The sequence below is a fragment of the Haliotis rufescens genome, unplaced genomic scaffold (genome assembly GCF_023055435.1).
Source record: "Haliotis rufescens isolate VD_foot unplaced genomic scaffold, xgHalRufe1.0.p SCAF_55, whole genome shotgun sequence".
NCBI lineage: Eukaryota > Metazoa > Mollusca > Gastropoda > Lepetellida > Haliotidae > Haliotis > Haliotis rufescens.
Window position 1 is genome coordinate 1459171 of NW_025964279.1, and position 72089 is coordinate 1531259.

Consider the following 72089-nt stretch of genomic DNA (forward strand, 5'->3'; position numbering starts at 1 on the left):
AGGCATGACGTGATGTGGATATTGCATGACTTGTGGATGATGAGTGAAGAGAATTTATGGATGGGAGCATATATATATATAATATAGTCCTGATTTCCACTTGTCCATAACTATCAGCGCTAATTCACTGTAATTAAGTTTTGGCTTCCATTGTCTATTGTTCGCGCTAATCGCCTTTCTCTGCCTTATATCATTCATTCAACTGATGAAGGAGTAAGCATATACTCCGAAACGTTGTTCCTTATCGTAAGTTGAAATCCATAGACTCTCTTCCTTATTTGTATCACTATCTAATGCCTTTCAAAGACTTGATGACGATTCTTCCACAATCTGAGTGTAATTAATTGAGAAATAGATTCTTTAATACTGCTTCTTTGAATGAGTTAGAAGCGCCATAAAATGACAAAATGAACCTGAACGAGGTGAGGTGAGGTGAAATTGGGTTTAACGTCGCGTCCAAGATTATTGCACTTATATAGCGACGTGCATGCACGTGTATGTGTGTGTGTGGCTGCTTGTACTAGTCCGGACTGATGCCGATTTATAGTGCTAGCTCACTGAGATACCATGCCGCAGTTTAACATGAATACCCCACTCAGACACAGTATACTGACTCCGAGCCGACCAGTCCTTGTTTTAGCCCCTTAATGCCGAGCGCCAGACAGGGTAACAACAAGTACAATCTTTTAACGTCTTTTTGTATGACGCGGCCCGGGATCGAATCCTGGACCTTCCGCTCTCCGGGCGGACGCTCTACCACAAGACCACGGAGGCGGTCGAACCTGAACGAAATCAGCCACATGAGATCTTTACCAGTGTCCTTTTTCATCAATAATTTGTTGTGGTTTGAGGACGAGTACATCGCGATCTCGACCTGGGTTTTCAATTTTGATTTTACTACTTCAAAAGTCAAGAACGTGAGAAAAATACTTTAATATCATGTAAAATATCGCAATCTCTATAAAAGTCATAAAAGATGCGAAATGGCGAAAGTTATGTAATTCCACAGGTTCAGGTCATAAAGACAGCCCTTTACCCTTAAATCGTCCTTTCCAGCTGGGCCTGGAACCATATTCAGCTTTAACATGGAGCAGTACTTTTTTCTACTGGCGCCGATAATATGTGGTGTATATTATTAAATCAACCGGTTTACAGAAATGAGGTCGACAAATGTTACCATGCATGTAAAATGCTTGAATTTTATTGGTCAGTTGAGTTTTGCTAATTTTCCGTGTATGATATGCGGGTTAGGCGTATGCTCAGTTCTAATCCAACACTCTGAGTCGCAGCTTTGCATTGTGTTTTATAAAGATGGTACCGTGAGTTTGGGCATCGCGCCAGCTAGCTTAGACATCCATTTCAAGCTCTGATGAATCAAGAATTTAATAAATGACCGAAAAAATATGTTCATGAAAATATAAAATTGACAAACTTAACAATTACTCCAAAGAAAGCACATAAAAACTTACTTAAATTACTGCATATATAACAATTTATACCAGAATAGAGAAAAGGTCTTCAATGGGTTTGAATCCCGGTTCGTCCCGATATTTCTAGCTTTATCAGCACCACAACAGTGTGCTTCACCAAAGTGGCAAACGTCCGAGACCTGCATCACTTCGGGCTGTCCTCCCATATTAAGCTGACGCGCCGTGATATAACTGAAATGGTATTAAAAGCGGCGTTAAACCAGACTCAATCAGTCTTACCGATCTGAAATTCAAGCCCCGTACATCTAAGCGCATCGTGTAATGTATATTAACATTGACTTCAGATGTTTGCGATGTACAGAGCTTTAACTTAACACAGATTGTCGTCAGGCAATGTGGCGACAACCAACGCTTCGTATCCGTGTTTGTTTCAAAATTATAGTAAATGAGTGGGTATGGTTTTACGCCGCGTTGAGAAATATTCCAGCAACATCACGGCGGGGACCCCAGAAATGGGCTTCACAAATTGTACCCATGTCGGGAATCGAACCCGGATCTTCGGTGTGACAAGCGAACGCTTTAACCACTAGGCTACCCGACCGCCCCTATTATTGTGTGGCGGTGGGATCACCCAACAACTAATGTTGTTAAACCCTGACAAGAGTATTGGTACAGTATCACACACAGGATCATGCTATACATTTGAACTGTCTCAATTTTTTGGCTCAGGTTCGAATCCCAAATTCACCCCGATTATGATCCTTAGGCTTACTGCACCGCTTCATTGCTAGTGGGTTTCGCACAAATCGTAAACGTGTACGATCTGTCAGGTTCGAATCCCAAATTCACCCCGATTATGATCCTTAGGCTTACTGCACCACGTCATTGCTAGTGGGTTTCGCACAAATCGTAAACGTGTACGATCTGTCACTTTGGAAATTCTCGCTATAGCAAACTAGTTGAAAAATCTCCTGGAAACGGATTGCACAGTTGGAATTTCCTGCGTAGAGATGCGGCCCAAAGGCGTGCAAGAATCCAATGATTGCAGGTTCGGATCCAAGAGTCACTGGTGGACAGCCTTATCGGTTTTAGCAAGGTTTTGATAAAAGTGAATTCAGTCTTTCGTCCCAAATCAATAAAAAAAGAGGATAGGCGTGAACTAGTCTTTAATGTTACATGAGAGAAAACTAAGTATAACAACACCCTATGCTCACAACTGCTCACAGTATTCGTTCCGATACACCGATACACCAAAAGACGTTAAAAGATGGTACTTGTTGTTACCCTGTCTGGCGATGGTACTTGTTGCAATCTCATTAAAATAAGATCTTAGTTCTCGCTATCGCTGAACAAAGATCTGAGGACATCCCATTACGGGTCAGGTCAGAACGACCTTTCCCCCGACCAATCAAAGCGTCGCTTACCAGATCATGAAAATGACAATCGGAATGTGTTTTCTGATCATGCAGCCTCCAAAACGCTAACACGGGGTATTCCGAACGACAGTTACGGCCCTCACGACTGATTCCGTCAAAATTATCGTCTATCTCTCGCTTCTGTGGGATAAACATTTGAACGGAGGAGGCGTTGCACAGTACGTGGGAAGCACTGTCATACAGTCGCAACCATATATTAGACATTCCGGAATGTTCGTTTGTTCAGTTTTTAAAAAAATTAATTGAGAACTGTGTCAACACATTTTTAAGCGTAGTCTGAAATGGAAGTCGTCAGGTTGAAACGAGTGCCGTAAAGCTCGAGAAAGCTGCTTTCTAATTGGCTGATGTCGACTTCTTGTTGGTCGTTTCAGGGGTCTGTCAAAGTTCGCGAAAGGTAGTTCTGACGTGACCCGTAATGGGATGTCCTCAGATCTTTGTTTAGCGGCAGCGAGAACTTAGATATTATTTTAATGAGATTGATACTTGTTGTTCCCCATGTTAAAGGCATTAAGGGGCTTAAACAAGGACTGGTCGGCCCGGAGTCAGTATACTGTGTCTGAGTGGGGTATTCATGTTAAACTGCAGCATGGTATCTTGGTTTGGTTGGTTGGTTTGTTGTTTAACGCCGCACTCAGCAATATTCCAACTATATGACGGCGGTCTGTAAATAATCGAGTCTGGACCAGACAATCCAGTGATTAATATCATGAGCATCGATCCACACAATTGGGATCGATGACATGCATTGACCAAGTCAGCGAGCCTGACCACCCGATCCCGTTAGCCGCCTTTTACGACAATCATAGTCACCTTTTACGGCAAGCACGGGTTGCTGAAGACCTATTCCACCCCGGAATCTTCACGGGTCGGTATGGTATCTCAGTGAGCTAGCACTATAAATCGGCATCAGTTCGGACTCGTACAAGCAGCCACACACGCACGCACGTACGCACTCACGCACGCACGCACGCACGCACGCACGCACGCACGCACGCACGCACGTGCATGCACGTCGCTATATAAGCGCAATAATCTTGGACGCTACGTTAAACCCAATCTCATCTCACCTCACCTTATTATTTTGAGTTTTGATTTATTTTAGTGATACTGTCGAATGCACATTTCCAAGAGCTTCCCATATATCTATAACACAAGGTATGGTTTCCAACAGGGATCACGTGACTAGCCCCTTATGCATTATGTGTTGTGTCCGTGTGAGCAATGTCACCTCTATATCGCGGTGGTCTGTTATTGAGCCTGGACTAAACCAGAGGTCGATAGCTAGAGCAAAGAACAGCGTCGTAGCGAACGAGAACACATTAGTGTATTCACACACTTAATCAAGCAATCCTCATTTTAGTTGAGTCTTATGACAGACATAGGGACTCGCCCCGAATACTATCCATGGTCTGTCAACACCACACCCGTGTTGGACATATTCATAAAGACGCATTCCTTCGGAGAAGAGTATGATCGCGAACGGACTGACGCAGCATGCAGACAACCGAAGTCAGTAACATGTAATATTGAACACCCTTCCATAACCTGCCCCGATGGCTCCGTGAGTTAAAATACTAAAAATGGCATGTGAGGTTGCGTCATTAACCTTGCGCCTTGTCATTAACCGGGTACGCAGTGGAAGTGAAACGGGGTGCGGTGTTTGGGGTGTGGGGTGTGGTGTGTGTGGTGGGGTGTTTGGGGTGTTGGGTGTGGGGTGTGGGGTGTGGGGTGTGGGGTGCGGGGTGGGGTGTGTGGGGTGTTTGGTGTAGGGTGCGGGGTGATGGGTGTGTTTGTTTTCCTACGCCTGTGTATAGAAATGACGGAACCAGACCGACAGCATCTGATTGAAGCGTCCGATACACAGTGGGTTCACCCGAATACAATGCTTCGACTTTCTTCGTCAAAACCTTCCACTCGGAGCCCGATGTAGACTTCAGAAAGCAAATTAACCATTATGTTTACACTGGTTCTCAAATCAGACAGGAATTCAAAGTAAGGTGTCTACAGCAGCTATTAGACACACAGACCGTCAAATTTGACAGAATATGACCTGCTTTTATATGAACTGCTTCCTGATGTAAAGATTTGATTTTTACTTTGGAACAAGTCAGGCCATCGAACATAAAAAAGCTAAGCTGTATGGTTGTCGTTGTCATGTGCGACTTATCACCATAATGTCCCTTATCATACAACTCCCTGTTGCGTAATGTTAAGTCGGTGTCAGAGGGCGTATTACACCCGTCAATCATGGGCCTTATTCACTCATGTCTACCCTGTGTTGTTCAGAATTGCATTTGCCATCTTGAGAAAATAGGGATGATGTAGCAAGCATTGCAACTCGGCTGGTGTGAACTGTTGCATTGTCCTAATGAGTGAGTGAGTGAGTGTGGTGTTACGCCGCTTTTAGCAATATTCCATAACCTTCTTGGTGGACACGAACGCACGCACGCACGCACGCACGCACGCACGCACGCACGCACGCACGCACGCACACGCATTGCTATATGGGTGAAATAATCTTGAACGTGACGTTAAATCCCATTCTATTCGTCAGGATTAATTTATTTTCAAGATAGTGTTTGGGAGGCTGTTGTTCTTTCCATTTTTATGGCATGAGAGATTTGAGGTTAGTGTTCCTTCTCCAGAACACGTCATAAATGTTGTGAGGTAGGAGTTTATTTTCAGAATGGGACCCGTGAAGATCCGGGGTAGAATAGGTCTTCAGAAACCCATGCTTGCCGTAAAAGGCAACTATGCTTGTCGCAAGAGGCGACTAACGGGATCGGGTGGTTAGGCTCGCTGACTTGGTTGATGCATGTCATCGATCCCCATTGCGTGGATTGCGGCGTTAAAGAAATAACCAAAAGCAAACATTTTCAGAATGCACATACACATTTTAGGTAGGTGAGCTACAGGCCCTCAGCTTTATAATGCCATGTGCCATATGCACGACAGCTTATCTGTTAAGCAATTTAACGTATCATACTGTGAAACATATTTGTAGTCGACAACTCAGTTATATGACATTGATATATTCAAAGTTTTATGCGTTAATTAAAACTGATCAGTAGTTTTTTTCCTGATACATGAATCGTAGTAGACATTCATAGCAACACAAGTATTTCATCTACTTTCACTTTTTTTACGACCACTGTTTGATATGACCGTGACTGGACTTTCTGTCGGTTACAGTTACACACAGTTGCACCAGTGCTGGTGTAAAACATATGGCATATCAGCTTTTGTTGTTAAGTCGATTTTTTTCATCATGTTTTTAATATTTTATATCCACATTGTTGACATTAAAACAAAAAAGTGTTTGCAAGTGTTATTTGTGCTCACGCTAGCACCCCTCCCCCCCCCCCCCCCCCCCCCGAAATAAATAAATAAATAAATAAATAAACAAATAAATACATAAAACTTATAAATCACTTCAATATTTTGAACTTAAATGATCTGATATTGATATTGCGGTATTGATATTAAAAATATGTTTATATTTAGATGTCTCATATTTAAGAAATTGGCAGAAATGAAAAACTACCATTTAACCACAAAGCGTGTTAAAGTTCATGCTTTACTTATCTGTGAAGACAACACCCCTGTGAGAAATAAATACCTGAACAACCACACAAGAACCCTACTGCACACCACACCTTCACAAACTTACAAACATGATATTATTTACAATGTAAGATTGAATATAACATTTCAACAATGAGAAATTGTGATATTTTTCTAATTTGAGTCAGATGTTTGTCAGGCAAAGTAAACTTTTGTGTGATTGTATTATGGGCCACTCGCCTTATAGTCTATCTATTCATATCAACCCGCCACAGTTTTCTTTATTTCTTTGAAGAACATATTCAAGTTGTAACTATGGGCGTCATGAAATACAGAAGTACCTCCTTTGAACAGAGTAAGCAGATTAGGTTAGGTTTTGTCTTTTGTTTCGTTCATGTAACTGTTCTGACATCCACGGGTTTACATTGGATCTATATATTTCTGAGCCCAGGGGATTCTGAGTAATATATTTTTTTGGAATACCAGGCTGGATACTCGTAGCACTTACCCGATTTCCAAGTATTTTATCATTGCACGTGTTACAGAATAATTGACAAAAGCCACTCACTGACACTCTAAACCTTCAATTTAATGATTCGAAAAACTATCTTTTTGTACGTCCCACAAGACTCAAGTTTTTTGCCTTCATTCTCAAATTATATGCGTTATGGCGCATAGAGAGACAATACAAAGACTATACAGACTTCCTGGTACACAAAGCAATATGTTGCGTCCTGCAAGGCCTTTCAATATTCAGGTTAACACTATAACTGAGGCATTGATCACCATGCCATGATCTGAATGTCACCAACTTAAACCAAGGGTGAGTGTTTGTCGGAGAGGCAGATACGACCACACCAAGGTAAACATAACAACTCATATATCTCCCCAGTCTTTCTCAAAATTAGAAACGTAAATCAAGAATTTGATTCGGGGGACCAGTCGGGATTGAAATCGAAAACCGATCTCTTTCTTTATGTCTGTTGGGTTTTAAAAGGTGCGGCAAATGATTTAAAGAAAGTGGGCCTTCTACTGCAAGAGATGTTTTCTAACTGAAAACAAAAAACAGCAATATTCCAGCTATAACACGGCGGCTTGTTTAACTACCTAGTCTGGACAAACCAGTGATTAATATTAAGCTTGTTATTCTACATCAAACTGAATTGTTTTTTTTTTAAATAATTACATTTAAAAGCAACAATAATTATTAATATATACCTTATGCAGTGTGAGAATTCTGTATAAATATTGCTTGCTAATATATCAGTTAATGACGAAAACGAAGAAAAAATGATTTAGGCTGTAAAGAGTATTTGCCAATCAAACTTAATCGGCTCACTGTTCTTATACATGTAAGGCCACTTTTGTTTACCCCAAGGGCCCTTCCTCAAAGCTATCGTTGCCCTAAGCTGATCGCGACTCCCATACTTTAACATACACGTGCGACTTTCGTAGCGTTTCGATACCTTCCGTAGCACAAGAAGCTGTCGATGATGCATATGTCGTGCATATCATTTGTCTTCAATCACAATCACTGTAAGATGATTGTCAAATTAATGTGAATGTAAGTTTATTAAAGTTTTGTGGTAATTAATGCACATCAAGTGGAAAGCAGGTGTGTCACATCGACGTACTCTTGTTGTTTTACCTTAAAGTATATAGACACTGATGATAAGAACATAATTTTAGATGTAATGAACACATCTTTATATTTTCATGAATATTTCCCTCCTTTTTCGTCATATGAACAGTTTCATCAACGTTATGCTGCATTAAATCACAACTCTTAGATTGTAAATGTGTTTTTATTTCATTTCTCACAACAAAATAAACATGTGTTGTTACATTGATTTTGAAGGAAAACACGTTTGATCAGACCTTCATTATTATTCATGTACAACATATAAAAGAACTAACATATCGAGAAAAATAATTTATCCTTTAAAAATCAATACGGTTAAATATCGTTTAACTCGAACTACATTATGTATCTGTGCTTCGTTTAGGACGATGTAAACTTATGGCCCAGGTAGAATACATCTCTGCTTTTCCCGAAAAACGGAAACCTTGATAATTTCGGTATCGCCAGGAATTCGAATTAACGAGGCCACACCGTGACACATGTGCAATATGCTCAAGGTAATTCGAACCGTCACGAAGCTTGTCGAAGGCTTAGTCAGGCCAATTGATAAGATTTAAAAAATACATCAAACTCAAAGTAACTCGAACCGTCACGAAGTTTGTCGAAGGCTTAGTCAGGCCTATTGATAAGATTTAAAAAATACATCAAACTCAAGGTAACTCGAACCGTCACGAAGGTTGTCGAAGGCTTAGCCAGGCCTATTGATAAGATTTAAAAAATACATCAAACTCAAGGTAACTCGAATCGTCACGTATCCTGGATTGTTTTATCCGCATTTCTTTATTACGGATTTTTATGGCCGATCAGAGGAGCCCAGAATAATGAGGAGATAATGAATAGTACAGGATACTACAAAGAAGTATTCGTGGTACCCGTACATGTAGTAATTACACATTTACACACTTTAAACAAATTGATTAGTTCTGTCAGTGGCCCAGTCTGGACTTTATCACAAATATATTATATTGTCCATGTTCCTCACTGCCAGGAATTTCGTTTTCTTAGGTATTGGATACTACTTTACGTTTATGCTCTCAAGAACCATCAATATCGTAAATAAAGCATACTCAGTGAGATCCACAGCAGAGCAGTTCTGGATTAGAATAACTTCCGGATTTACGAATAATCGGAATGGAGACATATCCTTTTGAATATATGTACATGTTCCTTCCAGAATCGGGGTTCCCGGTTAAACGGGTTTCGGATTGACGAGGTTTCACTGTAATAGAATCCTTGCAATGGCCAGCTGATTATTTCCGGTACCTTGTGGCTTGTGATGCTTTGACTCGTCACCATATGGCTGAAATATTGACGATGTGACGTTGAATATTAACTTACTCACTCACTGTGATGCTTCGACACCATTACAAAGACGTGCACGTCATTCTGAAGACACACAACAGGCAGGCAATTTGGAGAGCTACCGCCATCATCAGTGAGGTGGCACCGGCCTTTGGTCCATTGCAGAAGTCTGTTTGGCAGGTGGTGACACAGGTCATGTATCCGAGAGTGTCGTAGGCACACGTGCTGAAGTTGTTGTGCTCAATGCCTTGCAGCATGGACAAATTTCCGTACGAGAACGTCTTCCCGTCAGAGCAGTCCCGGATGTAGCTAAGAATGGCAGACGTCTCTGAAAAGATGGAGATAATGTTTTGACCCCTGGAATCATCACTATTTGTTTGGGGCGGTCGGGTAGCCTAGTGGTTAAAGCGTTCGCTCGTCACGCCGAAGACCCCGGTTCTATTCCCGACATGGGTACAATGTGTGAAGCCCATTTCTGGTGTCCCCCGCTGTGATATTGCTGGAATATTGCTAAAAGCGGCATAAAACCATACTCACTCACTCACTACTTGATTGTGATTCATAAACACATGCTTTTAATATAGTCGGAATCTTACAACAGACTCTTCTTTCTGCAGAGATTTTCTATGCTTATGGAAATGGTTTTATCGCTTGTATGCACAAAATTTGACATATCAAGTTTAGAACATGTTCCCCTTATCTAATTTCATAAAACAAACCAAAACGATGGTATTAAAACTATTTACCGGAGGTAGAGGCGGGGAAATCGATGTTTCCTGTCTTTTGGGTCCATTGAAAGCCTAACGTAGTATATCACCTTCTGACCATAGTAGGGCTTCAGTGCAATGACAGTTAACCCGTACTGACGATCCAATGACGAGCAATGTATCATTGGTGATTACAGAAACGTCTCTTGTGCGTGTTCGCGGTTCTGTTCAGTTTAGTCAATCTCCTTTCCTTCTCTGTTGTATTGATGAACTAACTAATGCCACACAACATTGGTTAGAAACAGATTTGATCACGTTTTCAACCTGCTATTGCTTTAGTCGTTTAAGGACGTACCAGGATCTGCTAATCTAAACCGGGTTGTTAGCCGTTTTCTCTCAGGGCCATATCAGGGGCTACCCTCATGCATTAAGCTGATACTGTGCTATAACTGTATGTTGTTCAAAATGGCGTTTACCAGTCTCACTAACTCGCTCACTTCAACCTGCAAATATCTGTGACGTAAGATTGATGTTTCTGTAGGTCTGAACCCGAGAAGATCCGGGGTAGAATAGGTCTTCAGCAACCCAATGCTTGCCGTAAAAGGCGACTATGCTTGTCGTAAGAGGTGACTAACGGGATCGGGTGGTCAGGCACGCTGACTTGGTTGATGCATGTCATCGTATCCCAATTTCGTGGATCGATGCACATGATGTCAATGACTGGATTGTCTGGCCCAGACTCTATTATTTACAGACCGCCGTCACATAGCTGGAATATTGTTGAGTGCGGCGTAAAACAACAAACCAGACTTCAACAGCAACAAATCAGCGGAAACCACCTTAAGATGTGTATTACCATACATGTGAACGTACAGGAAGATGCACATGCAGTTGAACAAGACATATAATCTTTGATCTTTTCGAGTAGTGAGAGGATATCATTTTATGCTGTCTACGTGGATGGCAATATTCCATCCCTTTAACTATGGCAGGTGAATATGGTTTTAGGCCGTTTTTAGCCATATTCTAGCAAAATCACGGCGGGGGACACCAGAAATGGGCTTCACACATTGTACCCATGTGGTGAATCGAACCCGGGTCTTGGGCGTGACGAGCGAACGGTTTAACCAAAGGGTTACCCGACCGCCCCACTCACTCACTCAGGACCATTTCTCCTCGATTTCCATATTTGAGCATGAATATTCGCGTATTACTGTCGATGTTTCGTAAACATTTGAAATATTTTTTTAGTTTTACATAATTCATATTTTTGCACGACTGTGTATTCATTTATGTCGGTGTTAAGTAAAGGGGTCCAAAAGGGGCCTGAAGATTCTGAAGGGCCTGAGTTTGTTTAAACGACCTTTTCAACAATATTTCAGTTATTACACGGCGTGTCAGCTTTTTGTTTGAGTAAATCTGAACTGATGCAGGCCTCGGACGTTTACCACTTTTGGAAAACCCACGAGCACGAGTAATGGTGATGAACGTAGAAACATGATAACTGCGAGCCGGTATTACCCACTGCCATAGGTTTCTGGACGACCGAGTCGCCCGTGTTCCCTGATGTTGATGTGGATGGCAATGACCAAGTACTCAACTTACGTGCATTCTCAACAGTTTCGATCATACACACATTCCTAGAGTTGGGACACTTCTTGATGTAGGGCAGGGTCCTTCCCTCAGAGTCTGTATCTACTACTTCTTCATCTGGACTGGTGTTATTTAAAATGTCGTTGGCCGATTTTACCATCGTCTTGGTATCCGTTTTACAGGATCCTTCTGAGCCTGTGCTGCCACATTGGTAGCAGTACAAGCAAGCTAAAATAGAAATGGTTTGACGTGTAATGCACATTATTCATTTGTAACTGATGTTAACGATGTATGATGCAATTTCCTATTTTGACTTGTGCCACTTGTTCAGGTTTATTTATTTGTTTAACGCCGCACTCAGCAATATTACAGAAAATGACAGAAAATAATCGAGCCTGGACCAGACAATCCAGTGATTGACATCATGAGCATCGATCCACACAGTTAGGATCGATGACATGCATGAACCTAGTCAGCGAGCCTGACCACCCAATTCCGTTACTCACCTCTTTCGACAAGCATAGTCGCCTTTTACGGCAAGCATGGCTTGCTGAAGACCTATTTTACCCCGGATCTTCACGGGTCACATTGCCTTGCCGTAAGTGTGTTTGAGACGTGTGCCACCGGTGGGACCGGATACGCTCACCTTTTCGCGAACATTAAGTGACATCTCTATTTGACATAGTCGGAATCGTTCAATCGACTTTGCTTTTATCAGATATTTCTTACGAAAATGAAAGGGTTTTGTTGAGGGTTGTGTGTGTTCCAAATGGATATTTTGAATATTCCCGAGACTGAAGTTAATGAATGCATTTATATTATAAGTTGTCCACCGGTGTTTAAATTTATTTTTCATTGTCGGTATCTTGTGAGATCGAAACAAAGGAGAACCCAGAATTAAATAACATGAATCTTACACCAGACGCCAAATGTCATAACGTTGCGATATATACGGGGATGGTCCTTTCATTCGGTTTAAAAACACACCTGCAACTTGCGATATGTCCAAAATAATCTGTACACGAGTTAGGACGATAGGCGCGCACTGCTAAATCACTGATGCCTTGAAACTCACACCACAAAAATAAGCAGCACTTTGTAAATGTCAGATATGTAAGTTTATTTGTTATATGTTATGATTTCCTTGTGATGAGCTCCTGTAAACTGTGAAGGATCTCACATCTAGCAAAACCGTAGACCTATCAACCGGGAAAAAGAAAAACTTTTTGTCGGCATGGACACATGTCAAACGCATGTCAAATACTATTATTGCAATCTCATTGAAACCAGGTCTTTTACGCCGACACGATGCCTCCCTGCTTCAAGATCTGAGGATATATGTACCATAATGACGGACAATACTTCAACAAGTGTGAATGCTGTTGCGGACATTATTAATTTTACAATCAGAACAGATACATAAGGTCTGTTTGTAGTCTACAAGAACGCTATTATTTCTGCCTGCGAATAGGGGGCACGGGTGGCCCAGTCGATTCAGGCGCCGCGATTCGCTGTGCAGAGTTGCGTCCCTTGGGCACGCCAGAAACCTATGATTGTGGGTTCGAATCCCGGTTCGCCCCGATTATGTTTCTAGGTTTTTCAGCACCATACCCGTGTTCGTGAGTTTCATCGAAGTGGTAAACGTCTATACTAAGACCTGCATCACTTCGGGCTTTCCTCCCACATTAAACTGACATTAAAAGCGGCGTTAAACCCAACTCACTCACTCTGCCTGCGAATGACGTCAAGTATTTGTTACACAACACTGAGAGAATACGCTTGTTTTCTTTCATCATTAATTATGTATTCATTCGTATGCGTATTAGTGCCACATTATAAAAGAATATCATCAACGTACATGATACTTACTTCTACGTAGAAGATACTTTCATCTACGAATAAGATATCATGATCAACGGAGAAGAAGTATCATATACTAATGAAGTATCAACTTGACAATATTTTCTCTAATAATCGACAATATTTGTGGGTCAGTTTTATATATCCGATTTGTTTGACTTTTTAGTCTTGACGTGTCTTTATTGAGGTGCTATCTACGTAGATGATAAATTTAGAATGTTACACTAATAGGAATGGAATATTAATTCATGGGCAACATGTCATGCACCTATGCATACGTTTTCTTTACAATGCCATCTGTTGTCCGCCATTTTACATGTCCAAAGTTCCAAAGACAGGTCCGACCCTGTGTTAATTTTTGTCGTCAAGATAACAAAGACAACTACGAGATAAGGCTCAGATAGCTTTATATTCGCTACGCTACTTTTATAACAATTTTAGCACTACAACAGCTTCGTGAATAGGACGCCTGAATGATCCCATTCTCTGTAAGTCGATTAATTATAACACATTGATTACTGACAGTCGCTGACCGGAAAGAAGGGTTTCCAGTCTATCGGGGTCAGGAATATAGGGATTTCATAAGAATACTATACGTTAGACAAGTTGATATAACCAAATGTGATCACATTAAAGGTCATCTGTTCTCGAAATGATCACAAGAAACGGTATTGGAAGATCCCCAAGGGAGTATATTAACATTTGATCCGGACACCATTAATCCGACATCATGTATAAATAAATAATATTACCAGTAATTACAATTATTCGTTATCCTGGAGATTCGTTGCCACTCCGTTGTCCACATTAACGGGGGTTCAGTGTAAACTAATGCAAATATATACATCGTCAATGCCAGAAAATAAACAGTTTTGATCATCCTCCGAAACAGATTCCACTGAGCATAAAAGACATAATAGAGGTGAAAATGATATGAATGGATCCCTGGAAACCAGTGATGACACCAGGTGTTCGCGATAAGGGTTAACATGTCCTTTCCTACCGGCAACTGAACTCTTACTTGGCAGACATCAAGTGAGACGACCGATTATTGACAATGTTACGTCATGTCAATCGCCGAATGCTTTTCCCACAGTCGATCCGGATCTTTCCTCCACATTCCTTAGTAACAGTTTCTAAGTGTGTTGCAGTTGCCATTTTTATCCGCCTCGCTAAAGTAACATGGGTATCGCATGGAAATGTCATTTTTAGTTTCAAAGTCAATAGAAAATCGAAGTTTACGTTTTTGTTGTGTTGCCGATACATGTCACTGAGAAGGTTGCATTATGTCATCATAGAACTTCTATTTTGTTGTTGTTGATGTCCAATTTTCGATGTTGACGAATTGCCTTGAGGTTCAATTTCGGGGTTAAATCATATTCAACGATACATAATTTATACAAGAGGGGTATCTTCCTGCTTATTTTGAGCTTCGTCGCCCAATTTAAAAAATAGTCTCGTGCTGCTGTAAGAATGACATCAAACAAACATGGCGTATTGGTATCCGGTATCCTCTACATGTACCTATATACTTAGTTATAACCCCGCCTTGTTATTATCCAATTATTTTTCAATATAACACTGACCTAGAAACTATTTCGTTAAAATGAAATAACTTGATAAAGTTACCTGCAACTGGCAACAGAAATAGCAGGATGAAATAGGACACATGAGATCTCCTTGTAGCCCCCATAGCACTGAGTGTGGCGAACACCCTATTTCCAGTTGACTGTGAGGTAGTGTTAGTACTGTTTTATGCCCGCTGATAACATTTGTCTAACCCAGACATGTGGGGATTTACAATGTGGTACTTCAGTGGTAGCGTGCGCTGAGTGGTGGCCTTATTTCTTTATCAGCAAGTGCTGTCATACAATAATTTATTCGCTCACCGAACAAGAAGGAAGAACCGATTTATACATTTAGTCACTGGTTTAAAATTTAAACTTTGTTCTAATTATATCAGGATTTGTTTTGACGTCACTGTGAAATGTTTTTATGATTATATTGCACATCGTGACGTCAAAACAAAAACGTATGGCTTGAGGTGATTAGTTACATAAAATCAATATTACCTGCTTGCATATTACCTTTGCCGAAGTAACCCAGTGCCATTGGTAGTGATATTCTGCATTCGTCCTTATTCGTTTTATTCGAGATAGTGCCCTGCTTTTAATGTCTGAGTTTGATTATTTCGTTCCACATAAAATGACAAGCAGATTATAGGCCAAAACACAGTAATTACAAACAAAACTGGAAACAAAAATAAATAAAAAGTTATTTTTAGTGTACAAATCATGAATATCTATTAAAAACATTGACCATATATTACGCGAACACCATTATCTCTATTTGATAGTGATTCATAAACACATGCTTATGATATAGTCGGAATTGTACAGTGGACTCAGATGATTATGGAAGGGATTGTGTCGTCTTTTCTGTTTAATTAGGGGCCGACCATTTGATATTCTGGAGGAAAAGGGGGTTGGGGGTGGGTGTCCCCCGAAACGTCCTGAAACAAATACGTATGCTTCATATTGTTGGAAAAAAAGAAATTGTCTGCCACAAAAATGACATTGTTTCAATGTGGTTTTAAAAAGAATATATTTTCGCTCATATTTTTTTTATTAAGAAATTATCTGTAACTGCAAAAAGATCGGGTCTGAATGCAACATTCTTCTTTGGTTCACTGTACTCTCAAGGGAATCGCCACCTCCAATTACAGTTTCCTATCACAGTCATGCTACACATGTACGTGTGTATGACTCATTATCGACTCGATACTTCGAAAAAGTCAATACGACCTCAATCAATATGCGCAGAAATAGACGGGCACTTGCGAACATAATATAAAGTTAACGTTATCTCATGTGCGATATCGTCTACACACGAGCCGGCGAAAGGTCAACCGGAGAAGGAAGTGCACTGGTTAACTTCGCTACAGTGTAGAGCTCTTCTGTGAACATGGCTTGCTTATCTTTATGGCAGTTCCATTGTCCGAACTGACATGATTTAAAATGTACATACTTATATAGTGTTATAGGTTTTTGTATATATACGTTTTGTGGAAATATATGACTACTTTTTGTATTTAATCGGTCACGTGAGTAAAAACTAAAGCATGTTTTATTAATTTTACGGAACTACAAAAATAGTAAAAAGTTTTGAATATGATTAAATGTTTTAATCGCCGTTGGCACCCGTAACAGACACATGCAAGGACAAATCACTTGTTCACTTGAAACCTAACCCTGGGAAAAATATGGTACAAAAATGTCAAAATAGGGAATTGCATCCGACATCGAAATCGAGTCACCAGACAATCCAGTGATTGCTCTAATGAGCATCGATCCACGCAACCAAGTCAGCGAGCCTGACCACCCGATTAGTCGCTTCATACGACAAGCATAGTTGCTTCTTGCGGCGAACATTGGGTTGCTGAAGACCTATTCTACTCCGGATCTTCACGGGTCTGTTTGAATGAGTGATTGGCCTGATTGAATAATGTGACAGCGACCCGACAGCGAATCAATGTTCACGTCATCATCCACTGGTTTGACTCTTCCAGACTTGATTTATTTCTGACTGCGGCGTAAAACAATATTTACGTGTACTAATAAATTTGACATTGGTTCGGCCACATTAAAAGAGGATACAAATGTGTCAGTATGTCAAAATGTGGTCATTAACAATAGCTTTCTCTCCTGTCAGCCTTGTGATACAAAGGATTTGAAACAATCACAACATGGCAACCATGCCTAGAATATCTTCAAGTAGAGGAACACTGACTCTTAAAATATACGTGCATACATGTAGCCTTGTTACCTTGTTGAACATTTCTGAACGAGTCATGATGTCATAAACTAAACAGATGACATTTATGATGCTCCCCCAGACTGTTGACAAGGGTATTGTCTAGAACGCCACAGAGATAGGGATCTTCCTTTCAACGGGGCTCGAGATATTTTGGGTTGATGATGTTGTATATCAGTTTGGAGACGACCGTTATGAACAGCTTAACATCATTCTTAAATTGAAGTGAAAGTGATTGAGCATTATACAAGTACCTTACTGCTATCTTACACTTGTTGCCGAGTCTTTATCTCTTCAGCCGGGGCGGTCGGGTAGCCTAGTGGTTAAAACGTTATGTGTTACGTGTATGTGTGTGTGTGTGTGAGAGAGAGAGAGAGAGAGAGAGAGAGATAGAGAAGAGAGAGAGAGAGAGAGAGAGAGAGAGAGAGAGAGAGAGAGAGAGAGAGAGAGAGAGAGAGAGAGAGAGAGAGCGCCCGGATCTTCGGCGTGGCGAACGAACACTTTAACCATAAGGCTACCCGACCGCCCCTAGGATCGATTGAAAGTAGGTATCAGTCAATTGCGATCTCGCAGATTATGTCTGCAATCTACATTACTTCACCAACATTAAGCGGGTACACCGCGATATAACAGAAATAGTGTTCAAAGCGGCGTCAGACCCTACTCTCTCACTTACTCTGATGAAGTAGGCATGACGTGATGTGGATATTGCATGACTTGTTGATGATGAGGGAAGAGAATTTATGGATGGGAGCATATATACATAATAAAGTCCTGATTTCCACTTGTCCATAACTATCAGCGCTAATTCACTGTAAAGTTTTGGCTTTGCAATCTCTATAAAAGTCATAAAATATGCGAAATGGCGAAAGTTATGTAATTCCACAGGTTCAGGTCATAAAGACAGCCCTGTACCCTTAAATCGTCCTTTCCAGCTGGGCCTGGAACCATATTCAGCTTTAGCATGGAGCAGTACTTTCTTCTACTGGCGCCGGTAATATGTGGTGTATATTATTAAATCAACCGGTTTACAGAATTGAGGTCGACAAATGTTACTATGCATGTAAAATGCCATCTTCCCGAGGCAAGGGAGTTAACTGACTTTAAAGGTCCAGTTTCCACCCTTGCCGAACTAGGCTGGAATTCCTGGGCTCGATCGTAGCGCCACCAGTGGCTATTACGAGTTATGTCCTTTCTATGCCTCTCCTGTTGGCCAATCAGATTCAACCTCTCGTATCACTTGCATTTTTTTCAAACAAAACGATGGCGCCCCGTCAAGACGATCTGATCGATAATCAAGATCTATATTGTGATAAAACGAGGCTTTCATCGCGAAGTGCATCAAATCATCTGAGCACCTTGATTAAAAACATGAAAAGATTTAGAAAATATCTGTTGACAACGAGTTAGCGGTGCACGTGCTTTGCAAAACCCTGCAGTCGACCGAAATCTGCATGACACTCTACGAACCGGATTTCGATTTCGTTGCACGATTTTGATTGGACTATGGATAACTCCATAATCCTAGCCTAGTTCGGCAAGGGTGGAAACTGGACTTTTATAATCAGTTAACTCACTTGCCTCGGGAAGATGGTAAAATGCTTGAATTTTATTGGTCAGTTGAGATTTGCTAATTTTCCGTGTGTGATATGCTGATATGCTGGTAAGGCGTATGCTCAGCTCTAATCCAGCAATATCACGGCGGGGGACACCAGAAATGGGCTTCACACATTGTACCCATATCGGGAATCGAACCCGGGACAACGGCGTGACGAGCTAACGCTTTAACCACTAGGCTACTCGACCGCCCCTTGTCCTAATGAAGAAGATCTAGAACGCCATGTCGAATTTAGCCACGGCGCTTGTCCTTGACAGACTTCACTTTTCGCAAAATGTCCATTGTTGTTCTGTGTGTCAGACAGTCAATATAAATTATACCTCTGTTATCCCCAAATAGGGTGTCCATAATAACCTCCTTGGTGGACACGTACGCACGCATGCACGCACGCACGAACACATATTGCTATATGGGTTAAATAATCTTGAACGTGACGTTAAATCCCATTCTGTTCGTCAGGATTAATTTATTTTCAAGATAGTGTTTGGGAGGCTGTTGTTCTTTCCATAATTTTGGCATGAGAGATTTGAGGTTAGTGTTCCTTCTCCAGAATACGTCATACACATGTGAGGTAGGAGCTTTATTTTCAGAACGGGACCCGTGAAGGTCCGGGTAAGAATAGGTCTTCAGAAATCCATGCTTGCCATAAAAGGCAACTATGCTTGTCGCAAGAGGCGACTAACGGGATCGGGTGGTCAGGCTCGCTGACTTGGCTGATGCATGTGATCGATCCCCATTGCGTGGATTGATGCTCATGATATCAATTACTGGATTGTCTGGTGCAGACACGATTATTTTCAGACCGCCGTTATATAGCTTGAATAGTGCGTGCGGCGTTAAACAACAAACCAAAAGCAAGCATTTTCAGAATGCACATACACAATTTTGGTAGGTGAGCTACAGGCCCTCAGCTTTATAATGCCATGTGACATGGACACGACAGCTTATCTGTTAAGCAAATTAACGTAAAATCATACTGTGAAACCTATTTGTAGTCGACAACTCAGTTATCTGACATTGATGTATTCAAATTTTCCGTATGCGTTAAATAAAACTGATCAGGAGTTTTTTCCCCGATACATGTATCGTAGTAGACATTCATAGCAACACAAGTATTTCATCTATTTTCACTTTTTTTACGACCACTGTTTGATATGACCGTGACTGGACTTTCTTTCGGTTACAGTTACATACTGTTGCACCAGTGCTGGTGTAAAACATATCGCATATCAGCTTTTGTTGTTAAGTCGATTTGTCTCCACCGTAAAACGTTTGTGCCGAAGAACACAGACATGATTTCAAGCGGGCCTTTTTTTCCATAATGTAATTATTTAAATCTGTTAGTTAAGTTTCAGCATGGAGAACTTTCTTTAGTATTTCTTGACACCATTTTTTCATCATGTTTTTAATATTTTATATCCACATTGTTGACATTAAAACAAAAAAATCAAACTTCATCTTCTGCAAGTGTTATTTAAGCTCACGCTAGCACCTCCCCCCCCCCCCCCCCCCCCCCCCCCCGAAATTAATAAATAAATAAATAGTTAAATAAATACATGAAATTTATAAATCACTTCAATATTTTGAACTTAAATGATCTGATATTGATATTTCGGATATTGGTATTTAAAATATGCTTATATTTAGATGTCTCATATTTAAGAAATTGGCAGAAATGAAAAACTACCATATAACCATAAGGCGTGTTCTTACTGTAAATTACATAAGGGAAATATCATTGAAGATAAAGTTTATGCTTTACTTATCTGTGAAGACAACACCCCTGTGAGAAATAAATACCCGAACAACTATACAAGTAACCCTACTGCACGCCACATCTTCACAAACTTACAAACATGATATTATTTACAGCGTAAGATTGAATATAACATTTCAACAATGAGAAATTGTGATATTTTTCTTGTTTGAGATAGATATTTGTCAGGCAAAGTAAACTTTTGTGTGATTTTATTATGGGCCACTCGCCTTATAGTCTACCATTCATATCAACCCGCCACAGTTTTCTTTTTTTTTCTTTGAAGAACATATCCAAGTAGTAACTATATGGGCGTCAGGAAATACAGAAGTACCTACTTTGAACAGAGTAAGTCGATAAGGTTAAGTTTTGTCTTTTGTTTCGTTCATGTAACTGTTCTGACATCCACGGGTTTACATTGGATCTATATATTTCTGAGCCCAGGGGATTCTGAGTAATAATTTTGTGGAATACCCGGCTAGCTACCCGTAGCACTTACCCGATTTCCAAGTATTTAATCATTGCACGTGTTACAGAATAATTGACAAAAGCCACTCACTGACACTCTAAACCTTCAATTTATTAATTCGAAAAACTATCGTTTTGTACGTCCCACATGACTATTTGCCTCCATTCTCAAATTATATGCGTTATGGCGCATAGAGAGACAATACAAAGACTATACAGACTTCCTGGTACAAAAAGCAATATGTTGCGTCAGCAAGGCCTTTCAATATTCAGGTTAACACTATAACTGATCGAGGCATTGATCACCATGCCATGATCTGAATGTCACCAACATAAAGCAAGGCTGAGTGTTTGTCGGAGAGGCAGATACGACCACACCAAGGTAAACATAACAACTCATATTTCTCCCCAGTCATTCTCAAAATTAGAAACGTAAATCAAGTATTTGTTTCGGGGGACCAGTCAGGATTGAAATCGAAAACCGATCTCTTTCTTCATATCTCTTGGGTTTTAAAAGGTGTGTCAAATGATTTAAAGAAAGTGGGCCTTCTACTGCAAGAGATGTTTTCTAACTGAAAACAAAAAACAGCAATATTCCAGCTATAAGGCGACGCCTTGTTAACTACCTAGTCTGGACAAACCAGTGAATAATATTAAGCTTGTTATTCTACATCAAACTGAATTGTTTATTTTTGTTAATAATTACATTTAAAAGCAACAATAATTATCAATATATACCTTATGCAGTGTGAGAATTCTGTATAAATATTGCTTGCTAATATATCAGTTAATGACGAAAACGAAGAAAAAATGATGTAGGCTGTAAAGAGTATTTGCCAATCAAACTTTATCGGCTCACTGTTCTTATACATGTAAGGCCACTTTTATTTACCCCGAGGGCCCTTCCTCAAAGCTATCGTTGCCCTAAGCTGATCGCAACTCCCCTACTTTAACATAGACGTGCGACTATCGTAGCGTTTCGATACCTTCCGTAGCACAAGACGCTGTCGATTATTATGCATATGTCGTGCATATACTCGTGCATATAATTAGGAGATAAACATACTGTGTTTTCAATGTAGAGCTAGGTTACCTGTAGATTTAACCCCGCTAAATTGAATTTGGAACCGAACGCGCAGCGTGAGGTTTCAAATGTTAAATTTAGCGCGGTTAAATCTACAGGTAACCTAGCTCTACATTGAAAACACAGTATGTTTATCTCCATTCTACCATGACTAAATAAAACGCGAACTCTTTGGTGTTAGCAAATATACTGAGTGAAGCGGCATGGGTTGAGTTCAGTGTTTTGAGTGGGTTATCGATCTGAATTGCGGAATCACCGAACAAAATATGGTGCTGTATATACGCAAGCAGTTTGTTTACACCGTAATACTTCGCTCGAACATATGACAGGCATTGAAAGTATATAATCACGGCAACTTGTTAAGCTAACATGAGGTGGTCATACCTAAAGAAAACAAAGCAAGCTTTGGAAGGCTTTCGCTCTACATCGCGCGTCACCATTATGACGTCATATCGCTCATTGTGACGCAAAAGATATGACGTCACAGTCGTATATAGAAAAGCGCCAAAATTCCAAGCTCTCTGTTGTCTCCAAAACGTAAATACATTCCCTTTGTTGATTTCTGTCGTATTTTTCTGCACGAAATGTATTGCCACACATCCTTTGAATATTGTAGTAACCGCATCTGTGCATTTTGTAACCTGTAATTGTAGATATAATTATTTAAATGTGCCTACCGACAATGACTGAAAATAGTACTATTCTATCAACTTTAGCTTCCGCGGTGATGCGGCCGTCAAACCAGCTGTTTCAATCAGAGGGGGTTTATTGTGATTTAATAGCCTCTGATTGACCAATCAGAATCGAGTAAATTCCAAATTCATGGTAGAATTTGTCTTCAATCACAATCACTGTAAATGATTGTCAAATTAATGTGAATGTGAGTTTATTAAAGTTTAGTGGTAATTAATGCATATCAAGTGGAAATCAGGTGTGTCACATGGCCGTACTCTTGTTGTTTTACCTTAAAGTATATAGACACTGATGATAAGAACATAATTTTAGATATAATGAACAGATCTTTATATGTTCATGAATATTTCCCTCCTTTTTCATCATATGAACAGTTTCATCAACGTTATGCTGCATTAAATCACAACTCTTGCGGCTTAGATTATAAATGTGTTTTTATTTCATTTTTCACAACAAAATAAACATGTGTTGTTACATTGATTTTGAAAGAAACATGTTTGATCAGATCTTCATTATGATTCATGTACATATAAAAGAACTAACATATCGAGAAAAATAATTTATCCTTTAAAAATCAATACGGTTAATTATAAATATCGTTTAACTCGAACTACATTATGAATCTGTGCTTCGTTTAGGACGATGTAAACGTATGGCCCAGGTAGAATACATCTCTGTTTTTCCCGAAAAACGGAAACCTCGATAATTTCGGTATCGCCAGGAATTCGAGTTAACGAGGCCACACCGTGACACATATGCAATATGCTCAAGGTAACTCGAACCTTCACGAAGCTTGTCGAAGGCTTCGTGCCTATTGACGATAAGATTTAAAAAATACATCAAACTCAAGGTAACTCGAACCGTCACGAAGCTTGTTGAAGGCTTAGTCAGGCCTATTGATAAGATTTAAAAAAATAATTAAACTCAAGGTAACTCGAACCGTCACGAATCTTGTCGAAGGCTCAATCAGGCCTATTGATAAGATTTAAAAAATACAACAAACTCAAGGTAACTCGAACCGTCACGAAGCTAGTCGAAGGCCTACTCAGGCCTATTGATAAGATTTAAAAAATACATCAAACTCAAGGTAACTCGAACCGTCACGAATCTTGTCGAAGGCTCAGTCAGGCCTATTGATAAGATTTAAAAAAAATACATCAAACTCAAGGTAACTCGAACCGTCACGAAGCATGTCGAAGGCTTAGTCAGGCCTATTGATAAGATTTAAAAAAATACATCAAACTCAAGGTAACTCGAACCGTCACGAATCTTGTCGAAGGCTTACTCAGGCCTATTGATAAGATTTAAAAAATACATCAAACTCAAGGTAACTCGAACCGTCACGAAGCTCGTCGAAGGCTTACTCAGGCCTTTTGATAAGATTTTAAAAATACACCAAACTCAAGGTAACTCGAACCGTCACGATTCTACATTATGAATCTGTGCTTCGTGTAGGACGATGTAAACGTATGGCCTAGGTAGAATACATCTCTGCTTTTCCCGAAAAACGGAAACCTCGATAATTTCGTTATAGCCAGGAATTCGAGTTAACGAGGCCACACCGTGACACATGTGCAGTATGCTCAAGGTAACTCGAACCGTCACGAAGCTTGTTGAAGGCTTAGTCAGGCCTATTGATAAGATTTAAAAAAAAAATCAAACTCAAGGTAATTCGAACCGTCACGAATCTTGTCGAAGGCTCAGTCAGGCCTATTGATAAGATTTAAAAAATACATCAAACTCAAGGTAACTCGAACCGTCACGAATCTTGTCGAAGGCTCACTCAGGCCTATTGATAAGATTTAAAAAATACAACAAAATCAAGGTAACTCGAACCGTCACGAAGCTTGTCGAAGGCTCAGTCAGGCCTATTGAGAAGATTTAAAAAATACATCAAACTCAAGGTAACTCGAACCGTCACAATTCTTGTCGGAGGCTCAGCCAGGCCTATTGATAAGATTTAAAAAATACATCATTTCTTTATTCCGGATTTTTATGGCCGATCAGAGAGCCCAGAATAATGAGGAGATAATGAATACTACAGGATACTACAAAGAAGTATTCATGGTACCCGTACATGTAGTAATTACATATTTACACACTTTAAACGAATTGATTAGTTCGGTCAGTGGCCCCGTGTGGACTTTAACACAAATATATTATATTGTCCATGTTCCTCACTGCCAGGAATTTCGTTTTCTTAGGTATTGGATACTACTTTACGTTTATGCTCTTAAGAACTATCAATATCGTAAATAAAGCATACTCAGTGAGATCCACAGCAGAGCAGTTCTGGATTAAAAAAACTTCCGGATTTACGAATAATCGGAATGGAGACATATCCTTTTGAATATATGTACATGTTCCTTCCAGAATCGGGGTTCCCGGTTAAACGGGTTTCGGATTGACGAGGTTTCACTGTAGTAGAATCCTTGCAATGGCCAGCCGATTAATTCCGGTACCTTGTAGCTTGTGATGCTTCGACTCGTCACCATGTGGCTGAAATATTGCCGATGTGACGTTGAATATTAACTTACTCACTTACTGTGATGCTTCGACACCATTACAAAGACATGCGCGTCATTCTGAAGACACACAACAGGCAGACAATCTGGAGAGCGACCGATATCATCAGTGAGGTGGCACCGGCCTTTGGTCCATTGCAGAAGTCTGTTTGGCAGGTGGTGACACAGGTCATGAATAAGCGAATGTCGTAGGCACACGTGCTGAAGTTGTTGTGCTCAATGCCTTGCAGCATGGACAAGTTTCCGAACGAGAACGTCTTCCCGTCAGAGCAGTCCCGGATGTAGCTAAGAATGGCCGCCGTCTCTGAAAAGATGGAGATAATGTTTTGACACCTGGAATCATCACTATTTGATTGGGGCGGTCGGGTAGCTTAGTAGTTAAAGCGTCCGCCCGTCACACCGAAGACCCGGGTTCTATTCCCGACATGGGTACAATGTGTGAAGCCCATTTCTGGTGTCCCTCGCTGTGATATTGCTTTTAATATAGTCGGAATCTTACAACAGACTCTTCTTTCTGCAGAGATTTTCTATGCTTATGGAAATGGTTTTATCGCTTGTATGCACACAATTTGACATATCAAGTTTAGAACAGGTACCCCTTATTGTGGTCAAACTTATCTAATTTCATAAAACAAACCAAAACGATGGTATTAAAACTATTTACCGGAGGTAGAGGCGGGGAAATCGATGTTTCCTGTCTTTTGGGTCCATTGAAAGCCTAACGTAGTATATCACCTTCTGACCATAGTAGGGCTTCAGTGCAATGACAGTTAACCCATACTGACGATCCAATGACGAGCAATGTATCATTGGTGATTACAGAAACGTCTCTTGTGCGGGATCGGGTGGTCAGGCACGCTGACTTGGTTGATGCATGTCATCGTATCCCAATTGCCTGGATCGATGCAAAAGATGTCAATGACTGGATTGTCTGGCCCAGACTCTATTATTTACAGACCGCCGTAACATAGCTGGAATATTGCTGAGTGTGGCGTAAAACAACAAACCAGACTTCAACAGCAACACATCAGCGGTAACCACCTTAAGATGTGTATTACCATACATTTGAACGTACAGGAAGATGCACATGCAGTTGAACAAGACATATAATCTTTGATCTTTTCGAGTAGTGAGAGGATATAATTTTATGCTGTCTACGTGGATGGCAATATTCCATCCATTTGACTATGGCAGGTGAATAATCCAGTCCGGATCGATGAAACTAACCACTGACGACGTTGGTAGCATTATCATCGATGCGCAGCGTTGAGTATACGTATACGATGACACCCTGTTGATACTAGAGGCGATGTGGTAGCCCAATGGTTACAACGTTCACTCGGCACGCCGCAGGCCCGAGTTCGATTCCCTACATGTTATGATATAGCTGGAATGTTCCTGAATGTGGTATAAAACCCAACTCGAGTATGGTTTTAGGCCGTTTTTAGCCATATTCTAGCAAAATCACGGCGGGGGACACCAAAAATGGGCTTCACACATTGTACCCATGTGGTGTATCGAACCCGGGTCTTTGGCGTGACGAGCGAACGCTTTAACCAAAGGGTTACCCGACCGCCCCACTCACTCACTCAGGACCATTTCTCCTCGATTTCCATATTTGAGCATGAATATTCGCGTATTACTGTCGATGTTTCGTAAACATTTGTAATATTTTTTTAATTTTACATTATTCATATTTTTGCACGACTGTGTACTCATTTATGTCGGGGTGTTAAGTAAAGGGGTCCAAAAGGGGCCTGAAGATTAAACTATATTGCTGCCAGACAAAACACAACTGCAGATGTCCTGGGACGAGGATGTATACTGTGAATCTTAAAATTAACGCGAGCGTGAATAAAATGCGAAAAATGCGAGTTATTGATATATCTGTGTGAGTTTGTTTAAACGACCTTTTCAACAATATTTCAGTTAGTAGACGGCGTGTCAGCTTTTTGTTTGAGTAAATCTGAACTGATGCAGGCCTCGGACGTTTACCACTTTTGGAAAACCCACGAGCACGAGTAATGGTGATGAACGTAGAAACATGATAACTGCGAGCCGGTATTACCCACTGCCATAGGTTTCTGGACGACCGAGTCGCCCGTGTTCCCAGATGTTGATGTGGATGGCAATGACCAAGTACTCAACTTACGTGCATTCTCAACAGTTTCGATCATACACACATTCCTAGAGTTGGGACACTTCTTGATGTAGGGCAGGGTCCTTCCCTCAGAGTCTGTATCTACTACTTCTTCATCTGGACTGGTGTTATTTAAAATGTCGTTGGCCGATTTTACCATCGTCTTGGTATCCGTTTTACAGGATCCTTCTGAGCCTGTGCTGCCACATTGGTAGCAGTACAAGCAAGCTAAAAAAGAAATGGTTTGACGTGTAATGCACATTATTCATTTGTAACTGATGTTAACGATGTATGATGCAATTTCCTATTTTGGCTTGTGCCACTTGTTCAGGTTTATTTATTTGTTTAACGCCGCACTCAGCAATATTACAGAAAATGACAGAAAATAATCGAGCCTGGACCAGACAATCCAGTGATTGACATCATGAGCAACCATCCACACAGTTAGGATCGATGACATGCATGAACCTAGTCAGCGAGCCTGACCACCCAATTCCGTTACTCACCTCTTTCGACAAGCATAGTCGCCTTTTACAGCAAGCATGGGTTGCTGAAGACCTATTCTACCCCGGATCTTCACGGGTCACATTGCCTTGCCGTAAGTGTGTTTGAGACGTGTGCCACCGGTGGGACCGGATACGCTCACCTTTTCGCGAACATTAAGTGACATCTCTATTTGACATAGTCGGAATCGTTCAATTGACTCTGCTTTTATCAGATATTTCTTACGAAAATGAAAGGGTTTTGTTGAGGGTTGTGTGTGTTCCAAATGGATATTTTGAATATTCCCGAGACTGAAATTAATGAATGCATTTACATTATAAGTTGTCCATCGGTGTTTAAATTTATTTTTCATTGCCGGTATCTTGTGAGATCGAAACAAAGGAGAACCCAGAATTAAATAACATGTATCTTACACCAGACACCAAATGTCATAACGTTGCGATATATACGGGGATGGTCCTTTCATTCGGTTTAAAAACACACCTGCAACTTGCGATATGTCCAAAGTAATCTGTACACGAGTTAGGACGATAGGCGCGCACTGATAAATCACTGATGCCTTGAAACTCACACCACAAAAATAAGCAGCACTTTGTAAATATCAGCTATGTAAGTTTATTTGTTATATGTTATGATTTCCTTGTGATGAGCTCCTGTAAACTGTGAAGGATCTCACATCTAGCAAAACCGTAGACCTATCAACCGGGAAAAAGAAAAACTTTTTGTCGGCATGGACACATGTGAAACGCATGTCAAATATGGACACATGTGAAACGCATGTCAAATATTATTATTGCAATCTCATTGAAACCAGGTCTTTTACGCCGACACGATGCCTCCCTGCTTCAAGATCTGAGGATATATGTACCATAACGACGGAAAATACTTCAACAAGTGTGAATGCTGTTGCGGACATTATTAATTTTACAATCAGAACGGATACATAAGGTCTGTTTGTAGTCTACAAGAACGCTATTATTTCTGCCTGCGAATAGGGGGCACGGGTGGCCCAGTCGTTTAAGGCGCCGCGATTCGCTGTGCAGAGTTGCGTCCCTTGGGCACGCCAGAAACCTATGATTGTGGTTTCGACTCCCGGTTCGCCCCGATTATGTTTCTAGGTTTTTCAGCACCATACCCGTGTTCTTGAGTTTCATCGAAGTGGTAAACGTCCAAGACCTGCATCACTTCGGGCTTTCCTCCCACATTAAACTGACATTAAAAGCGGCGTTAAACCCAACTCACTCACTCTGCCTGAGAATGACGTCAAGTATTTGTTACACAACACTGAGAGAATACGCTTGTTTTCTTTCATCATTAATTATGTATTCATTCGTATGCGTATTAGTGCCACATTATAAAAGAATATCATCAACGTACATGATACTTACTTCTACTTAGAAGATACTTTCATCTACGAATAAGATATCATGATCAACGGAGAAGAAGTATCATATACTAATGAAGTATCAACTTGATAATAAATCGACAATATTTGTGGGTCAGTTTTATATATCCGATTTGTTTGACTTTTTAGTCTTGACGTGTCTTTATTGAGGTGCTATCTACGTTTATAACAATTTTAGAACTACTACAGCTTCGTGAATAGGACGCCTGAATGATCCCATTCTCTGTAAGTCGATTAATTATAACACATTGATTACTTACAGTCGCTGACCGGAAAGAGGGGTTTCCAGTCTAACGGGGTCAGGAATATAGGGATTTCACAAGAATACTATACGTTAGACAAGTTGATATAAGCAAGTGTGATCACATTAAAGGTCACCTGTTCTCGAAATGATCACAATAATTGGTATTGGAAGATCCCCAAGGGAGTATATTAACTTTTAATCCGGACACCATTAATCCGACATCATGTATAAATAAATAATATTACCAGTTACAATTATTCGTTATCCCGGAGATTCGTTGCCCCTACGTTGTCCACATTAACGGGGCTTCAGTGTAAACTAATGTAAATATATACATCGATCTATATAAAGTCTCGATCATCCTCCGAAACAGATTCCAATGAGCGTAAAAGACAAAATAGAGGTGAAAATGATTTGCATGGATCACTGGACACCAGTGATGACACCAGGTGTTCGCGAGAAGGGTTAACATGTCCTACCCTACCGGTAACTGAACCCTTACTTGGCAGACATCAAGTGAGACGACCGATTATTGACAATGTTACGTCATGTCAATCGCCGAATGCTTTTCCCACAGTCTATCAAACATGATAAGAAATCTTTTGAAAATATAAACTGATAAGAATACAGAATACCGGATCTTTCCTCCTTTAGCCTCGCTAAAGTAACATGGGTCTTTGGGGTGTTGAAACATAATTATACTATCGCAAGGAACTGTCATTTTTAGTTTCAAAGTCAATAGAAAATCCAACGTTTTTGTTGTGTTGCCGATACATGTCACTGATAAGGTTGCATTACGCCATTATAGAACTTCTATTTTCCTTCGTTGATGTCCAATTTTCGATGTTGACGAATTGCCTTGAGGTTTAATTTCGGGGTTAAATCATATTCAACGATACAAATGCAAGCGGTGTATCTTCCTGCTAATGTTGAGCTTCGTCGCCCAATTTAAAAAATAGTGTTGTGCTGCTGTAAGAATGACATCAAACAAACATGGCGTATGTGTATCCGGTATTCTCTACATGTACCTATATACTTAGTTATAACCCCGCCTTGTTATTATCCAATTATTTTTCAAAATAACACTGACCTAGAAACTATTTCGTTAAAATGAAATAACTTGAAAAAGTTACCTGCAACTGGCAACAGAAATAGCAGGATGAAATATGACACATTAGATCTCCGTGTAGCCCCCATAGCACTGAGTGTGGCAAACACCCTATTTCCAGGTGATTGTGAGGTAGTGTTAGTACTGTTTTATGCCCGCTGATAACATTTGTCCAACCCAGGAGATGTGGGGATTTACAGTGTGGTTGTTGTCGACGTCTAAGAGATAGGCTTCAGTGGTAGCGTGCACTGAGTGGTGGCCTTATTTCTTTATCAGCAGGTGCTGTCAAACAATAATTTATTCGCTCACCTAACAAGAAGGAAGAACCGATTTATACATGTAGTGACTGGTTTAAAATTTCAACTTTGTTCTAATTATATGAGGATTTGTTTTGACGTCACTGTGAAATGTTTTTATGATTATATTACACATCGTGACGTCAAAACAAAAACGTATGGCTTGAGGTGATTAGTTACATAAAATCAATATTACCTGCTTGCATATTACCTTTGCCGAAGTAACCCAGTGCCATTGGTAGTGATATTCTGCATTCGTCCTTATTCGTTTTACTCGAGATAGTGCCCTGCTTTTAATGTCTGAGTTTGATTATTTCGTTCCTCATAAAATGACAAGCAGATTAGAGGCCAAAACACAGTAATTGCAAACAAAACTGGAAACAAAAATAAATAAAAAGTTATTTTTAGTGTACAAATCATGAATATCTATTAAAAACATTGACCATATATTACGCGAACACCATTATCTCTATTTGATAGTGATTCATAAACACATGCTTATGATATAGTCGGAATTGTACAGTGGACTCAGATGATTATTGAAGGGATTGTGTCGCCTTTTCTGTTTATTTAAGGGCCGACCATTTGATATTCTGGAGGAGAAGGGGGTTGGGGGTGGGTATCCCCCGAAACGTCCTGAAACAAATACGTATGCTTCATATTGTTGGAAAAAAAGAAATTGTCTGCCACAAAAATGACATTGTTTCAATGTGGATTTAAAAAGAATTAATTAAGAAAATTTCTGTAACTGCAAAAATATCGGGTCTGAATGCAACATTCTTCTTTGGTTCACTGTACTCTCAAGGGAATCGCCACATCCAATTACAGTTTCCTATCACAGTCATGCTTCGTGTGTATGACCCATTATCGACTCGATAATTTGAAAAAGTCAATACGACCTAAATCAATATGCGCAGAAATAGACGGGCACTTGCGAACATAAAAAATATAAAACGTTATCTCATGTGCGATATCGTCTACACACGAGCCGGCGAAAGGTCAACCGGAGAATGAAGTGCACTGGTCAACTTCGCTACAGTGTAGAGCTCTTCTGTGAACATGGCTTGCTTATCTTTATGGCAGTTCCATTGTCCGAACTGACATGATTTAACATGTACATACTTATATAGTATTATAGGATTTTGTATATGTACGTTTTGTGGAAATATATGACTACTTTTTGTATTAAATCGGTCACGTGAGTAAAAACTAAAGCATGTTTTATTAATTTTACGGAACTACAAAAATAGTAAAAAGTTTTGAATATGATTAAATGTTTTAATCGCCGTTGGCACCCATAACAGACACATGCAAGGACAAATCACTTGTTCACTTGAAAACTAACCCTGGGGAAAATATGGTACAAAAATGTCAAAATAGGGAATTGCATCCGACATCGAAATCGAGTCACCAGACAATCCAGTGATTGCTCAAATGAGCATCGATCCACGCAACCAAGTCAGCGAGCCTGACCACCCGATTAGTCGCTTCATACGACAAGCATAGTCGCTTCTTACGGCGAACATTGGGTTGCTGAAGACCTATTCAACTCCGGATCTTCACGGGTCTGTTTGAATGAGTGATTGGCCTGATTGAATAATGTGACAGCGACCCGACAGCGAATCAATGTTCACGTCATCATCCACTGGTTTGCGTCTTCCAGACTTGATATTATTTCTAACGGCCGTGTGAAACAACACTTACGTGTACTAATAAATTTGACATTGGTTCGGCCACATTAAAAAAGGATGCAAATGTGTCAGTATGTCAAAATGTGGTCATTAACAATAGCTTTCTCCCCTGTCAGCCTTGTGATACAAAGGATTTGAAACAATCACAACATGACAACCATGCCGAGAAATATCTTCAAGTGGAGGAACACTGACTCTTAAAATATACGTGCATACATGTAGCCTTGTTACCTTGTTGAACATTTCTGAACGAGTCATAATGTCATAAGCTAAACAGATGACATTTATGATGCTCCCCCAGACTGTTGACCAGGGTATTGTCTAGAACGCCACAGAGATGGGGGTCTTCCTTACAACGGGGCTCGAGATATTTTGGGTTGATGATGTTGTATATCAGTTTGGAGACGACCATTATGAACAGGTTAACATCATTCTTAAATTTAGGTGAAAGTGATTGAGCATTATACAAGTACCTTACTGCTATCTTACCCTTGTAAAACAGGTGGATCGGGTGTGCGGAAATCTGGTTACCGAGTCTTTATCTCTTCAGCCGGGGCGGTCGGGTAGCCTAGTGGTTAAAACGTTAGCTCGTCACGCCGAAGACCCGAGAGAGAGAGAGCCCGGATCTTCGGCGTGGCGAACGAACACTTTAACCATAAGGCTACCCGACCGCCCCTAGGATCGATTGAAAGTAAGTATCAGTCAATTGCGATCTCGCAGATTATGTCTGCAATCTACATTACTTCACCAACATTAAGCTGGAACACCGCGATATAACAGAAATAGTGTTCAAAGCGGCGTCAGACCCTACTCTCTCACTTACTCTGATGAAGTAGGCATGACGTGATGTGGATATTGCATGACTTGTTGATGATGAGGGAAGAGAATTTATGGATGGGAGCATATATATATAATATAGTCCTGATTTCCACTTGTCCATAACTATCAGCGCTAATTCACTGTAAAGTTTTGGCTTCCATTGTCTATTGTTCGCGCTAATCGCCTTTCTCTGCCTTATATCATTCATTCAACTGATGAAGGAGTAAGCATATACTCCGAAACGTTGTTCCTCATAGTAAGTTGAAGTCCATAAACTCTCTTCCTTATTTGTATCACTTCTAAATGCCTTTCAAAGACTTGCTGACGATTCTTCCACAATCTGAGTGTAATTAATTGAGAAAATATATATTTTAATACCGCTTCTTTGAATGAGTTAAAAGCGCCATAAAATGACAAAATGAACCTGAACGAAATCAGCCACATGAGATCTTTACCAGTGTCCTTTTTCATCAATAATTTGTTGTGGTTTGAGGACGAGTACATCGCGATCTCGACCTGGGTTTACAATTTTGATTTTACAACTTCAAAAGTCGAGAACGTGAGAAAAACTTTAATATCATGTAAAATATCGCAATCTCTATAAAAGTCATAAAAGATGCGAAATGGCGAAAGTTATATAATTCCACAGGTTCAGGTCATAAAGACAGCCATTTACCCTTAAATCGTCCTTTCCAGCTGGGCCTGGAACCATATTCAGCTTTAGCATGGAGCAGTACTTTCTTCTACTGGCGCCGATAATATGTGGTGTATATTATTAAATCAACCGGTTTACAGAAATGAGGTCGACAAATGTTACCATGCATGTAAAATGCTTGAATTTTATTGGTCAGTTGAGTTTTGCTAATTTTTCGTGTGTGATATGCGGGTTAGGCGTATGCTCAGTTCTAATCCAACACTCTGAGTCGCAGCTTTGCATTGTGTTTTATAAAGATGGTACCGTGAGTCTGGTCAATGAGCCAGCAAGCTAAGACATCCATTTCAAGCTCTGATGAATCAAGAATTTGATAAATGACCGAAAAAATATGTTCAACAAAATATAAAATTTGCAAACTTAACAATTACTCCAAAGAAAGCACATAAAAACTTACTTAAATTACTGCATATATAACAATTTATACCAGAATAGAAAAAAGGTCTTCAATTGGTTTGAATCCCGGTTCGTCCCGATATTTCTAGCTTTATCAGCACCACAACCGTGTGCTTCACCAAAGTAGTAAACGTCCGAGACCTGCATCACTTCGGGCTGTCCTCCCATATAGAGCTGACACGCCGTGATATTACTGAAATGGTATTAAAAAGCTGCTTAAAACCCGACTCAGTCAGTCTTACCGATCTGAAATCAGTGAAATTCAAGCCCCGTACAGTAAATGAGTGAGTATGGTTTTACGCCGCTTTTAGCAATATTCCAACAATATCACGGCGGGGGACACCAGAAATGGGCTTCACACATTGTACCCATGTCGGGACCGGGACCACGGCATGACGAGCTAACGCTTTAACCACGAGGCTACCCGACCGCCCATTGTCCCAATGAAGAAGAACGCCATGTCGAATTTTGCCACGGCGCTTGTCCTTTACCGACTTTACTTTTCGCAAAATGTTCATTGTTGTTCTGTGTGTCAGACAGTCAATATGAATTATACCCCTGTTATCTCCAAATAAGGTGTCCATAACCTTCTTGGTGGACACGCGCGCACGCACGCACGCACATTGCTATATGGGTGAAATAATCTTGAACGTGACGTTAAATACCATCCTATTCGTCAGGATTAATTTATTTTCAAGATACTGTTTGGGAGGCTGTTGTTCTTTCCATTTTTATGGCATGAGAGATTTCAGGTTAGTGTTCCTTCTCCAGAATACGTCATACACATGTGACGTAGGAGCTTTATTTTCAGAATGGGACCCGTGAAGATCCAGGGTAGAATAGGTCTTCAGAAACCCATGCTTGCCGTAAAAGGCGACTATGCTTGTCGCAAGAGGCGACTAACGGGATCGGGTGGTCAGGCTTGCTGACTTGGTTGATGCGTGTCATCGATCCCCATTGCGTGGATCGATGCTCATGATATCAGTTACTGGATTGTCTGGTCCAGACTCGATTATTTTCAGACCGCCGTCATACAGCTTGAATAGTGCTTGTGGCGTTAAACAACAAACCAAAAGCAAACATTTTCAGAATGCACATACACATTTTAGGTAGGTGAGCTACAGGCCCTCAGCTTTATAATGCCATGTGATATGGGCACGACATCTTATCTGTAAAGAAATTAACGTTAAATCATACTGTGAAACCTATTTGTAGTCGACAACTCAGTTATCTGACATTGATATATTCAAATTTTCCGTATGCGTTAAATAAAACTGATCAGTAGTTTTTTCCCCGATACATGAATCGTAGTAGACATTCATAGCAACACAAGAATTGCATCTACTTTCACTTTTTTTACGACCACTGTTTGATATGACCGTGACTGGACTTTCTTTCGGTTACAGTTACACACAGTTGCACCAGTGCTGGTGTAAAACATAAGGCATATCAGCTTTTGTTGTTAAGTCGATTTGTCTCCACCGTAAAACGTTTGAAACGTCATGAATTCAAGCGGGACTTTTTTCCATAATGTAATTATTTAAATCTGTTAGTTAAGTTTCAGCATGGAGAACTTTCTTTAGTATTTATCGACACCATTTTTTCATCACATTTTTAATGTTTAATATCCACATTGTTGACACAAAATACAAACTTCATCCCTTGCAAGTGTTATTTGTGCTCACGCTAGCACCCCCCCCCCCCCCCCCCCCCACACACACACACACACACACTATACATAAATGAATAAATAAACAAATAAATACATAAAATTTATAAATCACTTCAATATTTTGAACTTAAATGATCTGATATTGATCTTGCGGATATTGATATTAAAAATATGTTTATATTTAGATGTATCATATTTAAGAAATTGGCAGAAATGAAAAACTACCATTTAACCACAAAGCGTGTTAAAGTTCATGCTTTACTTATCTGTGAAGACAACACCCCTGTGAGAAATAAATACCTGAACAACTATACAAGTAACCCTACTGCACACCACATCTTCACAAACTTACAAACATGATATTATTTACAATGTAAGATAGAATATAACATTTCAACAATGAGAAATTGTGATATTTTTCTAGTTTGAGACAGGTGTTTGTCAGGCAAAGTAAACTTTTGTGTGATTGTATTATGGGCCACTCGCCTTATAGTCTATCTATTCATATCAACCCGCCACAGTTTTCTTTATTTCTTTGAAGAACATATCCAAGTAGTAACTATGGACGTCAGGAGATCCAGAAGTACTTACTTTGAACAGAGTAAGCAGATTAGGTTTTGTTTTTTCTTACGTACATGTGACTGTTCAGACATCCACGGGTTTACGTTGGATCTATATATTTCTGAGCCCAGGGGATTCTGAGTAATAATTTTTTGGGATACCAGGCTAGCTACCCGTAGCACCTTTCACTCGATTTCAAAGTATTTTATCATTGCACGTGTTACAGAATAACTGATAAAACTCACTCACTGACACTCTAAACCTTCAATTTAATGATTCGAAAAACTATCGTTTTGTACGTCCCACATGACTATTTGCCTCCATTCTCAAATTATATGCGTTATAGCGCATAGAGTAACAGTACAAAGACTATACAGACTTCCTGGTACACAAAGCAATATGTTGCGTCCGGCAAGGCCTTTCAATATTCAGGTTAACACTATAACTGAGGCATTGATCACCATGCCATGATCTGAATGTCTACAAACATAAAGCGAGGGTGGGTGTTTGTCGGAGAGGCAGATAAGTCCACACCAAGGTAAACATAACAACTCATATTTCTCCCCAGTCATTCTCAAAATTAGAAACGTAAATCAAGTATTTGTTTCAAAGCTATCGTTGCGCTTAGCTGATCGCAACTCCCATACTTTAACATAGACGTGCAACTTTCGTAGCGTTTCGATCGTTTCCGAAGCACAAAAAGCTGTCGATGATGCATATGTCGTGCATATACTCGTGCATATCATTTGTCTTCAATCACAATCACTGTAAGATGATTGTCAAATTAATGTGAATGTAAGTTTATTAAAGTTTAGTGTTAATTGATGCACATCAAGTGGAAAGCAGGTGTGTCACATCGCCGTACTCTTGTTGTTTTACCTTAAAGTATATAGACACTGATGATAAGAACATTTTAGATATAATGAACACATCTTTATATTTTCATGAATATTTCCCTCCTTTTTCGTCACACGAACAGTTTCATCAACGTTATGCTGCATTAAATCACAACTCTTGCGGCTTAGATTATAAATGTGTTTTTATTTCATTTTTCACAACAAAATAAACATGTGTTGTTACATTGATTTTGAAAGAAAACATGTTTGATCAGATCTTCATTATTATTCATGTACAACATATAAAAGAACTAACATATCGAGAAAAATAATTTATCCTTTAAAAATCAATACGGTTACATATAGTTTAACTCGAACTACATTATGAATCTGTGCTTCGTTTAGGAGGATGTAAACGTATGGCCCAGCTAGAATACATCTCTGCCTCTCCCGAAAAACGGAAACCTTGATAATTTCGGTATCGCCAGGAATTCGAGTTAACGAGGCCACACCGTGACACATGTGCAATATGCTCAAGGTAACTCGAACCGTCACGAAGCTTGTCGAAGGCTCACACTGCAAACACGAAAACGTCGTTTTTTTCCGTATATGGTCATTGGACGGAAAAACGACTAAAAATTCATTAAAATTGATTAATTGGTCAGCGTCTAGAAAGTGTCCAGAAAAGGGTCGAGTTTTTCAAGCGTAAAATGGACGGAAAAACGATGCTTTTTGCTCCGCCTTGTACAACTGTTAACGGCCAATCAGATGGCGCTGGTCCCCCGACGCACGTGATGTCCAAGGCTTCCTTTCGGAAGCTTTAGGTTTCGTATTTCTGGCATGCCTTGCTCTAGTATCTGTCGCGCGCAGTGCAGCGAGATTTGCTGATAAGCTAGTTTTAGGATATGTTACATGTTAATGGAATTCAGACACGCGCCAAGAAGTCAAACCAAACAATGTTACTAAGTTTATTGTGGTAACGGCTATGTACAGTTACCCCTATCGGATAATGGGTTGTGTTTCATTTGGTTATAACAGTAACTAATTTTTTAATGTGAAGTTTACAAGATATACGACTTGGACGCGAGGTCGGTCACATGACGTTCTTCACGTGACTGTATTCTTGAAAAGGCGTAAACACTGACTACCTCCACATTCCTGGGGAAAACCCTTGGAATTCCCTGGTACGAATTCATACAGAAGCGTGGTTGCAAGCCCATTTAAGGATACCCTCGCTACAACCCATCCCAGAGAGAAAAAACACGAAAAAAAATCCAAACTGTCGCAGTGACAATTTACAGAAATCTATGAATTTACCTTAGTATCTATTTGACACATCTTCACAATCACCTTTCAATGATCGGCCAACTGATCAGTGATGCCAAAGGCTTGAAATAGCCACAGGTTAATTAACAACTTCGAAAATATCTCCCGTCACGTTTATCGTGTCGGCCATTTTGACGTATTGTACTTGATGTAAATGTATTACGACGCTCTGTCATTGTAATTGTCTTACTGAGGTAATTCTGTAAAAGATCTTCTCATCTAATGAGGATATTGTTTGGAATATATTTCTTGTAAACATACTCAAACATATGTTCCTCGCTTTGGGGGGAACTATTTTATTCCGGGGTGGCCCATTAAATCTAGTAGTAAGTCAAGGCACCATGCGTGATCTGTTATTTTATGTGTTTAAATTACGATTTGGGGCGTTAATAAAATACACTGACGCAAGTATATTCTATTCAAATCAATTGGATAATTGAATATGCTTTCTTTTACATATTACATAACATCACTGCACAAAATATGAACAGTTGCAGTAACACACTACGGTAATCGCATTAAACATCATTTTCAACTGTACAGTATTTCAGTATTTCAGTTATATCATGGTGTATCAGACTGATGTGGGATAAAAATCCGAAGTGGTTCAGGTCATCCAATGGGTGTTCGGGAAAAGGTGAGCGTATCCTGCCACACAAGTGGCACCCGTCACAAACACATGCAAGGACAAGTCAATTGTTCACCTGAACAAAGCACGGAAACACACAATGATGCCCGTCCTCAGTTTTACCGAGCATGTAAATTATTTTGTCCGTCAAAAACATGGACGAGTATGAACAATATGTTCATTCACGTAATACATGTCATACATTTGACAAAATGTATTGACTCGGAGCATTATTGTTAATCACAGCGTATGCAGTTGAACTCATCACCCATCCCATTATTGATAACCCTTCTTGAAGATCTATGAAATCAGAAGCTGCAACACTCTATCTTTTAACTGGCATGTCCGACTTCTATTTCATTACTCAGTTTTATTTGCACGGATTACTGTGGAAGGGACATTGTCTCGTTGTCGCATTGACGCCTGAACAAAAACAAGCAAAAGGTGTCAAAATTAACAAAAGCGCGACAATTGGCCATTTGTCGCATTGTCGCGTGTTCGCATTGTCGCTCTTTGATAATCCTTTTCTTTATTTTACAAAAGGGCGACGATGCCGTAACGCGACATTTTCAAGGTCAAAATATGTCTCGTTGTCGCATTGTCGCCCCATCACAAATGTGTATAAAAGGGGTAAAGTTCAGTTATTGTTACAGTTAGGAAGTTCAACCTGATAAATGTACGTCTTGAAATGAAAACACAAGTCCGTCCGCGAGTCCATAACGTTTTATTGTGAGCTCTTCTCTAAAAGTGCTCAGTGTTCAACTCCCAGTTCCAAACACGTAGTACCTCCTAGATAATCCACATACCTCCAGTGCAGTGGTCTTCCGGAAGATCTTACTCTTGACCGTATTAGACAACTGACGAGTGCACGCCTGACCTGTGACCTCGTTGCAACCCTCGTGATGTGTTTGCCGAAGGGAGAGGTTTAGGAAATGTGTGCTCCAGCCCAGCACAGAGCTCGCGACACACTGTATACTGATGTATACAGTATATTGCAGTTGATATACTGTATACTGCATGTGATACTTATTTGCGGAAATGTTACAACTTTCAAGATTCAAGATTCAATTTGCATATATTTCATATACAACAGACCGCCGTCATATATCACTGGAATACTGCTGAGAGCGGCGTTAAAACAAATTGTTTTCATAATGGAGCGCTGCAGTCATTTAAAATAGAACCGTATACATATGAACATGTAGTACCAACTCACTCTATTTGTTTCGAATATTCAGCAGAAAATATATTATTAACCAGGTCTTTGGGAAAAGATATCAGATTTTTATAAGCAGCCACATAGGGATGATAAAGGACCCCTCGCTGATTAGGTTCTTGTTTACTTAAGAGCAGAGTTGGCCATGTTAGATGATATAACCAAAATCCAGGCGCTCCGGCGGGGGGCAAGCTGGTCTTATTAGTGTATGGTATGAGCTGTGACGTTGACCCAAGAGAATAATGTAAAACATGAGACCAACTCAAGTCTATAATGATTGGGAAAGTCTACATTTCCACAGCTCTAGCCTGAAATTAAGAATTGTTCTATGCTCCATTTTAATTGTTATTATTTCATTTTGTAGACATGGATGGACCAACCAGGAAAGAAATTGATGGAATATTAATATCACATGTTACCACTGATCCAGTTAAATTCATCACACAATAATAAATTAGTATTTGACATTACGGCATTTGATTATTAGGGCATGATCATGTACATGTTCACTGTAGTAATGTACACACCAGTCAACTTGATTATAATTTTTATCAAAGTGTAGCGCGGCATCAACGATTACTTTATGATATCCTCACTTGTCATCGATGTATTGACATCGAACAATGGACGGCAATTCAAAATTCTTATGGATAGCTTCAATAGGGACAGCGCCGGTGTCAGTACAATTTTCCTAGTTAAAATAAGTATCTACAAAATATAATCTGAAGCAGACAAGAACAATATTTTTTTATTAATGCTAACTTTCATGGATAGAGTTAAGGCAATCTAGGCTTGCCAAATCGTTCTAGACTTGAGCTGGATTCCTTTTAAATTTATTCTGTATGGTCTGGGAGACGAACGGGCGTCAGTATCGCATGGAGAACTGGGACAGCCTTAATCAGTGTAATCGGATATGTTGTGGAGTTTCGGTTTTGGGCTTTTTGCTGAATATATAGAATTGCGAGTTATGTATACTCTGTATTCTTTCGTCATGGTAGCGTATATATTTTCTATGTTGCTTTTTGAATTATCCACAAATAATGAGACCTACAATGTAAACCTCTCTCTGGAGATATGCAATAATACTACTGAAGGGCATATCTGAAAAATGGGACTTCTCGACAAATATTTCTTTCTTAAATACTACCCGTTACAGGCATTCTATCATTATATCATACTTTGTACAGTTTAAAAGTCAAATAATGGCAAATTGTGTATCTTTCTACATTTTGAATTAACTATATTTTCTGAAATAAAACCTTAGCATCAGATAGTGATATACACGAATATGATCTATACTATTATAAATGAATTATCATTTCGTATTATGAATTAGATAAACAGAAATATGATAGTAAAACAAATTATTTTAATCTATTCTTGTGAGTAGGTAACGAGAGATCTAGGCAACGCACTAACGTAGCCATTTATGAAAATGAAATATTAAAAGTTTAGGGGTTTGAACATGCACATTGAATGACAGGGAAGAAAGCAACGCAATTATTAAATTATGAATCAAATTATGTTATAAATATAACAGAATATTTAGAAAATATAAGTTTAATTTCTCATTGTTGGAAGGTGTTTAATAATTATATAGATTTTGTTTGATTGTTTGTTGTTTAACGCCGCACTCAGCAATATACCAGCTATATGACGGTGGTTCGTAAATAATCCAGTCTGGACCAAACAATTTAGTCATTATCATCAAGAGCACCGATCTACGCATTTGGGATACGATGACATGCATCAACCAAGTCAGCGAGCCAAGTCGCCTTCGTAGAAGCATGGGTTGTTGAATGCCTATTCTAACCCGGATCTTCACGGGTATTTTTTTGAATAATAAGGTACAATGAAATTCTGTATATGTCCATAATAAGTGTGTATAAGTAGATGGATAATATGTGCATACACGCCAAGTCAATGGTATATGCATTAATTTAAATGCAAATGATTCAATGATGAGTTCTTTCACAAGTCCATATTTCAAGGCATGTATTTGATATTCATAATAACTCCACAAAAGCTACACAATGGCAACAAAACGGTACCAGCATCACAGATACCAATAATACATGAGATACATATAATTACTTTAAAGTTAAAACATGTATCTAAATAGAAAATTAGAAGGATACACTTCCGACATTTTTCGTATTTTGTTTTCGTTTGGATAGAGAAGTTGTGATTGGTATCTGATGGGTGCAAACAGGTGTTCCCTTCCGCACAGGCCTTGCGGCAATGCTATAGGCCAAAATGAAACAAGCCTTGTTCAACAGGTTCAGACTCAAATTTCTATCCCACTTGGGCTCCATTTAAATTTAAATATAATTTCTCGTGTCGATATGTGTCAGAAGAAATGAAATATTACAGCACTGGTGAATAGGTTATATGCGCATGTCAGCGTCGATCCTATAATATCCTTTTTATGCAAAATACATAAAAATTATGTACTGATGAATTAAGGTAGTAATACTACGCAAATATATGTCCAGATGCATACATCAGTATCATCTCGTGATCTTAATTCGTGCTTTGAGCCCTTTTGCTACCGGAGATTCTGGGGTGTTATAATCAGTCATAATTTCATGGTCCGTCTTGTATGTTGGGAACCAATATCGCAATATGGCTAAATATTGCTGAACGTGGTATTAACCCGATTACTCACATACTTATTCCATTTTCTACAGTCATCTACGAACACTATCTTTAAGGAGGTATATCTGTATCATCCAAATGTCCATACATATATGTCCACATTTATATGTATAAAGCAAGTCGTCCTGCACTCTTCCTTAAAAGATAAATGTTAAGCATTTCCTCTGTATGGATTTATATAATGTAATATCGTTTCAATGTAATGCTGATGCAGTAAACGTACCACAGACCTAATGCTAGAATAACATCTAATTTCTGAAATGAACATATTTTACAGAAAAAAACAGTTGTTTAAACAATACTTATAAAATATAAGAACAAGGAGCCAAGAGCCAAATATTGGGCTGTGTTGGACATATTTGTTTCGGGGTCTTATGACAGACAAACCTGATGCCTTTAAGTATAAAGATAAGTAAGTATAGATGTTGTACATATTCAAATATGTTCGTGATTAACCCAACCTTGAAAAATATCGAAAGATGAGTGGTAACTATTTATGCCATTATTTCAAATTAGAATGAGAGCACATCAGGAAAGCATGGTACTTTAATATACGTATCTTGTTAACCCAATATTCTTTTTTAAGTAAGAGCAGCATGTATATCGAGAGTATAGGTTTGGTGCGTGACTTATCACACAGTACTTTCAGAAAGTGTGCATATTCTGTTTATCGGCAATAAATAACATAAGACGATTCATACGGGTAAATACGATTTACTTCAGAACTAGTATAGGTTATTTAAGGTTAGGGGGAAATGTATGTAATTAACAGAACTTTGGCCGGGTTTGAAGGATTTGGGTCCTGGCTTGGGCTTTGTGTTGGACGTGTAGACGGCATTTCCAGGTTTGACGTATCAATGACAAAAATGATGTCAGATGCAATTCTCTGCCTTTTCGGGTGAACAATTGGCTTGCCTTTGGATGTGTTTGTTGCGGGTGCTACTAGTGGATCGGAATGAGCTCGCGTTTTTGCGAGCATCCAATGTCATCATTTATTATGATGAATCATGAAACATGCTCCTGATGTTGACGCAATGGTGCAGTTGGCGCTACTTTTGGCAAGGGTTTCTCATGATAATGGAAATGCTTATGTCGCTTTTGTTGACCGATAAACATGAAAAGATATAATGTTAGTGTACATGGTCATGCAATTAAGAAACAAACGACGAGTGGGAGTTGTTTATTGTACGATAAACAACGACCAAGACTCGTTTGTTTCTTTATGAGATATCAACATTACGTACAGCCTCTTTTAGGGTGTTAAATTAGGAAAAAATACACGCTTTACAATATTTACCCGTACTTAAATAATGATGATTCCTTGAATAGAATCCGACAGCGGCCATGCTAGATAAATCCATTTTAGGATTTGAGTTTGGTCCCGCATATTCTCACAATTTTCTCGTCAATCATCTGTACCTTTTCTCCCAATACCGATTGTCATATCACTCTCATTTTCGGATTCTCCTGCAACATTTATTGGGAACAACTCACTAGACACATACCTCTCAAAAATAAGGTCAAATTTACAAATTTTACTTTTCAAGTTGCGAGTGCATGTTCGAATCTCAATAAATGACGTCATGATAGAACAATGTTTTATCATGAAATAAATATCGCTTAAATGAACCTAAATGTAATGTTTTAATATCCTTACGTTGCTGAGTGCAGCATTTAACAACAAACAAACAAAACATAATATCTTTAAGAATTATGTTAACAATTCCGATGCTAAAAATAATCTCACAATCTCCATACCTCTTTCTCTCTATGAAAACATAATAACTTTTTTTTTTAATAATCTGAAGGAATAATAATGGCAATACTATCATAATTATCATCATTATTTATGTTACTTATCCTCAAGTGAAGTAGTCCTCCATACTATACATTCAGTGAAGAAGCCCATGAACATATGAACTATGTAACATACATTCATGGAAATTAGACGAACAGTTGAAGTTAGCAAATGATATTATTCGGTCGAACGTCTATCAGCCATCTATTCTATTCATGAAGAACATTTCACGTGGGACCAACAGAGGGAATTATGACTATCGACTTGCTAATTATTTTTTATATTCATGCCAGCCCAAACGATCTATTGGCTTGATTTATTGTTATGGTATCCACAAAATAAGTAGGATCCGATTTTTTTCCGTTTTTGTTGAAATAAAACTGAATAATATTTGCTGTTTACATATCAAAGTTTGCCAAATTGTTACAAAATGTTTGCCCACAGCAAGGCTACGTATCCCCAACATATTGTGCTAGGCACAGTATCACTGGACTGAGGGAGGGCGGTATTCCTCCTTGTGGGTCACCTGCTTCGCAATATGGGACGGGAAAACTGCAGGGGGTGAGGGCAGTTACGTTGATGGTACAGACAGATAAGAGAGATCATTTTACAAATGTGAAACCTCAGTCCACAAAGGAAGAGACGAAAGCTGAAACTTGGTGAGGTTTACAGAACAAAGGCAGTTATTTCTAGTTTCTTACTGACTCTCGAAGATACATTTAATAAAACAATTAATGCGTGTGTGTGTGTGTGTGTGTGTGTGTGTGTGTGTGTGTGTGTGTGTGTGTGTGTGTGTGTGTGTGTGTGTGTGTGTGTGTGTGTGTGTGTGTGAGGTAGAAGAAGAATTGTACACCATAAAAATGGCTACGTATGTAGTTGGGGTAGATATGTTGAATGCCCGGTCAGTATGACCTTTGAGTCACTACAGTTTCAGTCATTAAAATGCGTAAAACAGTATTTGAGTGAAAGAAAACACTATAAGTGAGTGAAACAAAAGACCTCAGTACAGGCACACCCAGTCCCCCAACCCCAAGTCTGCATGTATCAATACTCATACCTGCCACATCCTCAACCACTTAACTTACTCACACAATCATCTGACAACATGTTCGCCAACCCTCGTATCACAACGCATGCACGCATGCACGCACGCACACACACACACTCACACACACACGCACGCACGCACGCACGCACGCACGCACGCACGCACGCACGCACGCACACACACACACACACACACACATTCTTCTTTCCCCACCATTATGTCTACGTCAGCCATCATGGATCCATGCGCATGCTTTCATACATAATCCATCCTCCCACCATTCCCCAACATCCATCGAACTATAACTATATCCGCCCTCATGTATCGGTATTCGTGCTTTCATACATACATACATCCCCCTACCATTCCCCTACATCCATCGCAGTATAACTATGACTATAACCGCCTTCGTGCATCCGCACTTATGTTCACATTGCATTGCATATGCATCGAATTACACGTTTAAAATATCGTAAATATTTTACAACATGTACATATTATATATCAGCAAACAGAGATTATTATAACGCAATAGATTTCATCCGTCAAAACATCACAGAAAGAGGGGCAGCCTGGAATTTTACAATGGCATCTGAATGCACTAAGACGTTCAACTGGTCAGGAGGTGAGAGTTGCGGAAGATTACGGTAAACTTCAGTTACAGATCTCCATTACGAATATCTAAAGTATGAAATAAAGATCACAGCTTGCTATGACGTGTACTTCATGCCTGCAGAATTAGCAATGTCCTTAGCTCTAAATTGTATGTCTAAATGCTTATGTAGACAAAGACCCAAATGTATATAGGCATGACCATATTATATTCTACGCAAGTATCACCACATTTAAAAACAAAGCTAGATTGAGTCTTTGAAGGGCATTAAGAACTGATACACACAAGGAGAAATATTTATGGATGTCAACGGAGGAACACTGCGTTTCGGAATATATACTTTCTCCTTCATCAGGTGCATAATATTAAATGCTATGAGGCAGAGAACATATATTTGTACCTGTAAGAACAACAAAAGTAAAAAGATAGCAAAGAAGGGAACGCAACAAGGGAAGCCAACAGATAACTGGCATGGCGCTGATAATCCCGCCTCCCGTTTGCCCATTGTCCATTTCCCATTACCAATCATTAATTCATAAGTTAAGTTTTGGCTTTAATTTGTCCATTGATAATCAACCATCAACGTCTATTATCTCCCCCCTAAAATATGTAGTTTACTGAGAAAGTGGTATCCAAATATAATGTGTGTTACTGTTGACCACTTTCTTAAAGGCATTGTTGGTTCAAAGCTTTCGGTCATAGAAGCCGTGCCATTTTTCTCTTGTCAGAGGAGTACACAAAGTATACGTCATCTGGACTAACATTTTTGGTTCGGTGGCTGGGTTAGATCGCCAACTTTGTGTTCTGGCGATTGGGTGCCTCACTCACAGTGTGGGTTCAAATCCCGGACGGGACTCAACCCAAGAAAGTACGAGAATCTGTACTTTACTCAGAAAGTGTTATCCCAATTATAACATTTGTTGTCAAGAAAACACAATAAATGTACATTCGGCTTTGGATGGGTAATGATATCACAGACATATACGGATATTGATGATGACTTGGAGGAGCTTCGCAACGCACGTCTTCTCAATTCAGGGATTGGTAAATCCAAATATATGTGTGCGCGTGCGTGCCTGCGTGCGTGCGTGCGTAAATGTGGGCCTGTTGGATGTTACATAAAACATTCATCTTGAGCGGGATGGTAGTTCGAGTTGGATTAGCATGTTAACTATATGATCTTCTTTAGGCAGAGAATGCTGCGCATGAATGTATTGATGAAATTCCTAGGTACATGGGGCCTTTTCGTCCCCAGGAATACCCACAGTGGAGACTTCAATGGGGATAGGGTGTACACAATGTGCTACCTGGTAGATTGTGTGTCATCAGACCGGACAACGTTGGTCTTTGACGGATTGTGGCGTAAAACACACTTATTCATTTACTTATATCGGAAATTGAATGTTCATCTTAATTGTTATTGTTGAACATCTAATATATTTTTAAAGAAATAAAACAGTGACATAATAACTACAACTTTATGTGAGCGCGAGTAGCTTTTTTGGAATGAGATGAATAAGTCTTATAAAGTTGTAAGCGTCTTCACAACCGTGTAACTATGAATTGACTTTATTGGGTAATCACAAATGAGATAGGACCTAAAATAGCCAAATTTCATACGATTTCACTTGTCCACCATCTTGGATGCAAGGCGAAAACATTTCAGCGCGTTTGAAGCCACTGAGAATGCCCCCTGCAGAGTTGGACGAACATTCTGCGGTGGCGCGGCTGAGTTAACTAGAGGCTAACAGCAGTATTTCCTGTCCAGGTTATTTAGGTCAGTTGTTTGTGTGTGTGTGTGTGTGTGTGTGTGTGTGTGTGTGTGTGTGTGCGCGTGCGTGTGTGCGTGTGGGGGGCGGGGGGGGGGGGGCGGGGGGGGGGTGAGATTGGGGGGATAGATGATAGATTTAGCAACAATTAAGGTCATCTTGAGATTAGCATATGAACTATGATTCTCTTTAGGCAGAAAATGAGGATCCACGATGTTCGACCTGGTAGAAGTGTGTTATCAAACCTCACAGCATTGGTTTTTTGACTGACTGTAGCGTCAAAACAAACTCATTCATTTACTTGAACTGAATGTTTATCTTAATTGTTATGGATAGTCACGGAGCCATGATCCAGAGAACAGGGTGTCATTAGATAGAAATAAACTAAGTAATAATAGGATTACCAGAAAAACGGGGTTTTACACACAAACCAATAAACTTCGCTCATTAACACCAGAGTAAGTCAGTACAAGATTGAAAACTGCCCCATAATTATGTATGACATGCTTGTCGGGTATTGCTACATATATATGTGAAAACAAAGTTATTAAAATGAAGAGCAAAACTGATGAAAGTTAACAATAAACGTGTATACGTGTTATATCGTCACTGCGAAAATAATGATTGTTTGTTTTTAGTATTAACATTCAAATACGTTATATCTGTATTAGCGATATTGTCTTTGTTCCACCGGTGAGTCAGCGTTAGCCGTACTATCTCGTAGTATAATTGAATTTCTGAAGACATCACGATACAGTTTTTACGATGCATCACGTCTGCACTAGCGCTTGATAACAGCCTTGTGTTTGGGTGTTTCAGTGGTTTAAATCGCTGCTCTTGATATTGTTGATTAAACTTTGATACTATGAACAATGTAATGTTATGTGAGAGGTTGACTTTAGAACGGTAACATACTAATAGTATATAGGATGACATAAACAGAACAATGAGAAGTTCGTCCAGATTAGTGTATAGGCAACATTTAATAATTAAAATAATTACATTCAACAACTCCCTTTTTAAGTCCATTTTCCTGACTTATAAGTAAATGCAAGAACAATCGGCCGGAATACAATGTATAGTTCTTGTCCACTTCAATATGACTATATAGCATACAATAAGCTATCGGGTCCCGTTTAGATCGGTTTGGGTGGCAGCCTAGATAGCCATAGAATAGTTTCATCTTGGAATCTCCCATATCACTGGGGATCCTCTTCAATTTAAATGGAGTTACTCGTTACGATTCCGAACCTTCACGTGACTGTGTTTATGAACCATTGTCAAATAGTGGTGACATTGAATCTAGGAAACAATACGCGAAATCGCGCATGTACAGAACGGAAAATTTGGTCAAGGCATTAAGTAATCCGCATGCGAAGAATGATTGAATTCAGTACTTCCGCAAAGCGCTTCGAGTGCAGCGTCAAACGCGGGCCTGTAATCTAACACGCGGGGACTGACCAATGAAATCTGAGAAGTAGAAATACCGGTAGACGCTGTTGCTTGATTGACAATGTCAATCAAGAAAGGGAGGAGCTTAACGCTATCGTTCTCTCCCAGTAAATTCCGATGTCAAATAACGACGTTATTTGGACGGAAAAACGATGGTTTGAAAACGTCCAAATAACGTCGTTTTTCCGTCCAATGACCATATACGGAAAAAAACGACGTTTTCGTGTTTGCAGTGTCAGTCAGGCCTATTGATAAGATTTAAAAAATACATCAAACTCAAGGTATTTCGAACCGTCACGAAGCTTGTCTAAGGCTTAGTCAGGCCTATTGATAAGATTTAAAAAAATCATCAAACTCAAGGTAACTCGAACCGTCACGAAGCTTGTCGAAGGCTTAGTTAGGCATAATGATAAGATTTAAAAAATACATCAAATTCAAGGTAACTCGAACCGTCACGAAGTTTGTCGAAGGCTTAGTCAGGCCTATTGATAAGATTTAAAAAATACATCAAACTCAAGGTAATTCGAACCGTCACGAAGCTTGTCTAAGGCTTAGTCAGGCCTATTGATAAGATTTAAAAAATACATCAAACTCAAGGTAATTCGAACCGTCACGAAGTTTGTCGAAGGCTTAGTCAGGCGTAATTATAAGATTTAAAAAATACATCAAACTCAAGGTAATTCGAACCGTCACGAAGCCTGTCTAAGGGTTAGTTAGGCATAATGATAAGATTTAAAAAATACATCAAATTCAAGGTAACTCGAACCTTCACGAAGTTTGTCTAAGGCTTAGTCAGGCCTATTGATAAGATTTAAAAAATACATCAAACTCAAGGTAATTCGAACCGTCACGAAGCTTTTCTTAGGCTTAGTCAGGCCTATTGATAAGATTTTAAAAAAATCATCAAACTCAAGGTAACTCGAACCGTCACGAAGCTTGTCGAAGGCTTAGTTAAGCATAATGATAAGATTTAAAAAATACATCAAATTCAAGGTAACTCGAACCTTCACGAAGTTTGTCTAAGGCTTAGTCAGGCCTATTGATAAGATTTAAAAAATTCATCAAACTCAAGGCAACTCGAACCGTCACGAAGCTTGTCTAAGGCTTAGTTAGGCTCAATGATAAGATTTAAAAAATACATCAAATTCAAGGTAACTCGAACCGTCACGAAGTTTGTCGAAGGCTTAGTCAGGCCTATTGATAAGATTTAAAAAATACATCAAACTCAAGGTAATTCGAACCGTCACGAAGCTTGTCTAAGGCTTAGTCAGGCCTATTGATAAGATTTAAAAAATACATCAAACTCAAGGTAATTCGAACCGTCACGAAGTTTGTCGAAGGCTTTGTCAGGCGTAATTATAAGATTTAAAAAATACATCAAATTCAAGGTAATTCGAACCGTCACGAAGCCTGTCTAAGGGTTAGTTAGGCATAATGATAAGATTTAAAAAATACATCAAATTCAAGGTAATTCGAACCGTCACGAAGTTTGTCGAAGGCTAAGTCAGGCCTAATTATAAGATTTAAAAAATACATCAAACTCAAGGTAATTCGAACCGTCACGAAGCCTGTCTAAGGCTCAGTCAGGCCTATTGATAAGATTTAAAAAAGGGTGTCCACAACATAGACCTCTTGAAGAGACGACCTTCTCTATGAGTCTTATCTTGCTTGTAAAAATGTAACCATATATATAGGAGGTATCGGACAGGTGACACTTCATGGAGAAATTCAGGTACGGTTCTCGTGGAACCAGCTGAACAAGGAAATTAAGGTGTTGCCGCAAGACCCTCTACGTCCAGACAATACAGTGACATTTCGATGTTACCACAACTTAATTACACAGTCATACAAATACACAGACAGAAACACACAGACAGTCACATCCACACAGAGAGAGACACACACACGCGCGCACCCATACCCACGTACAGAGAAGAAGGTCAAGCTTCATCCATTTTTCATTTTCATATATCTCGACTTTCCATGTATTGTTTCGACATTGGTCGTTTTGACGAGACACAACCAATACCTCCTGGTGAGACTGCATGCCCTCACTGAATGGTCCTCTGGATGGCCACAAGGAAAGTGTCATACATTTTGATGCCAAGTGCCAAGTAGAAGCGAAAGCAATGCTATTTCCGTCGAACAGTTACAAAGTGTGCCATTACCAATCGATTTCCTGACTGGTTTCTGTATTTCACTATTAGTATATCACTTTGTAAACAAAAATATATGTGTTTTGTCAAAACATTAGAACAGGGTAACATTTCAAATGAGAATAAGGAGTGCCCAATTTTTTTTCATGTGCAAGGTTAATAACACCACTTCTATACAGATTACATTTTGTCTCGTCTCCACTGGATTATAGGGCGATAGCTCAGATGAGAGGGTTTTTGTCATACTGTAATTTGGAATAGAACTATAACAAGCACTCACACCAGAAATTGTGCAAATGATTCAAGAATCATGTATAATAAGTGCACTCGATATAGATATGAATTGTATCCTGGATTGTTTTATCCGCATTTCTTATTCCTTTTATTCCCGTTTTTTTTATGGCCGATCAGAGGAGCCCAGAATAATGAGGAGATAATGAATACTACAGGATACTGCAAAGAAGTATTCGTGGTACCCGTACATATAGTAATTACACATTTACACACTTTAAACAAATTGATTAGTTCGGTCAGTGGCCCAGTGTGGACTTTATCACAAATATATTATATTGTCCATGTTCCTCACTGCCAGGAATTACGTTTTCTTAGGTATTTGATACTACTATACGTTTATGCTCTCAAGAACCATCAATATCGTAAATAAAGCATACTCAGTGAGATCCACAGCAGAGCAGTTCTGGATTAGAATAACGTCCGGATTTACGAATCATCGGGATGGAGACATGTCCTTTTGAGTATATGTACATGTTCCTTCCAGAATCGGGGTTCCCGGTTAAACGGGTTTCGGATTGACGAGGTTTCACTGTAGTAGAATCCTGATTAATTCTGGTACCTTGTAGCTTGTGATGCATTGACTCGTCACCATATGGCTGAAATATTGCCGATGTGACGTTGAAAAAAAACTTTCTCACTCTGTGATGTTTTGACGCCATTACAAAGACGTGCATGTCATTCTGAAGACACACAACAGGCAGGCAATCTGGAGAGCTACCGCCATCATCAGTGAGGTCGCGCCGGCCTTTGGTCCATTGCAGAAGTTTGTATCGCAGGTGGTGACACAGGTCATGTATCCGAGAGTGTCGTAGGCACACGTGGTGAAGTTGTTGTGCTCAATGCCTTGCAGCATTGACAAGTTTCCGTACGAGAACGTCTTCCCATCAGAGCAGTCCCGGATGTAGCTAAGCATGGCCGACGTCTCTGAAAAGATGGGGATAATGTTTTGACACCTGGAATCATCACTATTTGATTGGGGCGGCCGGGTAGCCTAGTGGTTAAAGCGTCCGCCCGTCACACCGAAGACTCGGGTTCGATTCCCGACATGGGTACAATGTGTGAAGCCCATTTATGGTGTCCCCCGCCGTGATATTGCTGGAATATTGCTAAAAGTGGCACAAACCATACGCACTCACTCACTATTTGATTGTGATCCGAAACACATGCTTTTGAAACAGTCGGAATCTTACAACAGACTCTTCTTTCTGCAGAGATATTTTATGCTTATGGAAATGGTTTTGTCGCTTGTATGCACAAAATTTGACATATCTAGTTTAAAACAGGTACCCCTAATTGTGGTCAAACTATCTAATTTCATAAAACACACCAAAACGATTGTATTAAAACTATTAACTTGAGGTATAGGCGGGGAAATCGATGTTTTCTGTCTGGTTTTTGGCCGGTTTTAGCCATATCCCAGCAATATCACGGCGGGGGACACCAGGAATGGGCTTCACACATTGTACCCATGTGGGGAATCGAACCTGGGTCTTTGGCGTGACGAGCGAACGCTTTACCCACTAGGTTACCGACCGCCCCACTCACTCACTCAGGACCATTTCTCCTCGATTTCTATATTTGAGCGTATTACTGTCGATGTTTCGTAAACATTTGTAATCTTTGTTTTACATTTTACGTAATTCATATTTTTGCACGACAGTACTCATTTATGTCGGGGTGTGAAGTAAAGAGGTCCAAAGATTATACTATATTGCTGCCAGATACAATATTATGCAAAACACAACTGCAGATGTCCTGAGACCAGTAATGGTGATGAACATAGAAACATGATAACTGCGAGCCGGGATTACCCACTGCCATAGGTTTCTGGACGACCGAGCCGCCCGTGTTCCCTGATGTTAATGTGGATATGTTGTGAAGATCATGACAATGACCAAGTACTCAACTTACGTGCATTCTCAATAGTTTCGATCATACACACATTCCTAGAGTTGGAACACTTCTTGATGTAGGGCTGGGTCCTTCCCTCATTGTCTGTATCTATTACTTCTACATCTGGATTGGTGCTATTGTTAAGCTGAAGGGCAGCGTGTCTGGCCGATTTTACAATCGTCTTGGTATCTGTTTCACAGAATCCTCCTGAGCCTGTGTTGCCACATTGGTAGCAGTACAAGCAAGCTAAAATAGAAATGGTTTCACTGTAATGCACATTATTCATTTGTAACTGACAAAAACGATGCTGTTTCCTATTTTGACTTGTGCCACTTGTTCAGGTTTGTGTGTTTGTTGTTTAACGCCGCGCTCAGCAATATTACAGAAAATGACGGCGGTCTGAAAATAATCGAGCCTGGACCAGACAATCCAGTGATTGACATCATGAGCATTGATCCACGCAATTGGGATGCGATGACATGCATCAACCAAGTCAGCGAGTCTGACCACCCGGTCCCGTTGGTCGCCTTTTACGACAAGCATAGTCGCCTTTTACGTCAAGCATGGGTTGCTGAAGACCTATTCTACCCCGGATGTTCACGGGTCACTTGTTCAGGTGAACAATTGCCTTGCCGTAAGTTTGTTTGAGACGTGTGCCACCGATGGGCGAGCATTTAGTGTTATCTCTATTTGACATAGTCGGAATCGTTCAATCGACTTTGCTTTTATCAGATATTTCTTACGAAAATGAAAGGGTTTTGTTGAGGGTTGTGTGTGTTCCAAATGGATATTTTGAATATTCCCGAGACTGAAATTAATGAATGCATTTATATTATAAGTTGTCCACCGGTGTTTAACTTTATTTTTCATAGCCGGTATCTTGTGAGATCGAAACAAAGGAGAACCCAGAATTAAATAACATGCTTCTTACACCTGACACCAAATGTCATAACGTTGCGATATATACGGGGATGTCCTTTCATTCGGTTTAAACACACACCTGCAACTTGCGATATGTCCAAAGTAATCTGTACACGAGTTGGCGCGCTGCTAAATCACTGATGCCTTGAAACTCACACCACAAAAATAAGCAGCGCTTTGTGAATATCAGCTATGTAAGTTTATTTGTTATATATGAGCAGGTTGTTGTGATTAGCTCCTGTAAACTGTGTAGGACCTATCAACCGGGAAAAAGAAAAAACCATCGGGTATTTTGTCGGCATCAGACACTTGGGCAAATATTCTTGAAGATATAATGACAGTGTATTCAAAATATTATTGCAATCTCATTGAAACCAGGTCTTTTACGCCGACACGATGCCTCCCTGCTTCAAGATCTGAGGATATATGTACCATAACGACGGAAAATACTTCAACAAGTGTGAATGCTGTTGCGGACATTATTAATTTTACAATCAGAACAGATACATAAGGTCTGTTTGTAGTCTACAAGAACACTATAGTTTCTGCCTGCGAATAGGGGGCACTGGTGGCCCAGTCGTTTAAGGCGCCGCGATTCGCTGTGCAGAGTTGCGGTCCTTGGGCAAGCCAGAAACCTATGATTGTGGGTTCGAATCCCGGTTCGCCCCGATTATGTTTCTAGGTTTGTCAGCATCATAGACGTGTTCTTGAGTTTCATCGAAGTGGTAAACGTCTGAGACCTGCATCACTTCGGGCTTTCCTTCAATATTAAGCTGACACGCCGTGATATAACTGGAATACTGTTAAAAGCGGCGTTAAATCCAACTTACTCACTCTGCCTGCGAATGACGTCAAGTCTTTGTTACACAACACTGAGAGAATACGCTTGTTTTCATTTATCATTGATAATGTATTCACTCGTATGCGTATTAGTTCCACATTATAAAAAATATCATCTACGTACATGATACTTACTTCTACGTAGAAGATACTTTCATCTACGAATATGATATTATGATCAACGGAGAAGAAGTATCATATACTTATGAAGTATCGACTTGACAATATTTTCTCTAGTAATCGACAATAGTTGCGGGTCAGGTTTATAGATACGATTTGTTTGACTTTCAGTCTTGACGTGTCTTTATTGAGGTGCTATCTACGTAGATGATAAATTTAGAATGTTACACTAATAGGAATGGAATATTAATTCATGGGCAACATGTCATCCACCTATGCATACGTATTCTTTACTATGCCATCTGTTGTCCGCCATTTTACATGTCCAAAGTTCCAAAGACAGGTCCGACCCTGTGTTAGTTTTTGTCGTCAAGATAACAAAGACAACTTCGAGATAAGGCTCAGATAGCTTTGTATTCGCTACGCTACTTTTATAACAATTTTAGAACTACTACAGCTTCGTGAATAGGACGCCTGAATGATCCCATTCTCTGTAAGTCGATTAATTATAACACATTGATTACTAACAGTCGCTGACCGGAAAGAGGGGTTTCCAGTCTAACGGGGTCAGGAATATAGGGATTTCACAAGAATACTATACGTTAGACAAGTTGATATAAGCAAATGTGATCACATTAAAGGTCATCTGTTCTCGAAATAATCACAAGAAACGGTATTGGAAGATCCCCAAGGGAGTATATTAACATTTAATCCGAACACCATTAATCCGACATCATGTATAAATAAATAACATTACCAGTTACAATTATTCGTAATCCCGGAGATTCGTTGCTCCTCCGTTGTCCACATTAACGGGGCTTCAGTGTAAACTAATGCAAATATATACTTCGTCGATGCCAGAAAATAAACAGTTTTGATCATCCTCCGAAACAGATTCCACTGAGCGTAAAAGACAAAATAGAGGTGAAAATGATATGAATGGATCACTGGAAACCAGTGATGACACCAGGTGTTCGCGATAAGGGTTAACATGTCCTTTCCTACCGGCAACTGAACTCTTACTTGGCAGACATAAAGTGAGACGACCGATTATTGACAATGTTACGTCATGTCAATCGCCGAATGCTTTTCCCACAGACGATCATGACAATATATGTTTTGAAAATATACACTGACAAGAATACAGAATACCGGATACCTGCCTCCACATTCCTTTGTAACAGTTTCTTAGTGTGCTTTAGTTGCCATTTTTATCCGCCTCGCTAAAGTAACATGGGGCTTTGGGGGTTGAAACATAATTATACTATCGCAAGGAACTGTCATTTTTAGTTTCAAAGTCAATAGAAAATCCAACGCTTTTGTTGTGTTGCCGATACATGTCACTGATAAGGATGCATTTCGCCATTATAGAACTTCTATTTTTCTTTGTTGATGTCCAATTTTCGATGTTGACGAATTGGTTCAATTTCGGGGTTAAATCATATTCAACGATACAAATGCAAGTCGGGTATCTTCCTGCTTATGTTGAGCTTCGTCGCCCAATTTAAAAAATAGTCAAGCTGTCTCATGCTGCTGTAAGAATGGCATGAAACACACATGGCGTATGTGTATCCGGTATTCTCTACATGTACCTATATACTTAGTTATAACCCAGCCTTGTTATTATCCAATTATTTTTCAATATACCACTGACATAGAAACTATTTCGTTAAAATGAAATAACTTGATTAAGTTACCTGCAACTGGCAACAGAAATAGCAGGATGAAATAGGACACATGAGATCTCCTTGTAACCCCCATAGCACTGAGTGTGGCGACCACCCTTTTTCCAGCTGACTGTGAGGTAGTGTTAGTACTGTTTTATGCCCGCTGAAAACATTTGTCTAACCCAGACATGTGGGGATTTACAGTGTGGTTGTTGTCGACGTCTAAGAGATAGGCATCAGTGGTAGCGTGCACTGAGTGGTGGCCTTCTTTATCAGCAGGTGCTGTCATACAATAATTTGATTCGCTCACCTAACAAGAAGAAAGAACCCATTCAAACATGCAGTTACTGGTTTAAAATTACAACTTTGTTCTTATTATATCAGGACTTGTTTTGACGTCACTGTGAATTTTTTTATGGTTAAATTACACATCGTGACGTGAAAACAAAAACGTATGGCTTGAGGTGATTAGTTACATAATATCAATATTACAGGTACCAGTGCCATACATGTAGGTAGTGATATTCTGTATTCGTCCTTTGAGATATTACCCTGCTTTTGATGTCTGAGTTTGATTATTTCGTTCCACATAAAATGACAAGCAAACAATACTTGAAACAAAAAGACAGTTATTTTTAGTATACGAATCATGAATATCTATTAAAACATTGACCATATATTACGCGAACACCATTATCTCTATTTGATAGTGATTCATAAACACATGCTTATGATATAGTCGGAATTGTGGACTCAGAGATTACTATGGAAGGGATTGTGTCGCCTTTTCTGTTTTTTTAGGGGCCGACCATTTGATATCCTGGAGGAGAAGGGGTTGGGGGTGGGTGTCCCCCGAAACGTCCTGAAACAAATACGTATGCTTCATATTGTTGGAAAAAAAAGAAATTGACAATTGTTTTATGTGAATTTAAAAAGAATATATTTTCGCTCATATTTTTTTTTATGATGAAAATATCTGTTACTGCAAAAATATTGGATCTGAATGCAACATTCTTCTTTGGTTCACTGTACTCTCAAGGGAATCGCCACCTCTAATTACAGTTTCCAATCACAGTCATGCTACGTGTGTATGACCCATCATCGACTCGATAATTCGAAAAGGTCAATACGACCTAAATCAATATGCGCAGAAATAGACGGGCACTTGGGAACATAAAGAAACATATGATGTTATCTCATGTGCGATATCGTCTACACACGAGCCGGCGAAAGGTCAACCGGAGAAGGAAGTGCACTGGTTAACTTCGCTACAGTGTAGAGCTCTTCTGTGAACATGGCTTGCTTATCTTTATGGCAGTTCCATTGTCCGAACTGACATGATTTAATATGTACATACTTATATAGTGTTATAAGATTTTGTATATATACGTTTTGTGGAAATATATGACTACTTTTTTTATTAAATCGGTCACGTGAGTAAAAACTAAAGCATGTTTTATTAATTTTACGGAACTACAAAAAAAAATTAAAAAAGTTTTGAATATGATTAAATGTTTTAATCACCGTTGGCACCCGTAACTGACACATGCAAGGACAAATCACTTGTTCACTTGAAAACTAACCCTGGGGAAAATATGGTACAAAAATGTCAAAATAGGGAATTGCATCCGACATCGAAATCGAGCTACCAGACAATCCAGTGATTGCTCTAATGAGCATCGATCCACGCAATTGGGATACAATGACATGCTTCAACCAAGTCAGCGAGCCTGACCACCCGATTAGTCGCTTCATACGACAAGCAGAGTCGCTTCTTGCGGCGAACATTGGGTTGCTGAAGACCTATTCAACTCCGGATCTTTACGAGTCTGTTTGAATGAGTGATTGGCCTGATTGAATTAATGTGACACGACCCGACTGCGTGAATTAATGTTCACGTCATCATCCACTGGTTCCAGACTTGATTTATTTCTGACTGCGGCGTAAAACAATACTTACGAGTACTAATAAATTTGACATTGGTTCGGCCACATTAAAAGAGGATACAAATGTGTCAGTATGTCAAAATGTGGTCATTAACAATAGCTTTCTCTCCTGTCAGCCTTGTGATACATAGGATTTGAAACAATCACAACATCACAACCATGCCGAGAAATATCTTCAAGTGGAGGAACACTGACTCTTAAAATGTACGTGCATAGATGTAGCCTCGTTACCTTGTTGAACATTTCTGAACGAGTCATAATGTCATAAGCTAAACAGATGACATTTATGATGCTCCCCAGACTGTTGACCAGGGTATTGTCTAGAACGCCACAGAGATGGGGGTCTTCCTTACAACGGGGCTCGAGATATTTTGGGTTGATGATGTTGTATATCAGTTTGGAGACGGCCATTGTCAACAGGTTAACATCATTCTTAAATTTAGGTGAAAGTGATTGAGCATTATACAAGTACCTTACTGCTATCTTACACTTGTAAAACAAGTGGATCGGGTGTGCGGAAATCTGGTTATCGAGTCTTTATCTCTTCAGTCGGGGCGGTCGGGTAGCCTAGTGGTTAAAGCGTTCGCTCGTCACGCTGAAGACCCGGTTCGATTCCCGACCGCCGTGATATTGCTGGAATAATGCTAAAAGTGGCGTAACACCTTACTCACTCACTCACTCTCCTCAGTGTTTGTATCAGCTGTTCATTTAGGCTGTGGGGTGACATGAGTGAACATGAATGAAAGTTTGTCATCGGTCGGAGATGAGATGCATGGGAAGTTATATTGTTGACACAGATAGTTGACACACTGCAGGGGTCGTTGAGGTGGGGTGGGGACTGGTTGTGCTTGTGGGTGGTGTTGAAGTGGGCTTTAATGGGTTTTGTAGGGGCTGGGGTGGAGTTGGCGTTAAACAACTCTTACTCAATTGTTGTTGAATGAAGGCCTCAGTCAAGCTTTCAAAATGTTTTATGGTAGAAATGTGGAAACATTTCCAATTTTTACGCATCAGTGACAATAAAGATGTCCGATGCAATTACTATTTTCAATTGTGCCACACAATTCTTGAAAATAAAAAAATATGCTTCAAAATAAAAAGAAAACGTCTGCCACCAAAAAAACATTGTTGCAAGGTGTCATCTTAAAAATAATATCCAGGCTCATGGCTTCAATTGAAAAAACATGTCTGGTCTTTTTTAGCGAAAACTAAAAAAATATCTTATCTCCAGACAAAATATCAGATATATGTCCCCAAGAATATGAAATGGTCAATCCCTTACTGGTGTGTATACAAATCGGCTGGTTTGATTGCGAGAGAGAGAGAGAGAGAGAGAGAGAAAGAGAGAAAGAGAGAGAGAGAGAGAGAGAGAGAGAGAGAGAGAGAGAGAGAGAGAGAGAGAGAGAGAGAGAGAGAGAGAGATGCACACGCACACGCACGCCAAATTACTTATACAGACACGCACGCACACACGCAGTCGTACACAGACAGGCAGATACACGCCCAGGCGCACACCAAGGCACACTTACGAACATGCATGCTGTTACTATCATAATCACATACACTATAATTATGCATATGTGTACCCTTCCACTTCATACATTGCCTTCACATACCTCCCTTTTCCCTCTACATACATGCATACATATAAACATAATACACCCCCCACCCCCTCAAATCAAATGACCCCCAACCCCTGACACATTCAGAAGTTCACATTACATATATAATATTAATCACACAAAAAAATTCTACTATTTCACATTTTTCTACATGTACTGAATTAAGAACATATAAAGTAATGATAAATATATGATCTTGTTTGTACTGACCGTCCAAGGCGTCCTAATTCGCTGTTCACAGTCAAGTCCCCTCGTAAAACCAGGATCTTCCTAGTGAGTGAGTATGGTTTTACGCCGCTTTTAGCAATATCCCAGCAATATCACCACAGGGGACACCAGAAATGGGCTTCACACATTGTACCCATGTCGGGAATCGAACCCGGACCTTCGGCGTGGCGAACGAACACTTTAACCATAAGGCTACCCGACCGCCCCTAGGATCGATTGAAAGTAGGTATGTCTGCAATCTGCATTACTTCACCAACATTAAGCGGGTACACCGCGATATAACAGAAATAGTGTTCAAAGCGGCGTCAGACCCTACTCTCTCACTTACTCTGATGAGTTCGGTTTTACGCCGCTTTTAGCAGTATTCCAGCAATATCACGACGGGGGACACCAGAAATGGGCTTCACAGATTGCAGCCATGTCGGGAATCGCACCCGGGTCTTCCGCGTGACGAGCTAACGCTTTAACCACTAGGCTACCCGACCGCCCCTCTTACTCTGATGAAGTCGGCATGACGTGATGTGGATATTGCATGACTTGTTGATGATGAGGGAACAGAATTAATGGATGAGAGTATTTTTATATAATATAGTCCTGATTTTCACTTGTTCTGCCTTATATCATTCATTCAACTGATGAAGGAGTAAGCATATACTCCGAAACGTTGTTCCTTATCGTAAGTTGAAATCCATAGACTCTCTTCCTTATTTGTATCACTATCTAATGCCTTTCAAAGACTTGATGACGATTCTTCCACAATCTGAGTGTGATTAATTGAGAAATAGATATTTTAATACTGCTTCTTTGAATGAGTTAAAAGCGCCATAAAATGACAAAATGAACCTGAACGAAATCAGCCACATGAGATCTTTACCAGTGTCCTTTTTCATCAATAATTTGTTGTGGTTTGAGGACGAGTACATCGCGATCTCGACCTGGGTTTACAATTTTGATTTTACAACTTTAAAAGTCGAGAACGTGAGAAAAACTTTAATATCATGTAAAATATCGCAATCTCTATAAAAGTCATAAAAGATGCGAAATGGCGAAAGTTATGTAATTTCACAGGTTCAGGACATAAAGACAGCCATTTACCCTTAAATCGTCCTTTCCGACTGGGCCTGGAACCATATTTAGCTTTAACATGGAGCAGTACTTTCTTCTACTGGCGCCGATTATATGTGGTGTATATTATTAAATCAACCGGTTTACAGAATTGAGGTCGACAAATGTTACCATGCATGTAAAATGCTTGAATTTTATTGGTCAGTTGAGTTTTGCTAATTTTCCGTGTGTGATATGCGGGTTAGGCGTATGCTCAGTTCTAATCCAACAATCTGAGTCGCAGCTTTGCATTGTGTTTTATAACAATCGAAGCGTCGCTAGCAAGATCATGAAAGTGACATTTGGAATGTGTTTTCTAATCTGCAATCTCGAAAACGTTAACACGGGGTATTCCGGAATGTTCGTTTGTTCAGTTTTTAAAAAAATTAATCGAGAACTGTGTCAACATATTTTGCAAGCGTAGTCTGTAATGGAAGTCGCCAGGTTGAAACGAGTGCCGTAAAGCTCGTGAAAGCTGCTTTCTAATTGGCTGATGTCGACTTCTTGTTAGTCGTTTCAGTGGTCGGTCAAAGTTCGCGAAATGTCGTTCTGACGTGACCCGTAATGGGATGTCCTCAGATCTTTGTTTAGCGGTAGGAGAACTTAGATATGATTTTAATGAGATTGGTACTTGTTGTTACCCTTGTTTAAGGCATTAAGGGCTAAAACAAGGACTGGTCTGCACGTAGTCAGTATACTGTGTCTGAGTGGGGTATTCATGTTAAACTGCGGCGTGGTATCTCAGTGAGCTAGCACTATAAATCGGCATCAGTCCGGACAAGAACAAGCAGCCACACACACACACACACAAACACACACACACGTCCATGCACGTCGCTATATAAGCGCAATAATCTTGGACGCTACGTTAAACCCAATCTCGTCTCACCTCACCTCATTATTTTGAGTTTTGATTTATTTTAGTGATACTGTCGAATGCACATTTTCAAGAGCTTCCCATATATCTGTAACACAAGGTATGGTTTCCAGCAGGGATCACGTGACTAGCCCCTTATGCATTATGGTCGGAAAATACGTTTGAATCCTGCAGAGGATATTGCTGGAATGTTGCTAAAACTGACTAGAACCAGACTTACTCACTAGATGACAACACCAGTGATTTGAAGTGTAGGCCTCCAGGTTACACACTTCTATAGTCACGTTATATTTTTTTTTTAAATAACTAAGCATTCAACAGCTATTACCTGTACGTGTGTGCACAGTTTGGCCTTAGAGCAGCAATAAAAACATAAATTTGTTCTAGCTTAGCCAGCTCCTTTTCCGAGTACAGGAAACTAAACACACCACCCCCAGTTTCGCACCAAATGTCACCTCCTTGAAAATAGCTGTGGTCACATTCAGCATAAGTCATCATGTTGAAAAAGACAGTACTAAATATAGAAAAACATGGTCAGTTTTAATAACTGGATGGATGTACATTTGAAAGACATAAAAATCTTACAGAATATACTCCAATCACAGCCTGCAGACATCTCTCGATCTGCACTGAAGGCTCCCTACGAAAACCGCACTGGCCAAACTGGTTCTGATTTGGTGTAGTAGAACATCCAGTTCCAGTTTAAAAGCTGCAGTCATAACAGCGGCATCAAGGGTTTCCCCTAAGCTGCCCTGTGTGGAACCGATGGGAAAATTGGTTTGAAAATTGGTGTTGCACCTTTAACGATTGCCGAGCCAAGTCAGTCATCTCAAGGATCAAGTGAGTCATGTAGCTGAAATACTGTTCAAAGCGGCGTAAAAAACAAAAGGTTTGATACTTACTCGCTATCTCAAATCTGAACCGAATATTCTCTAACTCATATTCATCTCTTATTACCGCGATCAATACAAAACTGAATTTCTAGTTTTGCTGACGACACACAACCAACTTTACCTTCAGCTGAAAAACAAAAAGCATTACGAAGAATTTCTTTTCTAATTTTAAGAGTGTTATTACATCTCTGGATGAACGTTGCTCGTATTTCAGTCGAAAATAAACGTTGACGTACATGTCGTGTAAATTTGAACATACATATAAAGTATAGTTAGATAATAGTCCGCGTTACGTTGGCATCCACACATATAACACAAGTCGTAAATATTGTTTATGGCATATTAAAGCATACTACTTGTAGATTTAGAACTTAAAAGTCCTTTTAAAATCAATCTAGTCAGGTAAATCAAAGCCTGGTTTAATGTGTCACTTTAGCTTATATAGCTTAACTGTGCATAGGTTTGTAGAACAGCCGAACGATACTGACAATGAAACAGAGCATCATAATCGTATTTTTACACGATGTCATAAATTCTGACTATAACCTGACACTGACAGAACAGTAATATTCTAAAGCAATCAGGGGATGAATGCTCAAATTCCCAACGTCAATACAGAGAGTCCGCCGTCATAAAGCTGGAATATTGATGAGTGCGGCGTTAATCAACAAACAAACAATATAACATGCCCATGTACGTAGAGGAGCTGACTTCCGCCAATATAACATTCCCCTGTACGTCGACGAGCTGACTTCCATCAATATAACATTCCCCTGTACGTCGACGAGCTGACGTCCATCAATATAACATTCCCCTGTACGTAGACGATCTGACTTCCATCAATATAACATTCCCCTGTACGTAGACGATCTGACTTCCGCAATATATAACATTCCCCTGGACGTCGGCGAGCTGACTTTCATCAATATAACATTCCCCTGGACGTTGACGAGCTGACTTCCATCAATATAACATTCCCCTGTACGTCGACGATCTGACTTCCATCAATATAACATTCCCCTGGACGTCGACGATCTGACTTCCATCAATATAACAGTCCCCTGTACGTCGACAAGCTGACATCCGCCAATATAACATTCCCCTGTACGTCGACGAGCTGACTTCCGCCAATATAACATTCCCCTGTACGTGGACGAGCTGACGTCCATCAATATAACATTCCCCTGTACGTCGACGATCTGACTTCCATCAATATAACATTCCCCTGGACGAAGACGAGCTGACTTCCGCCAATATAACATTCCCTTGTACGTGGACGAGCTGACGTCCATCAATATAACATTCCCCTGTACGTCGACGAGCTGACTTCCATCAATATAACATTCCCCTGGACCTCGACGAACTGACGTCCATCAATATAACATTCCCCTGTACGTCGACGAGCTGACGACCATCAATATAACATTCCCCTGTACGTGGACGAGCTGACGTCCATCAATATAACATTCCCCTGGACGAAGACGAGCTGACTTCCATAAATATAACATTCCCCTGTACGTAGACGAGCTGACTTCCATCAATATAACATTCCCCTGTACGTCGACGAGCTGACGTCCATCAATATAACATTCCCCTGGACGAAGACCAGCTGACTTCCGCCAATATAACATTCCCCTGTACGTCGACGAGCTGACGTCCATCAATATAATATTCCCCTGGACGTCGACGAGCTGACTTCCATCAATATAACATTCCCCTGGACGAAGACGAGCTGACTTCCGCCAATATAACATTCCCCTGTACGTCGACGAGCTGACGTCCATCAATATTGCATTCCCCTGGACGAAGACGAGCTGACTTCCGCCAAGATAACATTCCTCTGTACGTCGACGAGCTGTATTCCATCAATATGTGACACGGATCCTCACTTTGTGCCTCTTGGTCAGCGATGGACGTTTGGCGGCTTGACATGTACGCTGTCCACGTGGACGTCAGCGATTTCTGTTAGAGTTGGAATGGATCCTCCTGTTTTTGTAATCCTCCAGCTATGGCGTTTCTGTTGCAACTTCCTGCTGCAAATATTCTAACGCCTTGGTTGCGTTTGACCTTTGACATGTCTCATATTTCACATGCACAGTATCTTTTTGGCACGGGTGGCCCATTTGTGTAAGGTGCCACAATGCGCTGTGCGGAGTTGCGTCCCTCGGGCACGGCAGAGACCTATGATTGTTGGTTCGAATCCTGGTTCTCCCCGGTTATATTTTTGGGTTTGCCAGCACCATACCCTTTATCGTGGGTTTCACCGAAGTGGTAAACGTCACAGACCTGCATAACTTCGGGCTTTCCTCCCACATCAAGCTCACACCTTGTGACATTACTGAAATAGTGTCCACAGAGGCGTTAACCTCAATTCACTCACTTATTGAGTTAAGCTTCTTCAAAACTTCGATCAAAGAAGCACCATGGTTTACCTGCATCTGATCATGACCTGAATGTATTTGGTGTCAACTGTTTCCTGCAGCAACAACTCTACCAGTAGTCAACGTACTGTGTATCTGTTCTAATCAAATGAAAATGACAAAACCAATAATTGTAAGAGATCTCTGTACAATTCCGACGTACCCGTGAAGATCCGGGTAAGAATAGGTCTTCAGCAACCCATGCTTGCCGTAAAAGACGACTATGCTTGTCGTAAGAGGCGACTAACGGGACCGGGTGGCCAGGCTCGCAGATTTGGGTGATGCATGTCATCGTATCCAAATTGCGGGGAACGATGCTCATGATAGCAATCACTGGATTGTCTGGTCCAGACTCGATTATTTACAGACCGCCGTCATTTAGCTGGAATATTGCTGATTGAGGCGTTAAACAACTAACAAACAAACAAACAAACAAACTAACATACAAACAAACAAACATTGCCAAACAAAACAAACAAACAATTCCGACGATATGATAGTCATGTCAAATACATTACAATAAGAGGGTATTAAACATTGTATCGACACTATTTGATGGTGATTCATAAACACATTATCATGATATAGTCTGAATCATACAACCAACTGGAAAGGGTTTTGTCGCTTTCATCCTACATTTACACATTTCTCTGTTTATGTTATATTCGTTCGTTACTTATGTAGAGGAAAACATAAAGTAACGCCCCCGTGGTCTAGTGGTAGAGCGTCCGCCCGGAGAGCGGAAGGTCTGGGGTTCGATCCCCGACCGCGTCATACCAAAAGACGTTAATAAATGGTACATGTTGTTACCCTGTCTGGTGCTCGGCATTAAGGGGTTAAAACAAGGACTGGTCGGCTCGGAGTCAGTATATTGTGCCTGAGTGGGGTATTCATGTTACACTGTGTCATGGTATCTTTGTGGGCTGGCACCATAAAATCGGCATTCATCCAGACTAGTACAAGCAGACGCGCGCACGCATGCACGCACGCACACACGTGCTATATAAATGCAATAATCTTGTACGCGACCTTAAGCCTCACCTTAAACTTTAAAGAAAATGTCATCAGTGAAAATGAAAACGTTTTAACGTCGGTTGTTGCCTGATACATTGAAAAATCAAACCTTGCTTCTAGGCAAATTCATCACGACTGCCACTTTAAAGAAAAGGTTTCAAAGTTTTCGCATTGTAAATGTCACAAAACAAAATTGCTGTAATATGGAAACTGCGCATGAAGATGGAATATTTATAACATCCACGCACATTGTCACAATGCTTTTTCTAGAGCTCGAGGTTCGCAACTATTTACCATAAGCGTGCCCAGATTGTCTGAGGCACCGTAGCTCGTTGAGTATAGCTGCATGATGCATGAGTTACCATGATTCCACATAGCGATCACAGCGACTTCTGTGTTGAACTGGGTCATGGGTATAAAAGGCCCCAAGTTCGCCATGCTCATCATAAAAGCCATCTTCCCGAGGCAAAAGAGTTAACTTTAAAAGTCCAATTTCCATCCTTGCCGAACAAGGCTGGAATTCCGGGGCTCGTTCGTAGCACCTTCAGTGGCTATTCCGAGTTATGTCCCTTCAATGCCTCTCCTATGGACCAATCAGTTTTCACCTCTCGTATCACTTGCATTTGCTTCAAACAAAATGGCGGCGCCCAGTCAAGACGATCTGATCGATAATCGAGATCTGTGTCGTGATAAAACGGGTCTTACATTGCGAAATGCATCAAATCACGTGAGCACCTTGATTAAAAACATGAAAAGATTTTGAAAATATCTGTTGACAACGAGTTGGCGGTGCACATACTTTGCAAATAATGCAATCGACCGATTTTACGAACCGGATTCGATTTCGTTACGCGATTTTGATTGGACTATGCATAAACTCGTTAGTCCAGCCAAAATGTAACTCCATAATACCAGCCTAGTTCGGCAAGGGTGGAAACTGGACTTCTGTAGTCAGTTAACTCTCCGACTAATCCGACTAATGAAGATTAGATGCTTATAATGTGTGACCTGGCTCGTTATAATTATCCATGCTCTCAACCACTGGTTTTCCTGACCCAGACTCGATTATACAGGCCGCGTGGATATATATTGATATCAATAATGCGGATTTATATTACCCATATCACTAATGTACAGTATGGAGTATAGTTGACACTGCAATCATACTGTGTCTCACACTGCTTCATCGAAAGTCAGTGTCTTCAGTCTAAAATGTTTTGTTCATGATTAACACTGCAACCAAACAATTGGAATAATTCAGCTGCTGTATATTTTTCAGTTGAGTAATTGACTTGCCGTTTCATGTGTTTGTGACGGGTGGCATTGGTGGTGCAGGATACGTTCACCTTTTCGCGAACACCTGGTATCATGACTATTTGGTAGTGATTCATCAACACATGCTGATGGTATAGTCAGAATCATACAATGGACTCTGCTTTTAGCAGAGATTTCTTTTCATTATGGAAATGGTTTGATTATGATAAGAAATACCTGGTACTACAACAAAGCATCAAGGCCATTCAAACCTCAAATAGCTTGTCTATGTCCGCCTCTGTTCTTTGGAAAGTTTGAATTTCAAAACTGATATTTTATTCTTTGACATAAGAGTACCCTGTGGTATGTAATGAATTTCTATGAATATTGAACAAGTAAACAGATTTTACAAATACGACCTTTACAATGAGACAAGGCCCGAAGCAATTAGAAGTTACTCGCGAGTTTGACAAAAAACCTCTTTGTGTGATAATTTACATACTATAATATAGACCAGACTGTAAAGGATAAAAGAGCGGCAGTCATCAATATTCCACCTATATATGACAGAGTTTTGGCCAGACAAACCAGATATAAGTTCTATGAGTAACTTCCCTTCTATGAGAACGAAGACACGCAATCACAAACCAACGTGTCATGACTTTGAGGAATATCCGAAAATATGCAATTAACCCAGTCACCGAGCCTACCCATCCGATCCAGTATAGTCGCCTCAAACACCAAGTATATATATGTTGATGGAGATGTATTCTAACCTGGATTCCTACATTGTTCACGCGTTGTTAGGCTAGGTGACATGGTTGAAGCATGTCATCGTTTCCCAATTGGGTAGATTGATTAATCACTTGATTGTCTTCTCCAAATTCGATTTTTTACGGACCATCGTAGTATAGCGGGAGTGCGGCGTTAAACGACAAACGTGCTGACACATATTAAGGCAGCACAAATTCCATTAATGTCATTCTGGTGTGGTGAGGTGAAATGAGGTTTAACGTGGCGTTCAAGATTATAGCACTTATATACCGACGTGCATGTGTGTGTGTGTGTGTGTGTGTGTGTGTGTGTGTGTGTGTGTGTGTGTGTGTGTGTGTGTGTGTGTGTGTGTGTGTGTGTGTGTTTGACTGCTAGTACTAGTCCGGACTAATGCCGATTTAGTAGTCCTAGCTCACTGAGATACCATGCCACAGTTCAACATGAATACCTCACTCAGACACAGTGTACTGACTCCGAGCCGACCAGTCCTTGATTTAGCCCAGGGTAATAATGTACTATCTTGTAACGTCTTTTAGTATGACGCGGTCGGGAATCGCTCCCCGGGCGGACGCTTTACCACTAGACCACGGAGGCGGTGGAAATGCCATTCTGTTTTTCCCCTTTTTATCACATACAGAATGCGAACAAAACACCAGGGAGGGAAAGAGAATGGTAATTAAAACGTAACTGATGAAGGTGTAGTTTCAGAATGATTTTCTGTAGATAAGGGAAATTTTTTCAAACATTTGTCAGCATCATACGTGCTCATTAAACATTATCGTAACCTGATGTAGCCACAAATACATACAACAAGTTTTATGTGTAAAATTTTGCTTTTCAAGCAAGATCTGAGACATTTTATGTTGTCATAACTCCAAAGTCAGTGTTACTTTCAGCCTAATAAAAAGCATGCATGAAAAGTTTCAATCATTATTAAGAAATACATAAAGGCAATATATTGATTTAAAAGACGCATGGTGTCAGTTTCACAACCTTTTCATTTCGATCTATTGTGTAATACATCTCCATTTTCTACACGATACAATACTCCGTAGTTGACTCGACGCAGTTGCTGCGCAGAATGATGTGGTCATACTTTGTCATCACCTTCGGTGTCATCACTGATTTTCAGTGACATCCCGTGAAAATTCCGGGTTAGAATAGGTCTTCTTGCCGTAAAAGCCGACTAACGGGATCGGGTGGTCAGGCTCGCTGACTTGGTTGAAGCATGTCGTCGATCCCAATTGCGTGGATCGGTGCTCATGATATCAATCACTTGATTGTCTGGTCCAGACTCGATTATTTACAGACCGCCGCCATATAGTTCGAATATTGCTGAGTGCGGCGTTAAACACCAAACCAAATTTTCATTGACCCATTCATATATTTTTTACCGAGAAACACAGAGGCTGACCGGTTCACGAATCTTGGCAAACCCATACACAAATACTGTCCGTAATAAGATCATAATTATCACCCATCGATCATATTCGATTGATAAAAAATGTCTCCCGAATAATTGCGGGAGTAACTCTGTTGGGAATTTTAGCGTACACGTCGGTACGAGTGAGCCAACGAATAAATTTACTGGATTATCATTGTCGACGGGTCAATCAATTTGTGAACGGGATAGCCGATTTGTGTAACGCCAATATTTTTTGCGAACGGGCCCGCCAAAATTTGTGA

General features: G+C 40.0%; 2 protein-coding genes across 4 annotated transcripts; both read right to left on the reverse strand.

The window, feature by feature from the left end:
- Positions 1 to 8221: 8221 nt before the first annotated feature.
- On the reverse strand, positions 8222 to 31117 carry LOC124145004. The gene is made up of 4 exons (XM_046514639.2): positions 31087 to 31117; positions 15164 to 15331; positions 11687 to 11902; positions 8222 to 9702 (listed from the first exon to the last, which is right to left on the reverse strand). Exons 2-4 carry the CDS (start codon positions 15225 to 15227, stop codon positions 9437 to 9439), a joined length of 546 nt encoding a protein of 181 aa, XP_046370595.1. The 5' UTR covers positions 15228 to 15331; positions 31087 to 31117; the 3' UTR covers positions 8222 to 9436.
- LOC124144911 lies at positions 24933 to 58473 on the reverse strand. 3 transcript variants are annotated; one of them, XM_048385171.1, is made up of 3 exons: positions 58305 to 58457; positions 27644 to 27859; positions 24933 to 25795 (listed from the first exon to the last, which is right to left on the reverse strand). In XM_048385171.1, exons 1-3 carry the CDS (start codon positions 58366 to 58368, stop codon positions 25530 to 25532), a joined length of 546 nt encoding a protein of 181 aa, XP_048241128.1. In that variant the 5' UTR covers positions 58369 to 58457; the 3' UTR covers positions 24933 to 25529. The 3 variants fall into 3 exon arrangements, with proteins under 3 accessions (XP_048241128.1, XP_048241127.1, XP_046370484.2); XM_048385170.1 differs by lacking the exon at positions 58305 to 58457 and adding an exon at positions 30918 to 31092; XM_046514528.2 differs by lacking the exons at positions 24933 to 25795; positions 27644 to 27859 and adding exons at positions 52951 to 53757; positions 54745 to 54972 and having other exon boundaries at positions 58305 to 58473.
- Between the last annotated feature and the right edge of the window lie 13616 nt (positions 58474 to 72089).

Excerpts from the sequence above, each read along its gene's own strand:
- LOC124145004 (XM_046514639.2), bottom strand. The coding sequence starts at position 15,227 with ATGGGGGCTACAAGGAGATCTCATGTGTCCTATTTCATCCTGCTATTT. Across the intron at positions 11,903-15,163 it reads ATTTCTGTTGCCAGTTGCAG|CTTGCTTGTACTGCTACCAA; the intron begins GTAACTTTATCA and ends TTTCTATTTTAG. Across the intron at positions 9,703-11,686 it reads CGAAACTGTTGAGAATGCAC|AGACGTCTGCCATTCTTAGC; the intron begins GTAAGTTGAGTA and ends CCATCTTTTCAG.
- LOC124144911 (XM_046514528.2), bottom strand. The coding sequence starts at position 58,368 with ATGGGGGTTACAAGGAGATCTCATGTGTCCTATTTCATCCTGCTATTT. Across the intron at positions 54,973-58,304 it reads ATTTCTGTTGCCAGTTGCAG|CTTGCTTGTACTGCTACCAA; the intron begins GTAACTTAATCA and ends TTTCTATTTTAG. Across the intron at positions 53,758-54,744 it reads CGAAACTATTGAGAATGCAC|AGACGTCGGCCATGCTTAGC; the intron begins GTAAGTTGAGTA and ends CCATCTTTTCAG.